Source organism: Pyrus communis, chromosome 17, assembly GCF_041283825.1.
Source record: "Pyrus communis isolate YQ-2024b chromosome 17, ASM4128382v1, whole genome shotgun sequence".
NCBI lineage: Eukaryota > Viridiplantae > Streptophyta > Magnoliopsida > Rosales > Rosaceae > Pyrus > Pyrus communis.
This window is the reverse complement of record NC_142581.1, coordinates 13,614,976-13,665,913: the sequence shown is the minus strand read 5'-3', so window position 1 is coordinate 13,665,913 and position 50,938 is coordinate 13,614,976. Positions and strand designations below refer to the sequence as shown.

The following is a 50,938-nucleotide window of genomic DNA, read 5'->3' as shown; positions in this document are numbered from 1 at the left end:
TTCTTGAATAATGAATTGAATGAATGAAATTTGAAATTTAAATTTTCTTATATATTTGACCAATTATTCTAAAACTCTTTGCCTAGTGCGGGGCCTAGGTGCTAGGTGACTATCCACCTCCCCAATTAATCCCTAGGAGTTTGAAAATTAAGAAAGAGCGCCTAGACCTACTTAGGCGCCTGCTTAGACGGCCAAGGCGCCCTCCTAGTCCCCCCAGACCCATATAGGCACCTACCTAGGTTGTGACTCTCACTGAAATAGAAAATAGATAACTCTCACTTTGCATTTTTTTTTAAAATAAATTGTAAGAAACTTGTTAAATACTTAGATGAACACACATTATATGCTTGTTCTTCATGTTTCCATTATGTCCAATACTTTATAATCTATATGAATTCTATTTTATAGTTTATGTATCCCAATGAATTTATGTATTTTTAAGTATAAGCAGATACTAATTTATATGACATATACTAAGTTTACCTATATTCGCCTAGGCTCTACCTAGCTGCCTAGGTGCTAGACCCCAGCTCGCCACCCGACTAGCACCTAGCGTATATTAAAACCTTGATTTGACTAATTCAATTAATTTATTTTTAGGTATGTGTTGTGGGCAAGTTAGTTGTCTGGCAAATAGTGCAACCATGCACACCATCTTGTGTAGACGTCACTATTTTACTAACTTCATACCTAAAAATTCACCTCGAACAACCATTTCAAGCTCAGCCAACCTAATTGAAGTGTATGGAACTGCCCTATAATATTGTTCAATGGTACTGAATTAACCATTAAAAAGGCACTTTAGTCACCTTAGTCAGGCAGAACGCTGTTTTTAAAGATATTAAGGTTAATAATTATCACGCTGAAATTACTGCAGAGATTGGAGATGAATTTCTTTGCATCATATCATATGAATATGCCCATAAGCATATTTATGAAAAGATGAAATGTTTTTCAAATGGGTTGTACGTCAGAACCATTCATGCCCCTAAAGCCCATTACATGGCCAACCCTACGAGTGGGCTTGTATTGGAAACATGTTTTGGCATGATCGTTTGGGACATCTAGGAACCATGATGATCCTCAAAGCTACACACGGGCATTCGCTTACCCGAAGTAAGCACATTATTTTTTACAGCGCTTATTGCAAAGCTTGTCCTATAGGTAAGTTTATCACTCGTCCATCTTCGAACAAAGTTCGAACAATTCCTCTAACCTTCCTTTAGCGGATTCAAGGGTATATTTGTGGACCTATTCAACCACCTTGCAAACCTTTCCTTATTTTATGGTATTGGTTGATGTATCGACATGATGGTCAAATGTTTTCTTATTATCTACATGCAACGCTGCCTTTGCGAAACTTATGGCGCAAACTATTAAGCTTATGGCTCACCACCCTAAATATCCAATTAAGTCGATTCGACTGGATAATGTGTCGTAAACTTTCGATAATTATTGAATGTCAATTGGGATTGAAATAGAACATCATGTATCCCATGTTCACACCCAAAATGGCTTGGTATAAACGGTCATAAAGCTTCTTCAATTGATCGTTCAAACTATGGTCATACACACCAAGCTTTCAAAATCTGCTTGGGGCTATACCATTCTGCACGCAGCTACTCATTGTCATCAACCTTATTCACTATCACAATTAATTACTGGGTACGAGCCTGATGTCCCACGCTTACGTGTGTTTAGGTGCGCAACTTATGTGCTAATAGTGCCGCCACTACGTACCAAACTAGGTCTTCAAAGATCATGTGCCAATAATGTCACCGCTACATACCAAACTAAGTTTTCATATAAAAATGGAATATCTATGTAGGTTATGATTTGCCATCAATTATTAGCTACTTAGAGTTATTGACATAATTTCATTGAGTTAGTTGCGACCCTTGATGAGGAGTCTATATGTCGGTTAAAGTTAAAGAAGAAATAGGACTTTTGTTCAATAAGATTTGAAATAAGGGTCTGTTCACAAATAAATAAGACATGCGATCTCTTTATCGCATGTTTTGCATATTGGCATTTTAAGGAGACAATCTTCCCTTCATTAGGGGAAGATAAGAACATTAAAGTTCCTGAAGAACATCACGAATAATCGTGGATTAACCCCACTATCTCTAATCTAAATATCCATGCTACCCAGTCTGAAACTGAAGTGCAATGTATTGTAAATCTACAGAGCGTTGCTCAAAGCATACCTGCTGCTTTTAATGAATTAGCGAAGTGATGAGATCACACATATCTGTTGTAAATGCGCCTGCAAGGCTTCTCTCACCGCCATGGGATTAATTACAAGAAGACGTATTCGCCAGTAATGGACATTATGACATTCAACTACTTTATCAGTTTGGTAGTTTCTGAAAAATTGAATATACAGCTTATGGACGTATTAACTATGTATCTTTGTTGGAATCTTGATATAGAAATCTACATCAAAGTTCTTGAAGAACTTATAATGACTGGGTCAAACTGTTCTAAACCACGAACACCATCTCGATTAGGTTGAGGCATTCACTTTAAATTGAAGCAATCTAGGCAGATATGGTATAACTGTTTGAGTAAGTATTTGATTAGTTAGGGATATATGAATAATTAATTATGCCCATACGTCTCTATTAAGAGTCATATTCAGTATTTACGATAATAGTACTTATGTTGATGACATAAATCTTGAGACTCCTGAAGTGCTTGAGAAAACTGTTGTGTATCTGAAGTCGGAATTTGAGATGAAAGATTTTGGAAAACTCGATATTGTCTCGGCCTGGAGATCGAGCGTTGTTCATATGGTATTCTAGTTCACTTAAAATGAGGATAAAGTGAGCCTTCGAGTACTCTTATGATCTTTTGTATGCTGAATGCAAAATGAGATCATTTCCATCCTAAAGATGATGAGGAAGAGGTTTTGGACCTTGAAGTTCCATTACCTTAGTGCAATTGGTGTTTAGCTCAGTGCATTAGACTAGACATCTCCTTCGTTGCTTTTTGTTATTAATCTTTTGACAAGATATAGCAACATGCCTACACATAGGCACTGGACTGGTGTTAATCACATCTTTCGTTACCTTAACGGTATTGCCAATTTGGGCTTGTTTTATCCCTATACATCCTTGAGAGGAGCCTTCGCCCCCATTAGTCCTGGGTTTGATTCTTGCCTTGTTGGTTATGCTGATGTAGGTTATTTATTTGACCCACACAAGGCACGTTCTCAAATAGGTTATGTCTTTACCTTTTGAGACACCACAATATCTTGGAGGTCAACCAAGTAGACCTTAATTGCGACTTCTTTGAACTATGCTGAAATTCTCACCATATATGAAGCTACGCGTAAATGCTTCTGGCTGAGATTGTGGAACATATTCGAAGCACAAAAATTCTTCTTCTCACATCATCAACAAGAGCATTAAAAGATTGAAATCAAGCAAATCTATTCTTAGGACAACCTAGCCAACCTCTTCACAAAGTCACTACTAAAGTCTATCGTCCAGAAGCTTGTTCAAGGAATCCGCATGCGCAAATTGTCTGATTTGCAATGCTTATAGTTCTCATTTGGAAGTTTGTCAAACTCAGGAAGAGTATCCAGAAGTATACTCACTTGATCTTAATGTTTTCTTTTTCCCTGCGATTAGAAGCACTTTCCCCTTTGGAATGTTGTTACTTGACTAAGTTTTAATGAGACACCTATCCTGGACTAGTCATACATTTGTGTGATACTTGTGTCCCAAAGACGTTTAGTTTTGACTTGATACAAGTTCTCACGCTTCTCCTTAGACTATTAATATTATTCTACCCTAGATTTTTACTACAGTGAGGTTTTGTGATTTTACCTTTTATGCATTTCCTTCCAGTTTGTTTTGAGACTCCTATTGGCTTATTATGCTGACTAGACGAGAACACTTCATCAACAGTTTTTACATCATCCATGAAGAACTAACGCGACAACTACTTGAATATTTTTACACTCAAGGAGAAGTGTTATAACATAAATTCTAGTACAAGTGTGATAATACTTGGTAAATTTAGTTTACTCTTTATACTAATGATTCTTTTCTATTATGATTTGTATTACTCGAAAACCAAGTTTCTCTGTCGTTATAGTAGTATTTTTTTTTTTTCAAACAAACGATACTATCAACACTAAGGAATGAAGAAGTGAGCTCTCTATCCTCTTAATTTACTATAAATAAATGCACAAACAAAAAAAGATACACATCCTAAAGTTTCACTCTTCTTTGCTGCACCTCTCACAGAAAATAGTTCACAACACACCTATATTTATGTAAATTTTCCTTCTCCAAAATTTCAAGTAACCCACGTCGTTCATACTTTGGATTCCACGATGTGCTTTAACTTTCAATTCTAAAGCCCTTCTTTCCCTCCCTTCATATGTCACACTCGGCTCTCTCCCTCTCTCCTCTCCCCACTCTATTAACTACCTACAGAAGACTGAGAAGACTAAACAAGACAACTATAAATTAGACCCAATCCAAATCAGTCCTCTAGGGTTTCCTCCCCAACACACAAACAAAAAAGCCAGACAAAAACCCTAGCTCCCTCTCTCTCCCTGTCCCTCTCTACCACATTGATCTTCCAATTGATCTCATCCAATCCAATCCAATAAAGAAAAAATTTACAAAGGTAAGCTCTCCGACAGCTGTCAATTTCTCTGTCTTTCTCTCTCATTCGATCTCTACCCTTTTGAATAATCGTCGGATTCTGGAATTCCAGAGCTGCCTTTGGGAAAAACCCGGATAGGAAATCCGTATTTTTGCTTAGAAAACACCTATTCGGAGCATAAAGTTTGAAATTTTGAGAAAAAAATTAATTGGATTTTGGACCTGAGGGTTTTTGGGTCCATGGATGATCTCGAAAAAGCAGTACTTATATTGTTTGATGAGTCGGGCACCGTTGATTCTGAGCTGAAACAGAAGGCAAAAGATTACTGTGATAAAATTAAGGAACAACAGGCGATATGTAGTGTCTGTATTGAGAGGTTGTGCTTTTCGAATTTAGTTCAAGTTCAGTTTTGGTGCTTACAGGCTCTACATGAGGTTATTAGAGTCCGGTACTCGTCGATGAGTGTAGATGAGAAGTTTTTTATCAGGAAATCGGTGTTTTCGATTGCATGTCTTGGTGGGTTTGATGATAAGAGTACTGTTAGGGTTTTAGAAGGTCCCGCATTTATAAAGAATAAACTTGCTCAGGTTTTGGTGACTTTGATTTACCATGAGTACCCATTGATTTGGTCGTCGGTGTTTGTTGATTTTTTGTCACAACTGAATAAAGGGGCAGTGTTGATTGATATGTTCTGCCGGATTTTGAATGCTTTGGATGAGGAAGTGATTAATTTGGACTACCCTCGGACACCGGAGGAACTATCAGTGGCAGCGGGGATTAAGGATGCTATGAGGCAGCAGTGTGTAGCACAAATAGTTAGAGCCTGGTACGAGATTGTGTCTATGTATAGGAAGTCTGATGAAGAGCTTTGTGCTAGTGTATTAGAATCAATGAGGAGGTTTATCTCTTGGATTGATATTGGATTAATTGTGAATGATGCCTTTATCCCGTTATTGTTTGAGTTGGTTTTGGTTGATGGGCTCTCCGAACAACTCCGTAGTGCTGCAGCTGGATGTTTGTCAGCAGTAGTATCGAAAAGGATGGATCCACAGGCAAAACTACCGCTTTTGCAAAGTCTTCAAATGCATCGAGTTTTTGGACTAGTAGCTCAGGATCGTGACTCAGATTTGGTATCTAATGTAGCTGCATTACTTACTGGGTATGCGGTTGAGGTTCTTGAGTGCTTTAAACGGTTGAATTCTGAGGATGCCAAGGGTATTTCAATGGAGCTCTTGAATGAAGTTTTGCCCTCTGTATTTTATGTTATGCAGAACTGTGAGTTGGACTCGGCATTTAGCATTGTGCAATTTCTTTCAGGTTATGTTGGCACAATGAAGACTCTTTCCCCATTGAGGGAAACACAGCTGGGTCATGTAGGTCATATTTTGGAAGTGATCCGTTCACAGATCCGCTATGATCCTATGTATCGTGAAAATCTAGATATATTGGATAAAATTGGAAAAGAGGAGGAAGATAGGATGGTGGAGTTTAGAAAAGATTTGTTTATGCTGCTGCGTAATGTAGGTCGTGTAGCACCTGATATCACTCAGATATTTATTAGAAACTCATTGGCTACTGCTGTTGGATCATCCTTAGACTGGAATGTTGAAGAGGTGGAAGTTGCACTTTCTCTTTTCTATGCATTTGGTGAGTCAATAAATGGTGAGGCAATTAGAACTGGGAGTGGTCTATTGGGTGAATTGGTACCGATGCTTTTATCTACAAGGTTCCTTTGCCATTCAAATAGGCTAGTTGCACTTGTGTATCTAGAGACAGTAATTAGATACATGAAGCTTGTTCAGGAGAATACCCAATATATTCACTTGGTTTTGGCTGCCTTTCTTGATGAAAGGGGTATACACCATCCAAACGTCAATGTGAGTAGAAGGGCGAGTTATCTGTTTATGAGGGTTGTGAAATTGCTGAGAGTGAAGCTTGTTCCTTTCATAGAAAATATTTTGCAGGTATGATACGAACCATTGTACCCCAACTGCTTTCCTATATATCCACTTACATATATTTCAGTTCTTCCACACTTGATTAATTTGCGTTCACTTTGTCTTTTTATCTCCGTTGAATAGCTTCCCTAAATTTACCATAAATTAATCCAAATGGGTCTTATCAGAATTTACAAGATTCAGTTGCTGGGTTTACAAGAATGGATTATACATCAAAAGAGCTTTCAGGATCTGAAGATGGTAGTCACATTTTTGAGGTATTGACTTTATATTTTTTTTGACGTCTGTCAAACCTTTATGTGTGTGCATCAGTATTTATGAAATGGAAGGAAGTATTCTCACTCAGTAAAAATTAAAAACTGTGGGTGTTCTGTTCCGTTCTAATGTGTATTTGGTCTCTTCGCAGGCAATTGGTTTATTGATTGGCATGGAAGATGTACCACAAGCAAAGCAGTCTGATTATCTCTCTTCACTTCTCACTCCTCTTTGTCAACAGGTTGTTGAATTTGCACGTATAATATAAAATACATAATTGCATGGAAGTCACTCCCCCTCCTTAACACCTTCAAAATATTTTGTAATAACTCAAAAGGAAGAACGGAGTTAAAATGTGAACTAAGCAATTGACATGGTCTTCCTACCATCTAGGTTGAAGCATTGCTCATGAATGCCAAAGTACTGACTCCAGAAGAGGCACCTCAAAAATTTGCTAATATTAAGCAGATAATCGTGGCGATTAATTCTCTCAGCAAGGTTCTTCAACATCCTCTAACTCTCTAGCTAATGTGTTTCTTGTCCAATGTTTTTTTTTGTATTAAATAGCGTATGTGTCTAAAAAAGTTATAAAACTCTTGACCAATTCGCTTACAATGTTTGGTAAAATTAAAAGAGAGGAGTTCTAATGTTGTAAAGGTTTCTTTTTGGTCGAAGTTTTTTGTTTGGTTGAATATGTTGTAGCTTATAATAAAAGTACAAAATTCATCAGCCTTTCCGCCCTGTCTTTCATCTTTAAATTTAGTAAGCACTTTATGTTTTCAGAAAATTAACTACTGAAATTCATGTGCCACCCAGGGCTTCAGTGAGCGTCTTGTGACTGCTAGTCGCCCTGCACTTGGTCTCATGTTCATGCAGGTTAGCATCTATATCATTTTTTTGTGTTCACCTTCCTTACATGGTTAGTTTAGTTTTTCTGAATGCTTTTTTTCCTCTGGATTAGAATCGTGGATTGGGGGCTTTTTGAGTTTGTTGTGAATAAGAGTTTCCAGACCTTGGGTTTTCCCTTATTTGATGAACTTTATAATCAGCAATCCTAGGCTTTCTGATACTCAGATTCAGCTTATAAATTATGACATTTGATATTACACTCCTTTTAGTAAAGCCTTCTAATTAGTGATTATACTATTTCATGTTTTAACAATAAGTGTTTTTTCCCCTTGTTATCCAGACATTAGATGTTCTTCTTCAAGTACTCGTGGTGTTTCCTAATGTAGAGACTTTGCGCAGTAAGGTAAAGCATACTGTGCGGGATACCAGATGTGCTTTGATTTGGTATTTTATCATCTGCACTTTTAACCTGATGCTAATATATGTGTTGTCCAGGTAACATCATTTGTACACCGCATGGTGGACACTCTAGGAGCCTCTGTTTTTCCTTACCTCCCAAAGGCACTGGAGCACTTGCTTGTGGATAGTGAGGTAGAAAGCAGTATAACTGAATTCTTTACTTTTGAGTTTTTTTGTCAGATCTAACTTTGACAAAATGATTTTTCTGGTAATAAATAGAGAGAATATTCGCCAGCTACTAGTCACCAAGATATAAAATTAGAAAATAGCAGTTCTGCTCAACAAAAATTTATTTTGCACCAGCTGTCTTTCCCCTTTTTTTGTCGCTAACATGATTTGGTTATGGATTCAATTTCATGCAGCCAAAGGAATTGGTTGGTTTGCTTCTATTGCTCAATCAACTGATATGCAAGTTCAACATATTATTCCGTGACATACTGGATGAAGTATTTCCTGCTATAACTGGTAGGATATTAAATATTATTCCGGTAGACACACTCCCTTCAGGACCTGGATCCAATACTGAGGTATGATTCACTGTTTATTAGTGTTTGTAATTCATGACTAACTCTTAATTCTTTTTCAGCATTAAATTAGCTGTTCTTGTACCAAGTATATCTCTCATAAATTGAGTTTTATGATAACAGTGAATATGCATGTTTTTGCAAGTCTTATCCGTTTATTTCATGAATGAATTATAAAAAAAATTTGTTACTCAAATGAGTATTTTGTGTCTTTCCCTCCCCTTTCCCTCTTTTATAAGCCACGTGGGTGTTTATGTGTTTTTGTTTCCTTAATATTTGGTTTTCATTTTTTGACGGGGGATAGAAGAGAAAAATAGGGAAAAGAAGACACCAATGTAGGCAATTTAAATTCTCTAGCATTGAATTAAATGTCAATGTTGATTTAAAATGATCATATTTATAATATTCTCCAATTCCTCTTAATTCTTTTCCTATCTTGGTAGCAATGGGTTTGATTATGTGTGCTTCATTTTTATTGCTGTGAAAGCTTCTGTGGATCTAATTCTACTTTAGTGCGTCATTTTGAATATTACTTGAACAATATTGAAAGTTTATTTGAGTTCGAATCTCAAGCCTGGAACTTTAAAACTCTTCATTGTCCTTGCAGGAAAATCGGGAATTGCAAGAACTTCAGCGAACATTATATACGTTTCTTCATGTGATAACTACACATGATCTATCTTCTGTATTCCTATCCCCCAAGAGTAGGAGCTACTTACAACCAATTATGCAGTTGCTGTTGTTCACATCTTGTAAGCACAAGGATATTCTTGTAAGAAAGGTATGTGTACTTGGTTTACCTTTGTAAGTTTGGTTTTTATTCATTCTAATTACTCTGCATAAGGATTAATGTCTAATATAATATTTTTTTAACTCAGGCATGCGTACAGATATTTATTAGGCTGATTAAGGATTGGTGCGCGATGCCTAATGGTGAAGAAAAGGTAAAAGCTAGCCTTTATTCTTGCCTCCTATTTGATAATGTTGAAACATATTTCTTCTCATCTTAAAATGGTGTCCTTGCTTTCAGGTACCTGGTTTCCAGAGTTTTATAATAGAGAGCTTTGCTACGAACTGTTGTTTGTACAGCCTGCTCGACACCTCTTTCGAATTTCGTGATGCAAATACTGTAAGATTTGAATTTCTAATCTTTTTGATATTTTTATTGATAGTTTACCTTCTCATACCATAGAGTATATACACCATAAAACAAATAGTAGACTTGGTTTCTGACTAGAAAACAGATCTGAAGACAGGGATTTTCTACTTAAATAGTGTTTACTTGTCTGGGAAGTTCTTTATTTGAAATGAAAAATTATAGCTTAATGAAATTATCATTCGATTGATTTTTGCATACATCATGTATGGTAAAAGGAGATTTGATTTTGGAAAAGTTCTGGAATCCATTTACGTGGTTGTTGAGAGGTTGAGTTAAAAGTGTGGTAGAATAGGTAATAAGAGCCATTAACTAGAGTTAAGCTACAATTGAAAGGATTATTTTACACTTTCTTCTGCAAGGGCCAAGGTCTGGATAGTACGTTGGCACTTGGTTTGTGGTGTGTGTTCTTATAAATAGGAAGAAGCTGAAATCCGTTACATAACTGTTGCGTTAAATCTGTATTTGGCTGATCTCTAATGTCCGTCTCTAACTTTTCTTATTTACATAGGTTTAATATCTTTTAAAACAAGTGCCATTTAGCAACTGTATTAGGATTCTTAGAAATAAGAAGAAGCTGAAATCTGTATTTGGCCGATATATATCAGTCTATGACTTCCTTATTTACAACTCTTAAAACAAGTGCCATTTAAGCAATTAGGTATCCTAAGAAGTTGGAAGTTTTACATGCAAGAAAAAAAATAATTTTCTGTTTGTTTCCATTCTATGTTAAGGGATATTGCTCATAAACATTGCTCAATAAAGTACAATTGAAGTGCGCAATGAATTTCCTGTATGGAGGAGTGTTGTGTTTTGGGTCCGTATAATTTGTATTTCCTATTATTGTTAGTTGCGGATGTTGAATTTGTTTTGTTTTGTTTTACTTATTTTACCTATCTAGCAGCATTATATTGTTTTGAGAAATTGTGTTGGAATTTTCTATTAATGTTTGTAATGGGTCTTCATACTTTACTTTGAAATTTCCTATTTTTATCTATGGCAGCTCGTTTTGTTTGGAGAAATTGTACTGGCTCAGAAGGTTATGTTTGAAAAGTTTGGCAATGATTTTCTAGCTCATTTTGTCTCAAAGGGTTTTCCAGCAGCACATTGCCCCCAAGATTTGGCTGAGAAATATTGCCAGCAGCTGCAGGTATCAAAAAGTCATCGTACATTATTTTGAATCATGAGTTTTGATTCTCTTTTTATTATTTTGTTTTTGCATGGCTGCGTATTCCACTTTTAACGCTGGGTAAGAGGTCTAGACGTGCAAAAGCTATCTGAGAACGAAAAGAGACCCCCCTCCCTCTCTTCTGATCAGGAAAACTGGGCTATAGCCAACGTTGGTGATGAATGGATGGAAATTACGTGTACTTGAAAACCAAAATTAGTTAATTAAGGCATATACCAATCCTCGAATAAGTATGGAATTGCCAATGGTTGAGCTACTTTATATACTGTTGTAATCTCCTAGCTTAGGATTAGTCTAGGCTTCTAAAGAATTGGTGAATTGACTTGTCTCTTGATCACCAAATGGCTGGAGTTAATTCTGGTGGATTTAGGAATAGTTTACGGAATGTTCGTTAAACTAGATTTGCTTGAAGAAGAAAGCAGAACTGAATATTTAGTAGAGCAGTACTGATAATTCATTGCACATTTTGTTCTTCAGAGTAGTGATATAAAGGCATTGAAGTCATTCTACCAGTCACTTATTGAAAGTTTGAGACATCAGCAGAATGGGAGCCTTGTTGTCAGATAGCATCGTCAGTCACCGAATGACATTATCTCGTGTCAGAATGTTCCCTGTTTTTGTTGTGTCACAATTCTGGCAATGCATTTTTGTTCACCCAAGGTAGTATAGCTGACTGGTTGTATATATTTTGGTTTGAAATATTGTATCTTCATGTATGTCTTCTATAACGCACTTACTCTGGTAAACATTTCAGGTTCTTTCTGTATATAGCTTTTGTGCGGCTATGTTATGAGAAGGTATAGATTCTTCGTATTAGTTTAAACGGAATATGATAACTAAATGTATCTGAATGACTTGTGAAGCTGCTCATTTGTTCTCTCTTCTTTTTTTTTCCCTATCCGATTGTTGTGCTGCAGTTGTATATTTACGGAGGGAGTTCTGCTCATTGTATAAGAAGTTCAGTTACTTCATGGAGCTGCTTAGTCTGAGATCAAGTGCCTTGTGTTTCGGTATTCTTTTTATGGTTTTTCCAATCTTTGATTCATCCAAGTTTTTATGCTTCTTTAGTCATACTTTACTGTTTGAAGCTCAAGAAGTTTAGATTTGTTTGTATACCCTTTTAAAGTCAGTTAACACAAAAAAAAGAAGAGAAGGAAAAAGAAAGGATGAATCCCTCTGATGGTTTCATTGTCAAGTCCATGTTGAAATTCGTTTCTTGTACTTTTAATTCCGAAAATCTGCTCTTATGTTTAGTCACTTAACTTTCGCTTACCTTCCATTCCGAAAATATACTGTATTTTTTTTAATAAAACAATAAAGAGTACGAAGTATTTTTACTTTTTGGTCCATCGTTTGAGCATGTTATTATGGTGATATTTTAAGTCAATCAGGCATCGACAATGTGAAAAAGTTAAATCGCACAAAGTTAAATGCATGATTGTATTGAATGTGTCAAAGTGACATCTCTTGTGTTGATTTAGTTGTGTAATCCGTTGTCTGTCGACTAAATCGAGGGTTTTTTGACATTGTCGTTGGTTTGTGTGTGGGGGGGGGGGCGGGGGAGGGAGGATTGTACCAAGTTCTCTCTCAACCTTTTGGAAGCATTAATGTAAACATTCTTTGTTTTAACACAATTGATATATTTTTTTTCCTGACAGCTTGTAGAGTTAGACAATTGGCATGCTATTATAATATTATATCGAACCCAAAGGTTAAATAATCCCATTCCTCTTAGTACAGAGGAACTTTCTGATCGAAATGATCATGCTTATCTTATCTGTGCGTTATTTGTCGGATTGGCATCCTTCAACCGAAACAGTTATTAAACGTGCCGTTCAGTTTTTTTTATTTTTTATTTTTTACTTTTGTGATTGAGATGTGAGGAAGGTATACGGAGGAGGTGAGCGATGGAGAAATGTGAGGATTTAAAACAGAATATTGAAAGTGAAAAAACTTAAAGTAGTTTTTGGTTTTCTACTTTTATTGTGTCTTTTCGTGTACATTTCTTTTACAACTCTTCCACCATCCTTCCTCTGGTCTATATTTCTCCATTTCTTTCATGTCTTTTCTCTATGTCACTAACACAAAATAAAAACTGAAAATTAAAAACGAAATTGTTATAAAACAGGACAAATCCCTTCTTTTTCCTAAAAAGACAAAAGACACATGTTTGAAAGGAAATTACATGGAAGGTAAGAGTAAATAAATAGTTACTTGACTTTGTTAATTATAAGCTTGAAGCAAGAACATTGACTGTCTAAACAAAATGTGTTGACCTCCTTCCAAATGACTGTAACTTTGTTAGTCTATCTCGGTTGCTAGGTCCTGCCTGCAGTGCAGTCCCACACAACTTTAAGGAAAGCAATAAAGCAATGAAATGATGAATCTTTTCTTCCCTTTCTCCCCTTTCCTATCTCCTTTTTGGTCGTGCCGAGTGACGGATTAACCAACCTTTTCTTTTTCTTTATCTCTCCTCTATAGAAAGAGAGGATGGTGGACGAGAGCCCGTGGCTGTGGATTTTCGACTTTCTCGGCACGATCTTGCTAACGAGCTGACGAAAACAAATCTATTTCTATTCCTTGGGCGGGAGGGAAGTAGCTAACCTAACTTAGTATAAAATAAAAAGATACATTTATTTTGCATCACCCTATTGATGAGTCCGGAGGAAAGACTGGTGAATCAGGCATCATGTTTGCTGTATCCAATACAAGTTCTATCATCTCATGTTACATGAAAGGGGTTGGAGTTTCTTAAAGCTTGTGGTTTCATAACTAAAAAAAGTAGGTTATGGTTTCATATAGACACCGGTGTAGCCGCGTGAGTTAGAACGAATGTACTTCCCACTATGTATCCGAGTTTTAAATTTTAGTCATCATAATGTGTCACAACACAACACAAGCAATATTGTGACAGTCGAATTTATGAACAAATGAAACATTGTCACTTAACAGACTACATGGATTTGTTTTAGTGTTTGTCTTCCAAAGTTTTACAACAACCTTCCAATCTATCATCTAATTGTAGTGTTTAAAGCCAAAGAGCAAACATTTAGAACCAACAGAACCAACCATGATATGAAGAGATTCGGAATTCCAAAGCACAAATGTTAACACTAAAGTCAGACTCCCTACTTCCATAATTAAATATAACTATTAAAATTGAACATGCTTGCAAGGGATTCTTATAGCTCAGTGGTTACGTCTATTCACCCCTACACTTGAGATCTTATTATGCTCAAAACCTCTACACTCAAGAGATTCTGTGCTCGAAATCCCTTCACTCGAGATCCTGCTTCCTATAACCGATACACACGTGAATTTCAGAGTACTAGGAAATGAGAAGTGAGAACATTTGAACCAGTTTTTTTGCTGCAAAAAGAAGATTCCACTTGTGACATCCCACATCGCCCAGGGGAGTGATCCTTATATGTATATTCCCATCCCTACCTAGCACGAGGACTTTTGGGAGCTCACTGGCTTCGGGTTCCGTAGGAACTCCGAAGTTAAGCGAGAAGGGGGTTAGAGCAATCCCATGATGGGTGACCCACTGGGAAGTTGCTCGTGAGTTCCCAAAAACAAAACCGTGAGGGAATGGTAAGCTCAAAACGGACAATATCATGCTACGGTGGTGGAGCGGGCCTGGAAAGTGATCCATCCCGGGCCAGGATGTGACACCACTTCTCTGAGGTCTCACAAAAACAAACACTTGAACCTACTGAGAAACTCCACTAATTAGTTTTAGCACATGATTAGGACAAATTAACCTCTAGACTTGGACTTGGTCCTTCATAATATGAAACATCCAAAAGTGTTTTTTATTTTTATTTTTATTTTTTTTGCAGTAAACCTTCCAAGTCTTAGAGGTACCAAAATACACACACACACTACTTTAGACTCATGACTGAATTTAAAATAATGTTTAGAATATTAAGAATTATATATTTTTCTTGTACCAAACATGAATATTAAAAATAAAAGGAAAAGATTATTATCATTGGGTCCTTGACTTCTTCTTGCAGTTGTGTAAATAATTACCCTATAACCCTATATCTACCCCCCCAAATGTTTCTCAGTTTTGATCCAATCCAACCTTATATTTACTTTTTAAATTAATTTGTAGCTTCAGTAAAATATGAGTCTCAAAAAACTAGCATTCAAGTTCTTCACCCCTAGTTGTTTCAACGCCAACAAACCAATCATAGACAAAAAATCCCAAACGTCGAAAGAAATCTCATCGCGGAGATTGTCACTGTCGGATTTGAGTAACTCATCGGTGTGTACAGTCCTCAGTGATCTGTCAAATTCACTTATTGGATCAAACCTTCATATTTTTTCACACAATGAGCTTAAAAAGATTACACAAAGTTTCTCCAAGAGCAACTATCTCGGTGAGGGTGGGTTCGGGCAGGTCTACAAGGGGTTCATTGATGACAAGCTTAGGCCTGGACTGGAAGCTCAGCCTGTTGCTGTTAAGGTCTTGGATTTAGATGGCAAACAAGGACATAGGGAGTGGCTGGTAATATTTCTTTTTCCCTATTTCAAAGCTTTGCTCCTAATCATTTCATATGCTTCCCAAGCTGTAAAAAAACATGCTAATTATCAAACACTTATGTATTTTGTAGGCTGAAGTGATTTTTCTTGGGCAACTGAAGCACCCGAATCTTGTTAAATTGATCGGGTACTGCTGCGAAGACGAATACAGGCTTCTGGTGTATGAGTACATGGAGAGAGGCAACTTAGATCACCAGCTATTCAAACGTACAATTCTGATCATGCATGCATGAATTTTATTTTTTGCTTTTTTTGGTTTTTGAAACGAGCACAAAAATTTTTGGATCAGAAAGTTTATGAATTTGTTTGTTTGTTCATGAATGCAGGTTATGGTGGAACCCTACCTTGGCTAACAAGAATCAAGATAGCAATTGGAGCTGCAAAAGGCCTCAGTTGCCTCCATGAGGAAGAAAAGTCAGTCATATACCGCGATTTTAAGACTTCAAACATCTTACTGGACTCGGTAATTAATTTTCTGTCCTTAGCTCTCGTTTGCTCTTCATACAAGCGTAAATATTGCTCGTATGATAAAATTATGTCTTCCTTTTTTCTGCAGGATTACACGGCTAAGCTGTCTGATTTTGGTCTAGCCATAGATGGCCCAGAAGGAGATGAAACACACATTACAACGCGTGTCATGGGAACTCATGGCTACGCAGCTCCTGAATATGTCAAGACAGGTAATGCAACTCAATAATTTGAGTAGTGTGCTCTTTGCACTATCTCAACCGACCATCTTTTGTACCGTTTTTACCCACCACAAACCCTAAAATACGCCTCAGTTAAGATGGTACAAATAATAGCACGAAATTTAAAATTTTCACTAATCAACACTCTTTGTTTTCAGGTCATTTAACAACGATGAGTGATGTATATGGCTTTGGCGTAGTTCTTTTGGAGCTACTAACTGGTAGAAGGTCCGTGGATGATTGCCGTCATGGTAGAGAACAGAACCTAGTGGAGCGGTTCAAACCTTTTCTGAAGGACTCACATAAACTTGACCGCATGATGGACCCTAGGCTCGAGGGTCAGTACTCGACCATAGGGGCAAGAAAAGCTGCTGCATTGGCTCACCAATGCCTGAGCCACAACCCCAAGTGTAGACCAACAATGACCAGCGTTGTCAAGACCTTGGAACCTCTTATGGACTTGACTAATGACATCCCAATCGGACCCTTTGTGTACATTGTTCCGAATGAGGGAAAAAACAAAGTCGGTGAGCACAGGGTTGAACGAGAGGGGCGAGCTGACTCTGATGTGGTGAAAAATGAGAGCACAGGTGAAGAAAAATTGGTGGAAAAGAAAGCGAAGGGCCACCACAGGAGCCGAGAAGGTCATCGGTTTAGAAACCGGAATAAGTCATTGAGTTCTAGTACCGTTTATTGTGATACTGCTGTATATGGAGTTCTTGGAACTGATTTTTACTCTCCTAAATAAGCAATTGATGCAATTGGGAGAAGGATGCACATGCTTAGGAAAAGAAAAGAAAAAAGGCGATATAATGCACAAATAGAATTGATTACAAATTTTTAATCGAAAATAGAACTCGAAAGACACTAACACATAAAGTGATCTGTTTAGTTAGTACTATAATTTGTTGTCTGTCGACTAAATCGAGGGTTTATTGACATTGTTGTTGGTTTGTGGGAGGATTATACCAAGTTTTCTGTCAACCTTAATGGAAGGCATTAATGTTTAACATTCTTTGCTGTTGAATGTTGACTTTTTGGCGATTGCAGCGATGTTTTCTTTACTTTGTTTAAAGTAGCAACCTTAATTCGTGGCATTATGTTTTGTTTTCATGCTTTTTGTCACAATTGATTTTTTTCTTGGCAGATTGTTCAGAATTAGACAATTGGCTTGCTATTATACTATGATATCGAATTAGATGAAATAGGTGGTGCTATTCATACGTCCATTTTTACTTTTCATACATCATTTGCTAATTTTTGCATTTGATCTTTTTTAATTCATTCAATCTAATCGCCGTAAAATTAAGGTATGTGAGAAGTGAGAAATGATGTGTAGATAGCACCACCGATAAAATATGACAGCAAACTCTCAGCTATTGACGCAATTGTGGACTACACTGCATAATGGTTGGAAGTCAATCACGCATGTGGAAGCAATTGTAGGATTCACTACATGAATAACAGAAGTGTGGATGACTATCTGAAGCACGTCTTTTTTAATTAAATAAAAACTAGGAGCCATCATCCGATGGATAGAATGGTTTCATTTCTTTATGGTTGGATAGAATGATTTAAAAGAAGATTTCAACACATATCACAACCGATTGTGTTTTGTTTTCATCACTATATGTTGTTGTCCTTTCAGATTTGCAAAAGTATTCTCCGAACTTCCAAGCAGTTTCTTGTTCTACTTATTCCAAGCTCTCTGATCGAAATGATTGAATATATTACACACATGATCAATGCTTATCTGTGCGTCACTTGTGGGATTGAGCTAATCAAAATTCGTCAGCATAAAATCGCCACCATCCTTCATCTATTCCTCTTCATCCCTCACTTCCCAATATATTTCCCTTCCATTGCTAAAGTAAAAGTCAAAAGTCAAACGTGCTGTTCAATTTTAGCCTTTTGTTTACATTTTTTGTGCTTGAGATGCAATAAAAGTATATAAAGGAGATGAGTGACGGAGAGCTGTGATGAATGAAAATAAAATATTGAAACTGAAAGCAACTTAAAATAGTTTTTGGTTTTGCTTTTATTTTGTTCCTTATTCATTTCTCATACAACTCTATCACCATCTTTCATCCACTCTATATATCCTAATTTCTCTCAATGTCTTTTCCCTCGATCTCTAACACAAAATAAAAACTAAAAATTACAAACAAAATGGTTATAAAATAGGCTGTTTCCAAATTTTTATTTTTAATTTTAATTTTGTATACCATTTCATAAATTATTTAGTTATTTTACATCCCTCCTACCATACTTTCTCTACCTCCTCCATCCTTTATTTTGTATACCATTTCATACATTATTTAGTTTTTTCTCCATAAATAACTGAAAAAGCAAAAAGTAAAGTTTAAAACTGAAATAATTATCGATCGACATATATTATCCTTACTTTTTCTTAAAAAGACAAGACACATGCTTGAATGGAAATTACATGGAAGGTCGAAGTAAATAGTTACTTCACTTTGTTAGTTATAAGCTTGAAGCAAGAACATTGGCTGTCTAAACAAACAAAATGTGTTGACCTCTTCCCCAGATAACTGTAACTTTGTTAGCCTATCTGAGTTGTTACAGCAGGTCCTGCCTGCAGTGCAGTCCCACACAACTTTAAGGAAAGCAATAAAGCAATGAAATGATGAATCTTTTCTTCCTTTTCTCCCCTTTTCTATCTCGTTCTTTTTGGTCGTGCCGAGTGACAGATTTGAAGTTTACATTTGCTCATCATGTTTACTGTAACCAACACAAGTCTATCATCTCATGTTACATGATAGGCTAAAAAAGTAGCCCATGGTTTCATACAGATACGGATATAGCTGCGTGAGTTAGAACGTATGTACTTCGTACTATGTATTCGAATTTTAAATGTTAGTCATCAAATTAACGTGTCACGCCACAAGCAATTTTAGTGGTCTAATTTATGAACAAATGAAACATTTTCACTTAACGACTACAGGGATTTGTTTTAGTGTTTGTCTTCCAAAGTTTTACAAAAACCTGCCAATCTGTCATCTAATTGTTGTGTTTACAGCCAAAAAGCAAACATTTAGAACCAACAGAACCAACCATGGTATGAAGAGATTTGGATTTCCAAAGCACAAATGTTAACACTAAAGTCGGACTGCATATGTCCATAATTAAATATCTCTCAAAATTAACCATGCCTGCAAGGAGTTCTTCAAAGGGCTACGTCTATTCACCCCTATACTTGAGATCTTATAATGCTCAAAACTTCTACACTCGAGATCCTGTGTTTGAAACCCGTTCACTCAAGGTTCTGCGTTCGAATCCTGCTTCTTATATTAGATACACGCATGAATTTTAGAATACTAGGAAATGAGAAGTTAGAACATGGGTTTTCCCGTTTGAACAAGTCTTTGCCGTAAAAAGCAGATTCCAATTCTCTGAGGTCTCACAAAGACAAACACTTGAACCTACTAAAAAATTCCATTAATTAGTTTTAGAACATGATCAGGACAAATTAACCTCGAGACTTGGTCCTTTCACTTTAGACTCATGATTGAAATTAAAATTATATTTAGAATTTTCTTGAACCAAACATAAATATCAACAAAAAGGGAAAATATTATAATTGGGTCCTTGACTTCTTTTTATAGTTGTGTAAAATATATTACCCTATAACCCTATATCTAACCCCATATGTTTCTCAGTTTTGATCCAATCCAACCATATGTTTATTTTTTAAATTAACTTGTAGCCTCAGTAAAATATTAGTCTAAAAAAACTAGCATTCAAGTTCTTCACTCCTAGTTGTTTCAACACCAACAAACCAATCACAGATAAAAAATCCCAAACGTCGAAAGAAATCTCATCTCGGAGATTATCAGTCTCGGATTTGAGTAACTCATCGGTGTGTATAGTCCTCAGTGATTTGTCCAATCACTTATTGGATCAAACCTTCATATTTTTTCACCTAATGACCTTAAAAAGATTACACAAAGTTTCTCCAAGAGCAACTATCTAGGTGAGGGTGGGTTCGGGTAGGTCTACAAAGGGTTCATTGATGACAAGCTTAGGCCTGGATTGGAAGCTTAGCCTGTTGATGTTATGGTATTGGATTTAGATGGCAAACAAGGACATAGGGAAGCGCATTGGTTAACCACCAACTGAACAAGTTGGTGGGGGGGGGGGGGGGGTAAGAAACATTTTATGAAGCGCATGGAAGGAGTTTGGAGAGGTCCAAATCAACCGGGTGAAAGATAATACTTTTATTATAACTGCTAGGGATGAAGATATAGCTTCCAAGATTCTTGACCAAGTCCCCTGGGCAGTAATGAAGTAGAATTTCTCCGTTAAGAGATGGCAGAATGACCTTGCCTTAGAAGAAGTTGAGATGCAAATGGTCCCATTGTACCTCAGTTCTGATGAGAATGTGCGTCGTCTTGCGGGGGAAATATAGGGAGTTCTGGAGGTGGAAGACTTGGCCTATGCACGAGGGTTTTTAAGGGTAAGGGTGATGATTAATACTTCCAACCCCCTTCTAGCTAGTTGTTGGCTGGCTAGACAAGGAGATTGGGACTCATGGGTTGAGTTTTGCTATGAGAGACTGCAGAACTTCTGTTATAAGTGCGAGAGAATTGGCCATGAAAGCTCTGAGTGCTCTATTCAATCAAACAACAGCAGTTGCGCCGAGTATGGAGAATGGACAAGAACAAAGATGGTCTGTGATATGCATGAAAATACCAGATCAGAGGTGGTCCCTTAAGGTCAGAGAAGGTGTATCAGAAAAAGTAGGGAGAGAAGGAAAACCGCTCCTATAGAAGACAACTCTTCAATGCGGGGCTGAGAGAAAGGCGAAGATGGTAATGTATCACGGAGACCAAACTTGGGCCGCGAAAAGCAATTCGAAGATACAACCCCCCCTCGGGAAACGAGAGAACTAATATGTGGCCGTGCCAAGTTACCATCACAAGACCCCAACCAGCTGGGCCTCATCGTTTGTTCATTGAGGGTGCTGCTCAGAGATAGACTTGGCAACTTCTTAGGCTCAACAATAGCACCCAAAATAGGGGTGTGAGAATAGAGGAGGTAGGTAATATGGGTCACGCATGGGTATCAATCGATGGGCCAAACTTGATGATTAGTAGGGCAGCCCATTCAAGCCTGGTTTCAGCTACTTGGAGCCCGGTTATTGGCCCAGAGGTGTCAGGTTTACCCTCTTCCCAGCAATTTTCTCCAGGAGTACCATGGGGAACATAGATAAACCATAGTTAGGGGAATTCTTCGAAAGTCTGGGGATGAAGTGTGCAACAGTGGGATCGAGGGGTAACTCCATGGACTCTAAAAAGAGGGCTAAAAAAGGGAGAGGCATCCCGGGTATTGGAAGGAAGTATGGTAGAAGAAGCTAGACTGTTGGCCTTACTATCAAGGAGGGAGGTCCCCAGATACAGAGCAATTTATTCGGGGATGATGACCTCCTAGATGTTCCAATCCAGGAGGAGGGTGATTGGAACTGCATTAAGGATATTACTAAGGAAAAAGAGGGATGTCTCAAATGAATGATGAAGGTGCTTCTGGTAGTAGCGGTGGCGGCTGGCCCATAATAGCCGCAAAATCACCATGATCTTCTTGATGTGGAACTGTCGTGGTCTTGGGTCGGACACAGTGTTTCAAGCCCTTCATAGGTTGATTAGGAAGTATAGACCCTCTGTGGTTTTTCTATTGGAGACTAAAATGAAGAATTACAGAATTGAAGGTGAAGACGGATGGGTTATTTAGAGGGTTTTGATGTTTCCCTTTTGGGAGTGACGGGTGGCCTGAGCCTTTGGTGGAATGACAAGATAGAGGTTAATGTTCTTTATTTTTCTAAGAACTTAATCCACTTTGAGGTGAAGCTGAGGGGCGAGACGGATTGGTTCACGTCGTCATGGGTGTACGATAATCCATACAGGTTTGAGAAGGGGGAGTTCTAAATGTGGATCACAAGTGTTTTGGAGCCCAAGGTATGACCGTGGTTATGCAGCGGGGATCTCAATGAAATCTTGTAGGATTTGGAAAAGGAGGGAGGTCTCAGGGCTCATACTCATGGCCTCGGTTCTTGCGAGATTTCATAGATGTAACGGAGCTCATTGACTCGGGGTTCACGGGGACCAAGTTCACTTGGCGGTGAACTTGTAACAACTCTCTGGTTTAGGAGCGGTTGGATAGAGGGTTAGTTAATGGTGCCTGGTAAGATCGGTGACCCTTCACATCTGTCACACATGGAACGGTTTGTGCCTCTGATCACTCACTCCTTATCGTCAATGAGATTATTGAGAGAAACTGGAACTTGGAAATTGAAGGAATGTGGCTGAACAAATGGTAGAGTAAAATCCATGAAACCAAGAGAAACTTATGTCGATGGAGTAGGGAGACGTTCAGAAGTTGAAGGAACGAGATTGCTGCCTTTAATGACCACCTGGGAAAGTTGCAGACGAATTGGGGGGGCCTACGTTGAGGAAATTAAGGAAACCTCGAACAAGATTAATAGGCTCGAAGAACAGGATGAGCAATTATGGCAGCAAAGGTCTTACGTTCATTGGCTTTAAGCGTAAGACGCTAATATCGCCTTCTTCCACCAGTCTACTGTACAACGCTAGTGTTCGAATCAAATTGGAAAACTTCAAAATTTTGGTGGGAATTGGACGGATGACCTCTCTAGTATTAAGCGGATGATGGATTAGCACTTTATACAGTTGTTCTTGATGCAGTCAGCAGTGGAGTGATTTACTGGACTGTGTGGATGCGATTGTCACTTTAGAGATGAATGATGCTCTTCGGAGGGCTGTTGAGGAATCTGAGATCAAGGTGGCAGTTTCCCAATTAGGCAATTTGAAAGCGCCCGGTCCTAACGAGTTCCAAGGGGTGTTCTACCAAAACTTTTGGGAGATTATATCTCTGAAGGTCTTTGGGATGGCTGCTGAATGTTTGAATGGTGAAGTTAGCCCGAACCTGATTAATTCAATGAATATTATCCTTATCCCAGAGGTCCCACACCTAGAGTCAATGAATCCATTCAGACCAATAAGCCTATGTAACTACTCTTTTAAGGTCCTATCTAAAATTCATGCCTACCGATTGAAAACATTTTTGCCAGAGTTAATTCCCCCTAGTCAAAACGCCTTCATCCAAGGCCGGCAAATCGACGACAACATTATTTTGGCCCATGAAGTCTTCCATTTCTTGAAACTTCGGAAGGCTAAGCACATGTTCGAGTTGGGCGTCAAGCTTGCTAGGAATAAAGCATATGATCGGGTAGAATGGGATTTTTTGGAGGCATTCATGAGGAAGATGGGGTTCTGTAATGAGTGGGTGAACGTAGTAATGCGATGTGTGTAATCTGTTTAGTTCTCCGTTCTTCTTAATGGTTAGCCCGGTAAGAAGTTTAAGCCGACTAGGGGGTTGCGACAAGGTGACCCCCTGTCTCCCTACTTGTTTTTGATTGTTAGCAAAGTGTTCTCCTGGCTTATCAAGCAAGCTACTGACCTTGGGTTCTTAGACGACATTCAGCTTAGTGCGAGCGGTCCAAAACTAACCCATCTCTTATTTGCTGATGACTCACTTGTGTTCCTCAAGGCCTCTGCGGATAACTGCTAGAATTTTTCGCATTTAGTAAGTGCCTACTGTCGGGCGTCTGGGCAACAAGTGAGCCTGCAAAAGTCCAATGTGTATTTTGGTGCCAATACCCTAATGACTTTAGCCCATAAGCTCAGTTCTATCCTTGAGATACTGACTGTGGAGGACTCGGGGGTGTACCTGGGCTTTCCTACGATGTGGGGTCGGACGAAGGGGGACGCACTTGCGTTTATTAAGGATCGGGTGCTGGCTAAATTGATGGGATAGAAGCAACACTTCCTATCCCAAGCTGGTTGTGAAGTTTTCATTAAGGCTGTCGCTCTGGCTACGCCAAAGTATCCCATGAATGTATTCTGACTTCCAGACATATTGTGTAGGGAGATAGATGCAAAAATTGCTAAGTTCTGGTGAGGGAATAAAAATAAAGAGAGCATACATTGGCTGAATTGGGAGAAGATGGGCTGTGCAAAGGGAGATGGTGGTATGGGCTTCCGTAACCTAAAAGACTTCAACTCTGCACTCCTCGCCAAACAATGTTGGCGTATTATCTATGAACCTGAGTCCTTTTAGGTCAGGGTGTTGAAAGATCGGTATTTTCCTCACGAATCGTTTTTGAGTGCCAAGCGTGGGGAGAGGGCGTCGTGGGTTTGGTCAAGCCTATTGGTTGGGAGGGATCTTATCACCCATGGGGCTCGCTAGCAGACTTTGAGTGGGAATTAGATCAATTTGTGGTTTGACAATTGGGTCCCAGACATCACAAATGGGCACCTAACCCTTAGTGTGGGGGTTGCTATTGACCGGTTGCAGATGGTGGCTACGATTACTGACCCTGAGTTAAGGACGTGGAGATCGGAGGCAGTTGATGCCCTTTTTCCGAGGCCGACGAGAATGCGATATCTCAGATCTATGTGGGAGACTCGCTTGGATAGTCTCATTTGGCTTGCCGTTAAGAATGGTGCATATTCGGTTAAATCAGGTTATAGGTGGGTGCATATTCGGTGAAATCAGGTTATAGGTAGGTGCATAATTCTAATTATAGAAGGCAGCCTGACCGCCTTCATTCTCCCACTCCACTGATTGTGCTCTCTGGTGAGGATTCTGGAGTCTTAAGGTCCTTCCAAAACTTAAAAATTTTGTTTGGCGTTGTACTAGGGGGGCCATCACTACTAAGGAAAACCTTTTTAGGAGGCGATGTGCTATCAATCCTTGCTGCCTTGTTTGTCATTATCAGACCGAATCAGTTGAACGCTTCCTCCTTTTGTGCTCATGGGTTCAACCAATGTCGTTCAGTGGTCCACTTTACATTCGAATCAGCGGACATTAATCACCTCAGTTGATGAGTGGCTCTCCATGTTTTTTGCGTTGGATCTGGGCTCCAAGGAATCAAAATCTCGGTTTCTCTCATCAGTGGCTTTCTCTTGCTGGTTTATATGGAAAGCCAGATGCAACGTGATATTTAATAATCGGGACCCTTCCCCATCTCAAACCATCCATACTCTGACCAGTGTGTGGAAAGCCTTTGACGATGCTAACTCAACGGGTATTGGGACTACTCCTCTGCTTCTACCCATAGCTGGCAGGGTGCTCCCGTGGTCTCCTCTATCTAGCCTCTCAGTGAAGATTATAGACGGGAGTTGGAAGCATGGTGCCTGCTCAGCATGAGTGGGTATGGTGGCTCGTGACTCTGGATCTAGGTGCATTGCAGTAAAAAGGGTTGAGGTTCCTGCCTCTTGCGCGGTCTTGGCTGAGTCATTGGCGGTTTTGGAGGGGTGTTACTTGGCTCGGAGGCTGAATCTGCCTCGAGTGTGGTTGAATTGGACTCGAAACAAGTAGTATCATGTTTGAACAATGTTTCTTTGAGCTGCGCTTGGGAAATCTTCCCTATCCTCAGTCGCATTCACGTGGTGGGGAAGACTTTCCAAGCTTGCTCTTGGTCTTGGGTTCCAAGATCAGCAAATGTTGCGGCGGACTTTGTTGCGTCGAATCATACTTTGGAGATGTGCAACTTTGGTTGGGTTGACAGGCCCCTATCTTCTCTTGTCAGAATATTGATGAAGATGGCCTGCCTTGCCCCCCCGAGTACTTAGTTCTTCTTTTTTGCTATTGGGGACGACTTGATAGCCAATTGTGGCAGCGTCCGTTTGTACTCCCTGGTCTCATGATGTATGCTGTTTATTTTCCTTGTTTGTTAGCCTTATCTAGCTTTCTTTGTTCTTTATTTTCCTTGTTTGTTAGCCTTATCTAGCTTTCTTTGTTCTTGGCTGGCCTTTGTGCCTTGGTAATGAATCCCAATTTCGAAAAAAAAAAAAAAAAAAAAAAAAGACAAGGACTTAGGGGAGTGGCTGGTAATATTTCTTTGTCCCCATTTTAGAGCTTTGCTCCTAATCATTTCATATGCTTCCCAAGTTGTAAAAAAATGCTAATTGTCAAACACTTCTGTATTTTGTAGGCTGAAGTGATTTTTCTTGGGCAACTGAAGCACCCGAATCTTGTTAACTTGATCGGGCACTGCTGCGAAGACGAATACAGGCTTCTGGTGTATGAGTACATGGAGAGAGGCAACTTAGATCACCAGCTATTCAAACGTACAATTCTGACCATGCATGCATGAGTTTTATTTTTTGCTTTTTCTGTTTTTGAAACGAGCACAAAACTTTTGGATATCAGAAAATTTATGAATTTGTTTGGTCGTTCATTAATGCAGGTTATGGTGGAACCCTGGCTAACAAGAATCAAGATAGCAGTTGGAGCTGCGAAAGGCCTCAGTTGCCTCCATGAGGAAGAAAAGCCAGTCATATACCGCGATTTTAAGACTTCGAACATCTTACTGGACTTGGTAATTAATTTTTTATCCTTAGCTCTCCTTTGTTCTTCGTACAAGTGTAAATATTGATCGTCTGACAGAATGATGTATTCCTTTTTCTTGCAGGATTACACGGCTAAGCTGTCTGATTTTGGTCTAGCCATAGATGGCCCAGAAGGAGATGAAACACACATTGCAACGCGTGTCATGGGAACTCATGGCTATGCAGCTCCAGAATATGTCATGACAGGTAATGCAACTTGATATTTTGAGTAGTGTGCTCTTAGTACTATCTCAACCGACCATCTTTTGAACCAATTTACCCACACAAACCCTAAAATACGCGTGCGGTTAAGATTGTACAAATAATAGCATGAAATTTAAGAATTTCACTAAATATAGGGGTGTGCTATCTACCAAGGTTGGCCTTGAGAATTTAGGGGCCCTGTGCAAGATTTAGATGGAGGTCCTTCATCTTTTTAATACTGTATTTTCTTTGTTATTTTTTTTTTTCAATTTGTATCTATAAAATTTAAACACTACAAATTAGAGCACCAAATTATAAGTAGTATTTGGGTGGACAAGAATGTTTCCTGTCTTGAAAGGTCTTTAGTTTGAAATATGTTGCATGGTTTTTTGTGTAAAACTAATCAACTTTTTAAGTTAATAAATTTGCAAAACTTAAAAATAGCAAAATAGTTCGACAAGGACTCAAACCCAGGCAATGTACAAGAAGATTGAAAGCCTACACCACTAGTGCTGGAACAATAATTATTATTATCTTGCACATTTAAGTATATAATAGGTATCTATTTACATGTAAAGAAAATTTGGGGGCCCTTCCGAATCTTGGGTCCTGTGCGGTGGCACCTCTTGCACACCCTCATAGCCGGCTCTACCATTCACACACTCTATTTTACTTTTCACACACCCTCTGATAATTTCTGTCCGTTGATTTTCTTCAATTCATCTGATCCGATAGCTGAAAATTAAAAAAGTGTGTGAAAAGTAAAATGAGGTGTGTGGATATCACACACCTAAATATACACTCTTTGTTTTCAGGCCATTTAACAACGATGAGTGATGTATATGGCTTCGGCTTAGTTCTTTTGGAGCTACTAACTGGTAGAAGGTCCGTGGATGATAGCCGTCATGGTAGAGAACAGAACCTAGTGGGGCGGTTCAAACCTTTTCTGAAGGACTCACATAAACTTGACCGCGTGATGGACCCTAGGCTCGAGGGTCAGTACTCGACCATAGGGGCAAGAAAAGCTGCTGCATTGGCTCACCAATGCCTGAGCCACAACCCCAAGTGTAGACCAACAATGACCAGCGTTGTCTAGTCCTTGGAACCTCTTATGGACTTGACTAATGACATCCCAATCGGACCCTTTGTGTACATTGTTCCGACTGTGGGAGAAAACATAGTCGGTGTGCACAGGGATGAACGAGAGGGGCGAGCTGACTGTGATGTGGTGAAAAATGAGAGCACAGGTGAAGAAAAATTGGTGGAAAATAAAGCGAAGGGCCGCCACAGGAGCCGAAAAGGTCATCGGTATAGAAACCGGATTAAGCCATTTAGGTCTAGTACCGTTTATTCTGATACTGCACTATATAGAGTTCTTGAAACTGGTTGGGAGAAGGATGCACATGCTTAGAAAAAGAGAAAAAAAGGGTGATATAATACACAAATGGAATTGATTACAAACGTTTAATCGAAAATAGAACCAGAAATACGCTAAACAAATAATATATATACTGGAATACATTATAGTTGTTTTATTTGTGGAATACAGATAATCCATATACTCAGTTTTCAGCTTTAAATTTCTATGCTTTCACATATTTAAAAAAAAAAAAAACTATTTCAGAATTCATATAATAATATGAAATTATGACTTGTGCATGAGGTCATTGCAAGGATGACGTTGATTAAATTATTTATGGACTCACTTTTGTAACCTTCCATTTGCTTCTGGAGTGGAAAATATTGTATTCGATATTCCGAGTCAATTTACCATTTATTCATCCTTTGTGTTCAAAATTAGCTCAAATGTAGTGCAACAAGTAAAGGGTTTGAATAATCCACCAAAACTATTTGGAGCGAGGATTTAAGGCCAAGAAATCCCAAGTTGGCCTAATTTAGAGGCTGAGTTTTGCTGATGCAACCATGAAGGTCCTTGGAAAGACTTGAATTTGCTATTGCTTATGACCACAGTAAGCAACCCGGAAGGGTCCCGGCTCGTGTTCGGGTCTACTCATTTGTATTAATGTCGTGCGACCAGGTTGATGAACAAGCAAAGCGATACAAAGTTAATAATATAATAATACGATAACTCATACTAATGACTAAAAAAATGAGAAAAGTTCTATATATATATATATATATATTAATAATTGTGTACATCCATCCCATCCCCAATTTGAACCAAGTAGGGTTAGAATTGGGTTGGGGTTACAAAAATGCACTGCAACTTCTAGCAAGATTTGAGTGGGAATGCTTAAGCTAGAACTAAGTTTAGCTTGAAGACTTATGACCCCAGAGATGACCTCAGACGGTCCATTTCAAACGAAAGTCACACATTCGGGTTGATGCAAGTTGATTCTCATAAAAAAATTCCGCTTTCACCACCAGGAGGTGAAACTTTAGCAGCCTGATCGGGATTAAGTAGCCGAGAGTGCTAATCCAGGGGCCATAGGTGTGATTAAGCCTTGAATTTTTCGTCACGCACCCAGTCTGCGTGATACTTTTCATCATATGGAACAGCAACCCCTTCAACTAAAGGTTCTCCTGTCCAGAACCAAGAACATGTTCAGAAATGCAGATTGATTACCTATGGAAACATGGAATAAAAATTTCCTTGGGGAACAAGAATCAAAGATAAATCGGGTTTCGATGTTTTCCTACAGAAATAAATCATGCATTGTGGCTTCACATCACTTAGATGAGTCTACACAGTATGCTATAAGTTGGCAGCTAACATTCTAATTCTTCTTGATGAGTAACCTTGCATTTATTTGGAATGACTCGTATAAATATCATCATATTTCAAATCAACGTTCTCGAACATCCTCCCTATTCATTTAAGGGTCGGCTTGTAAGTTGTAACTAAACACGGCATTAAAGTGAATCTTCGTATTCACACACTAAGCACGTCCTAGGCTCAGAAGTTGAAGAAGTGAAGAAAAAAAGCAAGAAAGAATACCTCCATAGTCATTTTCACCATGACATAAGTAAGAATCTGGGAGAACCCATCTCACATTAGGCAGAGCTGCAAACAATTCAATCATGTTTATACCAAATTCAAAACTTAAACAAAAAGAAAATTGAAATAGTTGTGCAGGAAGTTACATTTTATCTTTAAAGTCAAATCCTCTGGGACTTTGCAGCCAAATGCAAAGTAGTACTTTGTCGAAACAGAGTAAATTGACTTCTTTGCCTCCTCTTCACTACAATTATCACCAACACTAAGTTTATCAAACAAATCCATGAGATATGCCTGTATGTATGTGTATATATAATAGTAATAACGATCGGTCCCAGAAACATCAAAACTGCTGTTGAGCTGATTAAAATCAAATATCGACAATACAGCGATCAAATATCAACCACATAGCGATCAAATATTGACGATATAATATCTACTGAAAACTAATCAATTAAAATTTGGAAAATAAATATTTCGGCCAATTTCTGAAAGTATAAAGTGTTTAAAATGTACTTCAAGTTTGAACCTTACAACCTAAATCCGCTAACCCGGAAAGTGTATTCAGGTTTTACCTTCCGAGGGCGGTGGCTAGGGTTTGGATGTAGCCACTGATGATCTCGTCGCGAAGTGGGTAACCCTTAGGAGGCTCCGTGACAACGAGCCAGTGCTCGTAGTCGCAGCCCTCCACCACCGTCGCCAACCGAGTCAACTCACTGCCCGCCGAGTCCTTGGCCGAGTCGTCGGCGGAGCTTCTCGGAGCTGAAGAAGACGACGAGAAGGGCGAAGATGGAAAGAGAGTACACGACAGCGGATTTGAGAAACGGTGACGCCGGAGAAACGTGGCTGTTAGACTTAACGGCGTACTCCCAATGCTTGATCGCATCGCATCCCGGATTGTGTGGTTTAGTCTCGTTGGTGCTCCACTCACTCACTGGGCTCGGTCCCTCTTTTATGTAACGACATGTCGTATTTAGGGGATTTGGATCCGGATCTAAATTGTTAGTATTCTCACATCTTAATCATTTATCGTACATCGTGCGGTTAAAAATCATTTGAATTTTACTATTTAAAATTAAATATAAATAGTAACTAACAAAAATTATCCACATAATATACGATGAACTATTAAAATGTGAAACTTCCTTATATCCTCACAAAAGGAATTGAAAGAGAATCGTCGTCTGGGCTCTTGGACAGAGCATAGAATGGGCCCACGTACTGTATGTGGCTTGTGAATCGTGTGATGAGCATTGGTTACTTTGATTTGTTTGGTTCAGATATTTTGATCAAATCTTTTATTTATTTATTTATTTGTGGAGGGTTTAATTGGATGTGGGCTCATTTTAGTTTTGGAATCATACTTTGGAATTTGGATCCATTTCGGACCTAGTGTTTTGAGTTTACGAATAAAAAAAATTTGGACTTTTAATTTGTGTGAAAAAAAAAAATTAAAGTTGTTGGTTTGTATAAGGTAGGTCAGTAAAATAAGTTGATCAGAATTGTCAAATTCAATTTGTGTGGTCTAGATTTTTTTTATCCCTAGGCTCTAGATAGTATGTTTAAGAATGGATCCAATTCCATATTTTCGGGTTTGTTTTGATCAATGTTTTTATATTTTATTTGTGGAGTTGTTGTTTTAGTTTTGGATTTTGTTTGGAAAAACTATAATAATTTGGAGTTACTTTTATTCTCATTGTGATATGTTTTGATATAATGATCTTCAAATTTCGCAGAGAACTTTCAAAATTCAATTATTTTGTGCTTATTCTAGTTTTTTAGCTTTCGACCACAAAATAGTTGGTTTTATGAAATCGATTCAAGTCTAGCAAAAAAAATTTGTTTATGACATCGACTACTGGTACTGTTTTTAGCATGTTCATGTGAAACCATGTAATGTAAGAATATCAATTTAAGCTTTCGGACTCGAGAATCCCAAGCTCGACAATGCTACTTGTGGTATAGTTTTGAGAGATTTTCTAATATGCCCAGTTGTATTCTATGCATACACAGGTATTTTAGCCGTTTAAATTTTAATCATTGAATGTTTAATAGAAAATCTAATGACAAAAAACTCTATAAGGGGATATTAGAATTTTTTCCATTTTGATCTGTTCTATCTCAATCATAACATTTTAAAGGGGTGACAGGAATGGAGGAGATTCTCCAAGTAGAGTACAGTAGAGAAAGGAAAAATATATGCTTGAAAAAGTCTATCAAGTCATCTCCAACCGAAACGGTTAAACATAAACCGTTTAGAATTATAGCCCTGCATTTTTTTTTGGTAAACCTTGATGGTACGAGAGAATTTTATTAATAATGAAAAAAAAGTTACACCTAATTGGGGGGACATAAACCTAATCCCTTATAGTAAAAGAAAAAAAGGGAAAAAATACATGAAAAAGAAGAGGGGGGACATAAACCTTACCTTTCTAGAAACGAAAACAATAATGATACATGGAAAAGAGGGGAGACATGAAGCCTAACCCTTCTAAAGCCAAACCTAAAAGGTCTAAACCTGCCAAACAGATCAAGCAACATCACAGGTTAAGAAAAGAAAATAAGAAAGTCACACAAACTTGTATGCCATGGTGCACATTAATTTGAGAAGTGGAAGCCAAGAGAGCCAGTATAGTCTGAAAACAAAGTAGCACGAGCCGCCACCGAAAAGGAATTATGCCATACCAAAGTTGGAGAAGACAAGCCCATGCTAGCAAAATTGTCCACAACAACGTTTCCCTCACGATATGTAACATCCCACATCGACCAGGAGAGTGTAAGCCTTATATGTATATTCCCATCTCTACCTAGCACGAGACTTTTTGGGAGCTCACTGGCTTCGTGTTCCATTGGAACTTCGAAGTTAAGCAAGTAGCGAGCGAGAGCAATCCCATGATGGGTGACCCACTGGGAAGTTCTTGTGTGAGTTCCCAAAAACAAAACTGTGAGGGCGTGGTTGGGGCCCAAAACGGATAATATCGTGCTACGGTGGAGTTGGGCTCGAGATGTGGTAGGGGCTCGGCCAGGATGTGACAATTTGGTATCAGAGCCAATCCCTGGCCGGAAGTGTGCTGACGAGGATGTCGGGCCCCTAAGTGGGGTGGATTGTAACATCCTACATCGCCCAGGGGAATGTATGCCTTGTATGTATATTCCCATCTCTACCTAGCACGAGGCTTTTTGGGAGCTCACTGATTTCGGGTTCCATTAGAACTTCGAAGTTAAGCGAGTAGCGCGTGAGAGCAATCCCATGATGGGTGACCCACTGGGAAGTTCTCGTGTGAGTTCCCAAAAACAAAACTGTGAGGGCGTGGTCGGGGCCCAAAGCGGACAATATTGTGATGGAGTCGGGCCCGGGATGTGGTGGGGGCCCAGGCCAGGATGTGAAACGATATATGTCAGAGGTGTAGAAAGCATCTTTCTGAATGCGGTCCAAACAAATAGACCATTGTGTACAAAGGGCCCAAGGAGGAACAAAATCAGTTGATTGGAGAGCAAAAATAACACTAGAAGAGTCACTTTCCAACTAAATACAATGCCAACCCAACTGATATGGAAACTCTATACCAACAATAATTGCTGATAATTCCGCAAAGAAAGAGTTGTGATGATCGATCTATTAGCAAAAACTGCCAAGAAATTGACCATGATGATCCTTGAAAACTCTTCCACTAGTAGCAGGACCAGGATTTCCTTTACACAAACCATCTGTATTAAGTTTAATCCAAGAAAACCAAGGAGAAGACCAAAGCATAGGAAGAACAGTCGGTGCCTTACGAGGAATAGGTTGGATTCCCAAAGAAGAAATGATACATGTGTCAAAACCCTGAGAGTAATGAGGAATAAACTTCCCACCATGCACGATCCTAGAGTAGATAGACATGCAAAAGCAATGAAAATATATTGGGTGACCCTAAAAAATTAACTTATTTTGAGCTTTCCAAATATTCGAAATAGTAGACAGATTGCAAAAATCCAGAGCTTATGCAATTGTTTGGAGAAGGGCTTAAGTACGTAAGTATCTCAAAAAACAACCAAAGAATCTAAAAAAGGCAAAGAGGTACCAAATGGACATGCTAACCACCTCCAAAGTTACTTAGATATCCGACAACCGAAGAAAAGATGAATAATAGATTCTTTAGAATTATGACATAAACAACAAATGGACGCCAAAGAAATTCCATGTCGTTGTAGTGCACCTTTAGTAGGAAGTTTATCATGAAAAAGCCGCCAAGCCAAAATAGATAGTTGAGGTGGAATAAAATGTTGCCAAATAACTTTAGCCCAAGCACAATCCATATGTGTTCAACGAATAATATGATAGCCAGAAGAAAAGGAAAATTGTAATACTCAGTATTAAAAAAAAAGATTATTTGACCTTCGTTAACCAGCGTACGGTGAGAGGTACGAAACATTATTTCACCAAATTCTCGAAGTACTCGACTCTACGAACGCGTAGACGTCAGCAGAATCAAAATGGGAGTTACGATGAAGATTTTATGGAACTACGAATCTGAAAATACTTTTGTGAAAACTACTATTTTATATTTTGTATATTTATTCAAAATTTTTATATTAATATATCATTATTTTGCAAGTGGCCCTTTACCACAGTGGTGGAAGGGTGTTGAGCCTTTATATAATGGTGTGGGTTCAAACCCTGTCGATGGCTAATCTAACATCTAATCTAACAAATGTTGGAAATGTGCCCTAAAACCAATCATATGATGACACTTTACGGACATTTCACATGCTAAAGTAATCTATTTTAATATAAAGGAAAAAGATTATTGTTTTAAGCTGTCTCATATAAATGTTATATGCTTAAACAATAAGTCCAAGGAATTTGCAATTGGGAGAATGTGATCTAAAGAAGTTAGATACATGAGACCATTCTCTTTCGTATACATATCCTAAACATTCTTGATCATAGGATTGCCAATTGGGCATGACAGTCCGTTAAGATCAGTACGTGCTATGTCTTCTCTTAGGGAGAATGACTGGTCTTGAGTCATTGGTGCGACTGACACCAAGATAAACATGTAGGTGCTCAATAGAGAATGAGTCCATTGAACACGATCAACGAGGAGTTCTCATACTCATGTCACATGAGAACTCATGGTTGGGATAATACAAAGTAGTCATTTGACCTGAGGCATCATAGTTGTCTTGTGGTTAGGTCCTTGATCTTTAACTATGTCAAAGTCACTCCATTAGAGGGTGTCCACGACATAGTTGGGGTTAAGCCACTTAGCCATGGAGGCAAGTGAATGTGCAACAAGGGATCTCTAACCTTCAAACCGTTTAAGGGAGAATACTCTATGATATGATTAAGAATCTCTGGCTAGAGTATGAATGAGATTTAGGAAGTTGTTCCAAATCACATTCAAGGTAATCATATAAGTAAAAGAATCACATTGGATAGTAGACATGAATAAACTATCAAACCAAACAATGTGGTCAAGAGTATTGTATTAAAGAAAGACCGTATTGCATTGTAATCCTAAACTGAATAGGTTCTCCACCTCTTCTGATTAGCTTGGGTAACCATGACATACTGCTAGGTGTCACTCATGGTTTGTGGAAGCCCTAAACATGTATAATCACTAAAGGGAGAATTGAAAGTAAGTTTCAATTCACAATCGATATGAAGAGTTATAATCGCCCACTGCCTCGCTAAAAGGAACCTAATGGATCGTACATCGTGTAAGCTAGAGATTGAAGAAATAATGAAGATGAGGAAGGAAGATGAGGAAGGATAATTAAATGGTTTAATTATTTATGGCAAGGTTTAATTAATATGATGATTAATCAAACGAATTAGTTCGTTTTAGACCTCAGGTTAGTTTTGGGCTGCAAGGCCCAATTAGACTTGAATGTCAAGTCCAATAACTCAAGTTGTATGACAACTTGAAAACACAAAGGGCTTGAAAGCCCTATAAACCCTTAAGGCCGGCCGTATAGAGAAAGGGTAGTAAACTTGCTTTAATTGCAAGTTTGCCACTACATTGTGAGGTGGTATAAAGGAAACTTTATAGCCATTTCATCCTTAGGGGTTTTCTTTGGAGAAAAGATGAGAACAAAAGCTCTCTTGACTCTTTAGGAGGCCGGCCACCTTGGAAGAGATTACTAGCATCTATCTCTTCCTAGGTCACTCATCTCTTCATCAATGCTCTCCTTGGTGTGGATAAATTAGAGGTTCTCTATTTTGGGAACTTGGAGAATCCTTTCAACCATCCTCCTCCAAGAAATCCATGGAGTTAAGAAGCAAGGAATGAAGGCCCTCTCCTTGGGTGATTAGCCTTTTCTTATGCAAAGAGGAATCAATAAGGTATAAGATTTCTCAACTCACTTTGTTCTTGAGTTGAGTCTTGGTTCACCCAACTACTAGGCTTTGAATTTCATGGGTAAAGTTTTGTTTTTGAGTGCATACAAGCGTCATTCCACCTTTTAATTGTTAATAGCATGCATAGGTGTTGCTCAAATAAACTTGTTTTCACAAATATGTCCTTCAACAAAATCTTTTGTTTGACCAAAAATAAAAAATATCATTATTTTAATAATTTTTTAAGAGATATTTTTAATATTTATTAATATTTCTAACCCATGGGGCCCACACTCACCCAAGCTCTGCACTCCTCTCTTGCCACTTGTTCTTCCCCTCTACCTTTCATTCCTTTTTCTTTCTCAGCTCTGTCTCCCTTATCTCTCCTGTAATCTCTCCCCGACAACAACAACAACAACAACGGCTGCCACCATCGCATCCTTCCTTCAGTGAACTACTCAGAACACCATCCATTCTCGTCTTCAACCCACCATGAGCGCAAAACCACTGCAAACACCTTGTTTAAGTAGCCACCCTGGGAACCCAGCTGCTACCGTCGAGCCAAGGAACTTTGGCATAGAGCTATGGTTTCCCAATGAAGATTTTGTCGATTTTAGTGTTGGTAACGTCCAAAAACCCTTTAAAATCTAGCAGATTGTGTTTTGGTGTACCTTTGGAGTAGTTTTGAGATGAATGACAATGTTTGAATGCAGAAACGACGAGGGGATGCCTCTCCCTAATTTTTTCGGAGAGAAACCCGAGCTTTGCAGACTTTTTTCCGGTCTTCTCCGATCATGGCTTGACCTCTTGATGGTATATTCATCTCCCTCATGTTGCAAGCTTCAGTTCCATATATTATATGCTAGTTTTGGGTAAGTTTCAACAAACCCAAATTGTAGCTTAGGAGGTCTCTGGGCCAAATCCTACGAATCCAGCCTTCTTCTTCCTCTTAGGTCCGGCGGGTACAACCCGCAAGCCCAATGGGTAAACCCAACCCGATACATAAAAAAATAAGAGAAAGGCTCAAAAACCTGATCCATAGGCCAGCCTAAGCCTTTGGCCCGTTAACCCTGCCCCGCCCATTTTTTAAATGGGCTCAGAATATTCCTTCTATCGACTTTTTCAAAATTTTTTCGGAAACTCTCTTAGGCTAATTTTGACTCCCCAAGTCCATTTAGCGAAATTGTAAAGTTTTAACCTAGTTGACCGCCGAGGCGACTCGGTTGACTTTTTCGTTAACTTTTTACAAAATTTGTCCGGGACCCCTCTTAGTGTATTTCGACGCCCTAATTTCAAATCCTCATTCCGTTTTCCCAAATTTAATCATTTTAGTTGAGTTTTACTAATGGGTCTCATTATTATGCTTAGGTGCGATTACTATCGGAGACTTTGACTTCTCTTGTTCGAACGGTTACGACTTCGCAAATATTTGTGAGTGGGTCTTTTCTTATATATATATATTTATTTATTTTTATATTGGTTTAGTTTCCATATATACATCTAATAACGAATTTTCTAGGTGATGCTGTAATTAAATTAACATTTATACGAAATGTCATAATGATGAGAATTAGGAAATCATTATAAATCCTATGGGATGCCTTAATTAGATTTACGGTTATGAATAATATTATGTTGACTAGGATTATCGAATTACTATGGCATGACTATATTTATATTATCTGCTTGGTATCAGAGCATAAGTTTGGGCATCATTGCGGTCATCACACACGTGATGTAAGCATTCTCGGTTCTTGAGCCTAATTGTTGAATCTTGCCACCTCGTTGAATATGAAAAACATGTGAGGTTTTCGTAAGTTTTGGGTTACTTAGACGACTTATCGACCTTCTAGAAGAACATTTTGGCGATCACCTCTAGACTTAAATGAAAAACCTCCATGCCAAGGAAAATCCTGACTTGGAATAGGTTGTTGGCCCTGTAGCAGGGCTAATGTATCTGTAATTATGTGCCACCAGAGTTTTACTAATCAATTCCACTACCACTAGTCATTTCTACCTTCTCTTCCGTGATAGGAAATCAGAAATAGTTTTGATTTCTTGGCAACACCTGTTAGTATACCACCTCTTGGAATTCCTATGAAGTTTTTCTTTTCGTCGAAATTTCCACAAATGTCTCGAGTGACAATGTGGTGCTAAAGTGGTAGTACTCGGTGGACGAACATCTGGGGTGTTGTACTTTTATGCGCAAACGAAAATGAATTTTAACAAAGTACCAATATCAACGTCGTAGGTGAAAACTAAAACAAACAATCTCAAACTAACACAAGAGATTTACGTGGATCGGCGTAAAGCTTACATCCACGAGTGAAGCACGGCGAGGAATTTCACTAAACAAACAGAGTGTTTAAACTCTCACAACCCAAATCCCACAAATTACAAACCTTAAACCAAACGAGTAGAGAACCCAAACAAACGGAGAAGATTCTCCCAAATTGCTCTCTAACTCACAAACTCACAAATTGACTCTCACTAAATTGCCACACGAATGAGCCACGCGTTTTCCACGCACTCATGATTCCAAATGGTGACCTCCACCCCAAAACCCAATTAGAGAAAACTCTCTGAGCCTTGGTGAGGCACACAAAATACACTAACCGTAAGGTCCTATTTATAGTGTATAGGACTTAGGTTACAATAAGAATCCTAATAGGAAGTAAATACATATCCTAATCAAATAGGTAATTAACAAAATCTTTCCACCAAGAAACCAACTAAGAAGTCAAAATCCAAACCCAAATAGGACACCAAAACCAAATAGGTAACACAAACCTAATTCTTTGCATCATCCTAATTTTGAGTTGTAAAACCCAACATGGGGGACAATCACTTTTGGTCCCCGATAGCACTAATCTTCTCATGCATACTAATTATACTTCCGAATCTTTAGGAGGAAGATTAAATCCCTTTAAGTTCATTCTAAGGTAGGTTATTAGCAAATTCCTTTTTCAGGCCTTTGGACATTTCAACCAACATTAATTCCCAGAATTTCTTTCGATGCTGTATTCGTCATTTTGACGAATATAGGCTTGGGAGTACGAGTTTTTATGCCTACGGTTAGTAGAAATCCACAGAGTAGCAAATATTTTTCCCTAGAATCAACGAAACCAACGTATAAGATCAATTCCTTACCAATCATTTGGAACCATCCACCCGAGTGGGCTTTAACCTGTAATCAGCCTGGCGCTACTAATTGACGATATTGTATGATATCTAGGAACTGTCAATCGGTATTCAGGCAGTATGATTTCTGATACCGAACGCATGCTAGTATCTGAAAATGATACCTTTGTGCTAGAATGCCGGTTCACAATTTTAGGATAACAAACAATATCAATATATCTTAAATGCATTAATTAGCGGGGAGACTGATAGAATGATTAACAATGACTAGCTTAGCCGAAGAAATTATAATTGTGGAAACTTAGGAGCAAGCCTTGTAGGAGAACAATAAACTTGTAGTTGTTTGAACTTTATCGCCCATCTAGGTAATCAAAACCTCTTTGACTAGCCACATTTCTGACCACTTTCATAGGTAAACATTAGAATCCAAAGCATGAGTTAATTTCCCACTGTAAGAGCAATTTGAGTATCGAGAAAGCCATGAAGACCTATTAGTATGTGTCATATGGAACGGAAGTATTATGGTACGTTTCAAGGACGAATATCTTTGGCGTCATTTCCCAAAATTTTACCTGGGATATCACTAAATTGTGAAGTGAAATACACCATCGATCCACTTTCTAGTATTACACCAATTTTCCTTGCATCTTCTTAAACAACTCCAATGTCATTGAGAAAACTTAGTTACAAAAACTTACCAATTAGGAATTTACCCAACCAAACACTTTATCTTGGGAACCCCAAACCTATCCGCGAAGGCGAAAAACTGAACCTTAGGATTGTCCTTAGATTTTAGCAACCTAATCGGGTGATGATACCGTTAACCCCTACTTGTTGATGGTTTCTCCGATCAATTTTTGGAGCCTGAGTTTTCTTTTGTAGCCGAACGAATTCATAGTAGTCTTGCCGACGACTTCCTTACCTACTCCAACAATGAAATCAATTTCTCTAAATACCGACAGTTAGCTTTATACCAAAGTCTTCAAATGTAAATTTTGTTTAGATTGGTACTTTTCTTGGGAGACATGATCTCAGTAGACGATATTCTTTTCTTTTCCCTAAAAGGTATTACAGAAGAAAGTTGGAATATTCACAAAGTGTTGTGAAATTCGAGATATCCTTCACCTTGTCGATTGAATCGATAGTTTGTTAGCGATTTTTTTCTGCAATAGTGTTTTTTTTCCTCATTTGTCGATCGAGGAAAGTTAGTTTAGTTTGTGATGTTGTATATGAATAAAATTTCTGACAACCGAATTGTTGTCTCTTTCTAAGCATTATTCTTACACCTTTCGATGACATCGATAATTACGAAATCCACGATGATGTTTCCTTTGAATGATTTGGCTACGTACCGATGTAGCATGATGGAGTCTTGAATATGTCTACTGGCAATTGGGACCGCATGAAGTGAATTACCTTACTCCTGACTTAGATTCAACTTCTACCATTTTCACTTAAAAACTGGGTGACACTTCTCTGGAGAAACGTGTCCAAAATCTTTACTAACCTTAGATCTCTCAAATACATCTTCATTTGAAAGGAAATAAATTTCTGACAATGACGATAAAGGAACCAAATCAACGTCTATGATTGCACTATCGTGTATTTACCCGGTTGTGCAAATGTAATTATTGTTTACCGCATCAAAAGACATATCTACCCTTGAACAATTTCTGCATGTCCTATCATATTTTAGTTAGAATTCACGAGCATTGATTTGATGTTACTGATGAATCATTAAGAAATCATTTGAGTCGTTATAATCACTCCCTGTATCTAAATAGAGATGGGAAATATCACCATAAGCTCCCGATATGAGGTATCTTGTAGATGTAGAGATTGTGATGATGTTTTGGTGATTATCAACTGACTTGACAAGTCAGCTCACTTGTTGTTGGTCCAGAGGGACTAAATTGTAGACCACTTATAAAAATTTCTCATCCTTGAACTTATTAGATTTCATGACGTTTCAATTAACATCTACTCTGACTGTGATTCCCTATTCACCTCCTAGTGCTAGAAAGTATTTCAGTCAACCTTGGGTACGTGCCTCCCCTATTGCACTTCGTATTATTTTTTTTGAAGCAGACATACCGTTTAGGAGAATCGCTTGGACCTTGAAATTTTAGTTGTAACCACTAATTCCTCAATCACCCAACAAATACTTTGCTGAATAAATCTTTATTGTTGGTGATTGAATCTCTCGGAAGCTACCGTTGTAGCGAGATATCATGCATTAATTTCAGTTACCTTGTATTTTAGATTTGATGAACTTGTTTCGACCCCCAAATTTTTAAGTGCTCTTTAGACTTCTCAACATAGTTTTTCGCTAAATTCGAGAGAAATTCATATGAATATGCTCGTTTAGGCGTTGTGAACTACATTGTTTGGTTACAGGGTGTGGGTGTCACTACTGTATCTCATTGTAATGCACGTTTCACTTCCAAGTCTTGGGAAGCCTACTTGATGGCCATGAGTACTAAGTTTTTGTTCAGTACCACATTTCATCCTCAGACTAACGACCAGTCTAAATGAACTATCCAAATCTTAGTGTACATGTTGCGTTTTGTTCGTTATGCAGACTTAGTATGGTTATGATAGACATTTATCTTTATTTGAGTTGCATGTAACTACGGTTACAATTTTGGTTTTGGGTATGGCACCATTTGAGGCGTTGTATAGAGATTCTATGCATAATACATGATTGGTAGAAGAGAATTGTGAACAGGTGTTCAAAGGATCAAGATTACAATTTAGAAAATTGCATACTATTGACATTGTCACCCGAGAAGGTAGTACGTGAGCACGATTGATGCGTTATTCAGTTGATTTATGCGTATTTCCCAATGGGGGCAAGATGGTAATATTGCATCCTCGGGAATTATTTGCTTGCTTATTGTGACAAACAGTGAGTTGTCGGTATTGCGGGCTGTAGACTGTAATATCGATAACTTATTCGTTAGATTTGTTAACCAAGTGGACAATTAGGCCTGTCTACGTTAGTATATTATTTATTATTTTATTATTTGGGCTTGACCCAAAGATACTACATGCTTATTCTCGGAGTACATGACGCTACGAATGCGTAGGTGAAAAACTTTCTATTTTCAGTTTTAATTTCAGTACAATTATTTTAAATTTACATTTTTATATAGGTATTTTAAACATTATGTTATTATATATCTATTTTTGAATTTATGTTTTTACAAAGGTTTTATATTATAGTTTTGTATTGAAGGAGAAGGAAAGTATAAGTTTGGAGGCATGAAAGAGGAATCATTACACTTCGATCGACACGGAATGACATTCTCTTTTATGCAACCGCTCTAACTTGATATCTTCTTTACATATTATATTTTTCTGCTATCTTTTCACTATTTTTATATAGAAGCTTATTTCAAATTTTGGGGACAAAGTTTTTTTTAAGGTGGGTAGATTGTAACAACCCATCCCTAATTTTATGATTTTATTAATTTTAAAAGAGCGAATTGACGAAAATTCCCTTAGTGGTGAGATTGTTGACCTTCGTTGACCATGTTGGAAATGTGCCCTAAAGCCAATCATATGATGATACTTTACGGAAATTTCACATGTTAAACTAATCTAGTTTAATATAAAGGGCAAAGATTATTTTTTAAAGCCGTCTCATATAAATGTTATATGCTTAAGTGCAAGGAATATATAGTTGGGAGAATGTGATCTAAAGAAGTTAGATTCATGAGACCATTCTCTTTTGTATACATATCCTAAACGTTCCTGATCATAGAATTGCCAATTGGGCATTGACAGTCCGTTAAGATTAGTATGTGTTATGTCTTCTCTTAGAGAAAGTGACTGGTCTTGAGTCATTGGTGTGACTAACACCAAGATAAGCATGTAGGTGCTCAATAGAGAATGAGTCCACTGAACGCGATTAACAAGGAGTTCTCATACTCATGTCACAAGAAAACTCATGGTTGGGATAATGCAAAGTAGTCATTTGACCTGAGGCATCATAGTTGTCTTATGGTTAGGTCCTTGATCTTTGACTATGTCAAAGTCACTCCGTCAAAGGGTGTCCACAACATAGTTAGGGTTAAGCCACTTAGCTATGGAGGCAAGTGAATGCATAACAAGGGATCTCTAACCTTCAAACCGTTTGAGGGGGAATACTCTATGATATGATTAAGAATCTCTGGCCAGAGTATGAATGAGATTTAGGAATTCGTTCCAAATCACATTCAAGGTAATCATATAAGAGAACCGCATTGGATAGTAGACATGAATAAACTATCGAATCAAACAATGTGGTCAAAAGTATTGTATTAGAGAAAGATCGTATTGCATTGTAATCCCAAACTGAACAGGTTCTTCACCTCTTCTGATTAGCTTGGGTAACCATGATAGACTGCTACAACTCATGGTTTGTGGAAGCCCTAAAGGTGTATAATCACTAAAGGGAGAATTGAAAAGTAAGTTTCAATTCACAATCGGTTTGAAGAGTTCTAATCGCCCACTGCCTTGCTAAAAGGAACCTAATGGATCGTACACCGTGTAAGGTAGAGATTGCAGAAACAATGGAGATGAGTAAGGATAATTAAATGGTTTAATTATTTATGGTTAAGATGAATTAATATGTTAATTAATCAAATGAATAAGTTCGTTTTAGACCTCGGGTTAATTTTAGGCCTCAAGGCGCAATGAGCTTCAAATGTCAAGTCCAATAACTCAAGTTGTATGACAACTTGAAAACACAAAGGGCATGAAAGCCCAATGAACCTACATGGCCAGCCATAGAGAGTGTGAGGGAGAATTGGTTTTAATTTCAATTATCCACTCAATGTAAGTGGCTATAGAAAGGAAATTATAGCCCATTCCCTCATAGGGGTTTTCTAGAGAGAAAAGAGAAAAACACAAAAAGGCTCTCTCTTCTCTTAGGAGGCCAGCCACCCTAAGAAGAATGGACTAGCATCCATTTCTTCCTAGGTCACTCATCTCTTCCTCAATGTTCTCCTTGGTGTGGAAACTTAGAGGTTCCTTTTCTTGGGAACTTGGAGAATCCGTTCCTTCATCCATATCCAAGAAGTCATGGAGCCAAGAAGCAAAGTTCCTCCATCCACATCCATGGAGCCAAGGAGTAAGGAGACTAAGGAAAGAAGGCCTTCACATGGGTGAATATCCTTTTCTAAGCAAAGAGGTGCTGCAAAGGTATAAAAGTTTCTCAACTCTTTTATTTAAGATTTGAGTTGAGTCTTGGTTCACCACAACTACTAGGCCTTGAATTTCATGGGTAAAGTTCTATTTTTGAGTGCATGCAAGCATAATTCCGCCTTTAATTGTTAATTGCATGCATAGATGTTGCTCAAATGAACTAGTTTTCACAAATTTTTCCTTCAAGTGGTATTCGAGCCTAGGTCTAGTAATTGGTGAATCCTTTTGGGTTTTATAGTTCATAGTCTTTGATTTGGATGTTGTAATTGTTACAAGCATTATTCTTGCTTTTTTGAATGTAAATTTTGCTTGATGTAGTTCATATGAGCATGAATTTTGGAGCTAAATTTTGGTGCCATGTTTATGGAGAAATTCGGCCAAATCCAAGGGGTGGATTTTTGGGTTCATGTTTGTATTGTTAAAGTGTTTTAAAGTGACTTTTGGAACCCCTAAGTATCCTAGGATGTTAACCCTCTATTGTGTAGTGAAAATTTGAGTTTTATTGAGTGAAAACATTCATGGAGCTCTTATGGGTTTTCATGGATGTTCTTCAATGTTCTTGCTTTGTTCTTGTTGTTCATACCAAGAACCATAAGGTTTGTTGTTTTGTTTCAAAAAAGGTGTTAGTGATAGGAGCATATTTATGCGACCTTGTTATCTTATTTCTTTGCATTTACTTCATTAATTTCCATTTATTTTGGTAGTTTATGTTATTTTCGTATTATTGTAGGTCCAGTTGGTAAAGATGACAATAAATAGTCAAATGGAGCAATTTGGAGCAGTTTTGGACTTGGATTGGATAGCATGCATGGATAGCATATGGGCTGAACGTTTTAAGTGTTTAAATGGTGCTAGACATGTGCTAAAATCTAGAGAAATTAAAGTTGAGGCTTGGAAGGCAAGGAATTACACAAGAAAGAGGAATCCTAATAGGAAAGGAACATTATCTTATCCTATCCTATCTTATCTTATCTTATCTTATCCTATCATATCCAACATTATCTTATCTTATGTCCAGCTACAAGGTGGAATCCTAATCACATTCCAACACTTTCTACCTGATTTTTAGAGTCCTAAAATAACTCAAAAATGCCAAAACCCTGTCCTCCTTGGATTTAACCATTCCCCCTATATATATGAAATTCCTACAGAGATTTAGAGTGTGCCATGCCTACCATTCATCCATTGAAGTTGCTGGGATTTTCAGAGTTCTTTCTATCCTTGTTTAGTTTTAATGTTTATTTTAGTTTGCTTTCAATTATGATGAACGTGTGTAACTAAATTTCTTTTTAGCTAGAGGTGAATTCAAAGCCATGATCATATGTTTTATATAAGTTGATTACATCCAGTTATTGTTTCATAAAACATGAATGCGATTTACTTATCTGCTTTATAGATAACTTATTCTTGTATGTTTATTAAGGGTGCACACTTAGTTTGCTTGCAGGGATTTGATGCTAGAATATAAGGGAATTTCACCTAATCGTTATGAACTTATATTTGTAAGTAGTAAAAGTCACTAGTCATGATTGAGTTAAGTAAATTCTTGGCAGGAGTATCATGCTTTTCATAGTTACGAATGCTTTATCAATGCTTATGATTTTCACAGAACTTAATGATCTTCGAGATGTATCTCTATCATGCTTTTCATAGTTAGGGAACTTGAGAAGAAAATTTTGGTTGCATTGCTGAGTCCAATGCAATGAACTTAGGAAAATCTGAGAGTTAATTAGTGTTGTTGACTATTAATTTGGGGCATTGTTATTCATGGTTTATAGGAAGAATAACTAGAAATCGATTTGTACGCATATGATTCATGTGTGAGGACGAATCCTCTAGCTATCTTTTCACCTATATTTCATTCACAACTTAATTTACTTGCTGCCCTTTACTTTTGTTTTAATTAAATTCATCCAAAATCTCCCCCCTCATTGTTTTAACGTTAGTTTAACTTAGTTTTCAGTTTATAAGTTTTGTTTGTGTTGATTAGCATCCCTTCTAATCCCCGAAATAGAACGATCCCTACTTACTTGTACTACGATTACATAATTTATAGGGTTTAATTTGTGTGTTAGTTTCTAACACATCAAATTTTGGTGCCGTTGCTGGGGAATTGTAAAATTGCTAATCATTCTGTTTTTTTCTTTTTTTGTTTATTTTACTTTTGATATTTGATATAGTTTTATTTCTTTGATTTCAGGTACTAGAGAAGCAAGACATGGCAATTGCTAATCTTCAAATTCAAATGGCAAATCTTACTTCTCTTATGTAGCAGTATATCGAAAGGCCCAGAATGCAAAGTGTCCCTTCATTTGGTGTGTCCTATAGGCAAGGATATCAAACTAATCAACATCCTCAATTAATTGAGAATGGAGGTGGGGAGAGTGTCAATTCTTGGGGTTATCAGGGCCGTAATCAATCAAGGAACGACTTGTTTTCCAACACTTACAATCCAGGTGGGGGAGATCATTTAATTTTTATCTAGAAGGAACCTCAACAAGTTCAACAAGAAGGATATTGGTAGCCATATGAGGAGTTCTATTTAAGACCTATGCAGCCAACAACCTTCCCCACAACAATCCGAACCAAATTCAGGTTCGTCAATGGATAATGATAAAATTCTTTAAGCACTAACTTTTTTGACTCAGGGTTTACAAAATCAAGCCAAAGAGATGGGCGAAGTGAAGAATCAAATAGGGCAAATGGCAAAATTCATGGGACAATTTAGAGAACAAGGCAAGCTTCCTAGTTCAACCATTGTAAATCCAAAGGGAGGTTTCGAAACTGCTAAGGCTATTACCTTGAGAAGTGGCAAAGAGATTGGAACCAATCCAAAAACGTCTAAACAAAGCCAAAAAGAAGACGAACAACTACTACATGAAGAAGAAGATTTGGACAAGGCCACGGCAAGGGAAGAACAATCCTTGCCGCAGCCTTCTAAGGCTCTTATACCTCCCAAATTAGGTAAGGTTGGTTCAAATTCAATTCCTTCTAACCCTATTCCACCACATGTGCCTTTCCCTTGTAGGTTTATGCAATCTAAGAAAGAAGAGAATGAAAAAGACATCTTAGAAACCTTTAGGAAGGTACAAATCAATATCCCGCTTCTTGATGCAATAAAGCAAGTTTCGAAGTATGGTAAGTTTTCGAAGAAGCTTTGTACAACAAAAAAGGGATTCTAGAGAAGGAGGTGGTACATGTAAGTGAAAATGTCTCTGCAATTTTGCAAAGAAAGCTGCCTCCTAAATGCAAAGATCGAGGTAGTTTTACTATCCCTTGTGTTATTGGTAATACAAGGTTTAAACATGCTATGCAAGATTTAGGTGCTTCCATTAATGTCATGCCATATTCTGTTTATAAATCTATGAATCTAGGAGAGCTTAAAAATGGTGGTGTCATTATTCAATTGGCTGATCGATCTAATGCATATCTGAAAGGAGTTTTGGAAGATGTTTTGGTGCAGGTAGACCATTTGATTTTTTCAGCAGATTTTTATGTGCTTGAGATGGAGGATTCAGCCCACTCTACACCATTGCTAATCTTACTTGGAAGACCATGCATGAAAACAGCCCAAACCAAGATTGATGTGTCCAAGGGAGCATTGACTATGAAGTTTGATGGCGATATGATTAATTTTAATGTTGAATTTGTTAAGTATCCTAATGATGTTCATTCTTGCTTTGCCACTAATGTGATTGAAAATATAGGGCAGGAACGTTCAGCAGCTATCAAGAAGGATGTATTTAGAACCATCATTGAAAAGGGAATTAGAGTGGATCATACGGGGACAAGTCACTGTCCTCAAAGCACCCAAGGCTGAGGGTACCACCTCTGAAATTGTTGACAGTGCTACTACTTTTGAGTCTTCATCGTAGTACATCGGTGAGCCACCTATTTCAATTTCAATTCGCATTTCAACTAATAGGTTATTACCTTCTTTGGTTTAGGTGCCCAATCGAATCCAAGCTGGTGGGAGAGTTTACATTGACTTTAGGAAGCTCAACGCCACAATCAAGAAGGATCACTATCCCCTTCCGTTCATAGATCCAATACATGGAAGTTTTAAGGAGCATGTCGTGGAGGACTCCATGCCGTTGGTCCTAGTGCAGCTTAAATAGAGGTATCGTCCGGCTGGAAGATGTTAAAGCGAGTGCTTCGTGGGAGGCGACCCATGTGTTCGAATCAAGAGACGATGGAACCTCCGGCTCCTACAACCAGATTTGCTCTCTTTTACCCTTCTTTTTATTGTTTTTACTTTGCCATGATCATCTTGTTTGCTAGTTATCTTTTATTGCTTTCTTGTTTAAGTTTATTTGTGAAACATTGAGGACAATGTGAGGTTTAAGTGTTGGGGGGGGGGGGTAAACAGATTGCTTTTTATGACTTATTTTTGAATTTCATGACCTATCACTGCTAATGTTGTTATTCACTATTTTAAAGTGTTTCATTTTGTGTCATATAAAAAAAAATTGAAAAAAAAAATCGAAAAAGCTTGAGAAATACCAAAAAAGAGTCGTTTTTATTGTTTGTTTGTGTCTTAGGATACCTTCCAACACAGTGATGAAGATTTGGTTTTTAATTGCATGACTGTTAAAGAAAGTTACAAATATGTGTGGAAGTTTGATATGCTCTTTGGTTAATACTTAGTTGTAGTTATCATTTACGAATTTACATGTAATCACAAAGGAAAAAAAATCAGTTTTTGTAACATGCTTGAAGGAAGTAACTCAAACTAACGCTAAACCCTGTGAGACTTGAGCCTATTCTTTGTTTGGAGAGTCATTAATTTGTGATATTCTTGTTTTCTAAAGTCGTTGCATGATCTCATTAATTCTTTTCTTGGTTGCTACTTAGAATGCTTTTTCATCATTTTAGTTCCAAATACTAGAACTCATGCCTATTTCATTCAAAGCATAAAATTGATTGCATAACAAATAACAAGATGATGTTGTTTAGTTACCACCTGAGCCAAGAAGCCTTATCCCTTGCATATGTATTGTAGGTTTAACCCCTTTGAACCTTATTTAGCCTATTTTCTTTGTTAGCTTGCATTATCCCTACCTAGCCTAGTATAGGAATATCCATACCCTTGTTCTTAAACAATAGTGAAGCATAGCTTGTTGGGAATTCTTTTTTATCTATGATTTGCAGAAAAAACAATTGTGGGGGAAGAATTTGTTCTTTTGAATCCAATGAAGTAGTGCGTATGTTTTGAAGAAAAGAAAAAGTAACAGAAAAAAAAAAAGAAAAAAAAAAGAAGAAGAAAAAACGTTGAAAAAAAAAGTTGAGAAAAGAAAAAAAAAAAAAAAAAAGAGGTTGAAAAAAAGTAAGAATGAGTTCATTAGTGTTGGTTGCTGAAGAAGGGTCCAAAAATGTGAATCTAACCCTACAGTTGTACGAATCTCCCCTTTGTGTTTAATGTTGGGTGCTGCAATCAAAAGTTGAATTCTAAGTGTTGATTTCATTACTTTGCTTACTATCACTTTAAGAACCTTTGTTTATCCTTAACCTTTCTTTGTTAGCAAATACCTTAGCCCCATTACAACCCTTAGACTTTTATCTTGATCGTTATGTATTTCAATATGTGGAGTTTGAAATTGGTACGAGCATATGGAATCCCTGGTTCTTGCTTCTAAGTAGTGGCATTCCGTGCATGCGATCATATACATGTTTGTATTAATAATTCCAGAAAGTGCTTTCTTCGTTATAACATATGTGAGTGCTAGTCTACATGTTTACATCAATCTTCTCACATATACTTAGTTTAGGGAGTGTAGTCAGAAAATCTGTGTGAAAATAGAGAATATATCCGGTGAGGAATTGAATGAATTCTCTAAGGCATGTTACTACTTTCAAATGTTGTTTTAGTTGATTAAATGCGAGCTAGTAATTGATTCCCGCGGTTAAGTATAAGTTCAAGAGTAAGGATTACTAAAATCTATGTAAGTAGTGATTTTTAACATGTCATGTTTCATTGGAAATCCTTGAGGCAATTGTTGGAAGGTTTAGGTTTTGTTTTGTTTTCTTTGTTTTGCTTGGGGACTAGCAAGAGCTAAGTGTGGGGGAATTGGATAGGAGCATATTTATGCGACTTTGTTGTCTTATTTATTGCATTTACTTCGTTAATTTCCAATAATTTTGGTAATCTATGTTATTTTCGTGTTATTGTAGGTCCAGTTGGTAAAGATGACAATAAATAGTCAAATGGAGCAGTTTGGAGCAGTTTTAGACTTGGATTAGATACCAATCGTGGATAGCATATGGGCTGGTCGTTTTTGGTGTTTAAATGGTGCTAGACATGTGCTAAAATCTGGAGAAATTAAAGTTGGGGCTTGGAAGGCAAGGAATTACACAAGAAAGAGGAATCATAATAGGAAAGGAACATTATCTTATCCTATCTTATCTTATCTTATCTTATCTTATCATCTTATCCAAC

The 50,938-nt window shown here is 37.8% G+C and overlaps 3 protein-coding genes and 1 pseudogene across 4 annotated transcripts; 3 read left to right on the top strand and 1 right to left on the bottom strand.

Annotated features, from left to right (window-relative positions):
• The first annotated feature begins 4,402 nt into the window (after positions 1-4,402).
• On the top strand, positions 4,403-12,208 carry LOC137708379 (exportin-T). The gene is made up of 15 exons (XM_068447436.2): positions 4,403-6,587; positions 6,749-6,838; positions 6,988-7,077; positions 7,230-7,334; positions 7,653-7,712; positions 8,026-8,088; positions 8,181-8,276; positions 8,507-8,671; positions 9,276-9,449; positions 9,547-9,612; positions 9,699-9,797; positions 10,828-10,974; positions 11,491-11,673; positions 11,768-11,810; positions 11,931-12,208. The coding sequence occupies exons 1-13, from the start codon at positions 4,863-4,865 to the stop codon at positions 11,578-11,580; spliced, it is 2,970 nt and encodes a 989-aa protein (XP_068303537.2). The 5' UTR covers positions 4,403-4,862; the 3' UTR covers positions 11,581-11,673; positions 11,768-11,810; positions 11,931-12,208.
• Positions 12,209-14,886: 2,678 nt separating this feature from the next.
• On the top strand, positions 14,887-17,265 carry LOC137708380 (putative receptor-like protein kinase At1g72540). The gene is made up of 5 exons (XM_068447437.2): positions 14,887-15,529; positions 15,636-15,771; positions 15,891-16,027; positions 16,121-16,244; positions 16,412-17,265. The coding sequence occupies exons 1-5, from the start codon at positions 15,146-15,148 to the stop codon at positions 16,999-17,001; spliced, it is 1,371 nt and encodes a 456-aa protein (XP_068303538.1). The 5' UTR covers positions 14,887-15,145; the 3' UTR covers positions 17,002-17,265.
• A 2,311-nt stretch (positions 17,266-19,576) lies between these two features.
• On the top strand, positions 19,577-28,392 carry LOC137708264 (EPD1-interacting receptor-like cytoplasmic serine/threonine-protein kinase; annotated as a pseudogene). Its single transcript, XR_015958134.1, has 7 exons — positions 19,577-19,644; positions 19,998-20,369; positions 26,177-26,182; positions 26,287-26,422; positions 26,542-26,673; positions 26,767-26,890; positions 27,703-28,392. The product of XR_015958134.1 is annotated as an EPD1-interacting receptor-like cytoplasmic serine/threonine-protein kinase (transcript).
• Positions 28,393-28,945: 553 nt separating this feature from the next.
• LOC137708265 (multiple organellar RNA editing factor 7, mitochondrial) lies at positions 28,946-30,796 on the bottom strand. Its single transcript, XM_068447307.2, has 4 exons — positions 30,422-30,796; positions 29,993-30,090; positions 29,847-29,912; positions 28,946-29,431 (listed from the first exon to the last, which is right to left on the bottom strand). The coding sequence occupies exons 1-4, from the start codon at positions 30,730-30,732 to the stop codon at positions 29,346-29,348; spliced, it is 561 nt and encodes a 186-aa protein (XP_068303408.1). The 5' UTR covers positions 30,733-30,796; the 3' UTR covers positions 28,946-29,345.
• Between the last annotated feature and the right edge of the window lie 20,142 nt (positions 30,797-50,938).

Bases quoted from the DNA above. Each gene is read 5' to 3' on its own strand.
- LOC137708379 (XM_068447436.2), top strand. From the start codon at position 4,863: ATGGATGATCTCGAAAAAGCAGTACTTATATTGTTTGATGAGTCGGGC. The intron at 6,588-6,748 runs GTATGATACGAA...GGGTCTTATCAG, and splicing joins TCATAGAAAATATTTTGCAG to AATTTACAAGATTCAGTTGC. The intron at 10,975-11,490 runs GTATCAAAAAGT...TTTGTTCTTCAG, and splicing joins AATATTGCCAGCAGCTGCAG to AGTAGTGATATAAAGGCATT.
- LOC137708265 (XM_068447307.2), bottom strand. From the start codon at position 30,732: ATGCGATCAAGCATTGGGAGTACGCCGTTAAGTCTAACAGCCACGTTT. The intron at 30,091-30,421 runs GTAAAACCTGAA...TGATAATTGTAG, and splicing joins CTAGCCACCGCCCTCGGAAG to TGAAGAGGAGGCAAAGAAGT. The intron at 29,913-29,992 runs GTAACTTCCTGC...AATTGTTTGCAG, and splicing joins TTTGACTTTAAAGATAAAAT to CTCTGCCTAATGTGAGATGG.
- LOC137708380 (XM_068447437.2), top strand. From the start codon at position 15,146: ATGAGTCTCAAAAAACTAGCATTCAAGTTCTTCACCCCTAGTTGTTTC. The intron at 15,772-15,890 runs GTACAATTCTGA...TCATGAATGCAG, and splicing joins AGATCACCAGCTATTCAAAC to GTTATGGTGGAACCCTACCT. The intron at 16,028-16,120 runs GTAATTAATTTT...TTTTTTCTGCAG, and splicing joins CAAACATCTTACTGGACTCG to GATTACACGGCTAAGCTGTC.